The sequence below is a fragment of the Dermacentor andersoni genome, chromosome 10 (genome assembly GCF_023375885.2).
Source record: "Dermacentor andersoni chromosome 10, qqDerAnde1_hic_scaffold, whole genome shotgun sequence".
Lineage (NCBI taxonomy): Eukaryota > Metazoa > Arthropoda > Arachnida > Ixodida > Ixodidae > Dermacentor > Dermacentor andersoni.
The window spans coordinates 120,312,692-120,384,780 of NC_092823.1; the positions used below are offsets into that span (position 1 = coordinate 120,312,692).

At 44.7% G+C, this 72,089-nt stretch overlaps 2 protein-coding genes across 2 annotated transcripts in view; both read right to left on the minus strand.

The window, feature by feature from the left end:
• Positions 1 to 22,258: 22,258 nt before the first annotated feature.
• LOC126543662 (lysosomal acid lipase/cholesteryl ester hydrolase-like) lies at positions 22,259 to 42,744 on the minus strand. The gene is made up of 7 exons (XM_055078140.1): positions 42,641 to 42,744; positions 38,691 to 38,841; positions 37,238 to 37,330; positions 28,424 to 28,576; positions 27,237 to 27,308; positions 25,770 to 25,838; positions 22,259 to 22,597 (listed from the first exon to the last, which is right to left on the minus strand). Exons 1-7 carry the CDS (start codon positions 42,742 to 42,744, stop codon positions 22,259 to 22,261), a joined length of 981 nt encoding a protein of 326 aa, XP_054934115.1.
• A 22,761-nt stretch (positions 42,745 to 65,505) lies between these two features.
• Positions 65,506 to 72,089, minus strand: part of LOC126543663 (gastric triacylglycerol lipase-like) — a 21,350-nt gene continuing 14,766 nt past the window's right edge. The window contains exons 6-8 of the mRNA XM_055061122.1: positions 69,840 to 69,911; positions 67,759 to 67,827; positions 65,506 to 65,907 (exon numbers count right to left, since the gene is read on the minus strand). Coding sequence (XP_054917097.1) covers positions 65,653 to 65,907; positions 67,759 to 67,827; positions 69,840 to 69,911 — 396 coding nt within the window. The 3' untranslated portion in view covers positions 65,506 to 65,652. The remainder of the gene's footprint in view (positions 65,908 to 67,758; positions 67,828 to 69,839; positions 69,912 to 72,089) is intronic.

The window sequence follows — 72,089 nt, forward strand, 5'->3', positions numbered from 1 at the left end:
TAATTTTTGCCCCAAAATTGAAAAAACAGTAAACCTATAGCCCATGAAAATATAATTTTTCCGACAAGAAATAAAGTGTCTCGTGGGCGCTGGTTCTCCGCTTATATCAGTCCCAGTGGATGCGCAGACGCCGTTTAAAGCGATAAATAAACGATTAGGCAAGGAATAATTTTTGCCCCAAAATTGAAAAAACAGTAAGCCTATTATAGCCCATGAAAATATAATTTTTCCGACAAGAAATAAAGTGTCTCGTGGGCGCTGGTTCTCCGCCTATATCAGTCCCAGTGGATGCGCAGACGCCGTTTAAAGCGATAAATAAACGATTAGGCAAGGAATAATTTTTGGCCCAAAATTGAAAAAACAGTAAGCCTATAGCCCATGAAAATATAATTTTTCCGACAAGAAATAAAGTGTCTCGTGGGCGCTGGTTCTCCGCTTATATCAGTCCCAGTGGATGCGCAGACGCCGTTTAAAGCGATAAATAAACGATTAGGCAAGGAATAATTTTTGGCCCAAAATTGAAAAAACAGTAAGCCTATATAGCCCATGAAAATATAATTTTTCCGACAAGAAATAAAGTGTCTCGTGGGCGCTGGTTCTCCGCTTATATCAGTCCCAGTGGATGCGCAGACGCCGTTTAAAGCGATAAATAAATGATTAGGCAAGGAATAATTTTTGGCCCAAAATTGAAAAAACAGTAAGCCTAAGCCCATGAAAATATAATTTTTCCGACAAGAAATAAAGTGTCTCGTGGGCGCTGGTTCTCCGCTTATATCAGTCCCAGTGGATGCGCAGACGCCGTTTAAAGCGATAAATAAACGATTAGGCAAGGAATAATTTTTGCCCCAAAATTGAAAAAACAGTAAACCTATAGCCCATGAAAATATAATTTTTCCGACAAGAAATAAAGTGTCTCGTGGGCGCTGGTTCTCCGCTTATATCAGTCCCAGTGGATGCGCAGACGCCGTTTAAAGCGATAAATAAACGATTAGGCAAGGAATAATTTTTGGCCCAAAATTGAAAAAACAGTAAGCCGCCCATGAAAATGTAATTTTTCCGACAAAAAATAAAGTGCCTCGAGGGCGCTGGTTCTCCGCCTATATCAGTCCCAGTGGATGCGCAGACGCCGTTTAAAGCGATAAATAAACGATTAGGCAAGGAATAATTTTTGCCCCAAAATTGAAAAAACAGTAAACCTATAGCCCATGAAAATATAATTTTTCCGACAAGAAATAAAGTGTCTCGTGGGCGCTGGTTCTCCGCTTATATCAGTCCCAGTGGATGCGCAGACGCCGTTTAAAGCGATAAATAAATGATTAGGCAAGGAATAATTTTTGGCCCAAAATTGAAAAAACAGTAAGCCTAAGCCCATGAAAATATAATTTTTCCGACAAGAAATAAAGTGTCTCGTGGGCGCTGGTTCTCCGCTTATATCAGTCCCAGTGGATGCGCAGACGCCGTTTAAAGCGATAAATAAACGATTAGGCAAGGAATAATTTTTGCCCCAAAATTGAAAAAACAGTAAACCTATAGCCCATGAAAATATAATTTTTCCGACAAGAAATAAAGTGTCTCGTGGGCGCTGGTTCTCCGCTTATATCAGTCCCAGTGGATGCGCAGACGCCGTTTAAAGCGATAAATAAACGATTAGGCAAGGAATAATTTTTGGCCCAAAATTGAAAAAACAGTAAGCCGCCCATGAAAATGTAATTTTTCCGACAAAAAATAAAGTGCCTCGAGGGCGCTGGTTCTCCGCTTATATCAGTCCCAGTGGATGCGCAGACGCCGTTTAAAGCGATAAATAAACGATTAGGCAAGGAATAATTTTTGCCCCAAAATTGAAAAAACAGTAAACCTATAGCCCATGAAAATATAATTTTTCCGACAAGAAATAAAGTGTCTCGTGGGCGCTGGTTCTCCGCTTATATCAGTCCCAGTGGATGCGCAGACGCCGTTTAAAGCGATAAATAAACGATTAGGCAAGGAATAATTTTTGCCCCAAAATTGAAAAAACAGTAAACCTATAGCCCATGAAAATATAATTTTTCCGACAAGAAATAAAGTGTCTCGTGGGCGCTGGTTCTCCGCTTATATCAGTCCCAGTGGATGCGCAGACGCCGTTTAAAGCGATAAATAAACGATTAGGCAAGGAATAATTTTTGGCCCAAAATTGAAAAAACAGTAAGCCGCCCATGAAAATGTAATTTTTCCGACAAAAAATAAAGTGCCTCGAGGGCGCTGGTTCTCCGCCTATATCAGTCCCAGTGGATGCGCAGACGCCGTTTAAAGCGATAAATAAACGATTAGGCAAGGAATAATTTTTGGCCCAAAATTGAAAAAACAGTAAGCCTATAGCCCATGAAAATATCATTTTTCCGACAAAAAATAAAGTGCATCGAGGGCGCTGGTTCTCCGCCTATATCAGTCCCAGTGGATGCGCAGACGCCGTTTAAAGCGATAAATAAACGATTAGGCAAGGAATAATTTTTGGCCCAAAATTGAAAAAACAGTAAGCCTATAGCCCATGAAAATATCATTTTTCCGACAAAAAATAAAGTGCCTCGAGGGCGCTGGTTCTCCGCCTATATTAGTCCCAGTGGATGCGCAGACGCCGTTTAAAGCGATAAATAAACGATTAGGCAAGGAATAATTTTTGCCCCAAAATTGAAAAAACAGTAAGCCTATAGCCCATGAAAATATCATTTTTCCGACAAAAAATAAAGTGCCTCGAGGGCGCTGGTTCTCCGCCTATATCAGTCCCAGTGGATGCGCAGACGCCGTTTAAAGCGATAAATAAACGATTAGGCAAGGAATAATTTTTGGCCCAAAATTGAAAAAACAGTAAGCCTATAGCCCATGAAAATATCATTTTTCCGAGAAAAAATAAAGTGCCTCGAGGGCGCTGGTTCTCCGCTTATATCAGTCCCAGTGGATGCGCAGACGCCGTTTAAAGCGATAAATAAACGATTAGGCAAGGAATAATTTTTGCCCCAAAATTGAAAAAACAGTAAACCTATAGCCCATGAAAATATAATTTTTCCGACAAGAAATAAAGTGTCTCGTGGGCGCTGGTTCTCCGCTTAGATCAGTCCCAGTGGATGCGCAGACGCCGTTTAAAGCGATAAATAAACGATTAGGCAAGGAATAATTTTTGCCCCAAAATTGAAAAAACAGTAAACCTATAGCCCATGAAAATATAATTTTTCCGACAAGAAATAAAGTGTCTCGTGGGCGCTGGTTCTCCGCTTAGATCAGTCCCAGTGGATGCGCAGACGCCGTTTAAAGCGATAAATAAACGATTAGGCAAGGAATAATTTTTGCCCCAAAATTGAAAAAACAGTAAACCTATAGCCCATGAAAATATAATTTTTCCGACAAGAAATAAAGTGTCTCGTGGGCGCTGGTTCTCCGCTTATATCAGTCCCAGTGGATGCGCAGACGCCGTTTAAAGCGATAAATAAACGATTAGGCAAGGAATAATTTTTGCCCCAAAATTGAAAAAACAGTAAACCTATAGCCCATGAAAATATAATTTTTCCGACAAGAAATAAAGTGTCTCGTGGGCGCTGGTTCTCCGCTTAGATCAGTCCCAGTGGATGCGCAGACGCCGTTTAAAGCGATAAATAAACGATTAGGCAAGGAATAATTTTTGCCCCAAAATTGAAAAAACAGTAAACCTATAGCACATGAAAATATAATTTTTCCGACAAGAAATAAAGTGTCTCGTGGGCGCTGCTTCTCCGCTTAGATCAGTCCCAGTGGATGCGCAGACGCCGTTTAAAGCGATAAATAAACGATTAGGCAAGGAATAATTTTTGCCCCAAAATTGAAAAAACAGTAAACCTATAGCCCATGAAAATATAATTTTTCCGACAAGAAATAAAGTGTCTCGTGGGCGCTGGTTCTCCGCTTATATCAGTCCCAGTGGATGCGCAGACGCCGTTTAAAGCGATAAATAAACGATTAGGCAAGGAATAATTTTTGCCCCAAAATTGAAAAAACAGTAAACCTATAGCCCATGAAAATATAATTTTTCCGACAAGAAATAAAGTGTCTCGTGGGCGCTGGTTCTCCGCTTAGATCAGTCCCAGTGGATGCGCAGACGCCGTTTAAAGCGATAAATAAACGATTAGGCAAGGAATAATTTTTGCCCCAAAATTGAAAAAACAGTAAACCTATAGCCCATGAAAATATAATTTTTCCGACAAGAAATAAAGTGTCTCGTGGGCGCTGGTTCTCCGCTTAGATCAGTCCCAGTGGATGCGCAGACGCCGTTTAAAGCGATAAATAAACGATTAGGCAAGGAATAATTTTTGCCCCAAAATTGAAAAAACAGTAAACCTATAGCCCATGAAAATATAATTTTTCCGACAAGAAATAAAGTGTCTCGTGGGCGCTGGTTCTCCCCTTAGATCAGTCCCAGTGGATGCGCAGACGCCGTTTAAAGCGATAAATAAACGATTAGGCAAGGAATAATTTTTGCCCCAAAATTGAAAAAACAGTAAACCTATAGCACATGAAAATATAATTTTTCCGACAAGAAATAAAGTGTCTCGTGGGCGCTGCTTCTCCGCTTAGATCAGTCCCAGTGGATGCGCAGACGCCGTTTAAAGCGATAAATAAACGATTAGGCAAGGAATAATTTTTGCCCCAAAATTGAAAAAACAGTAAACCTATAGCCCATGAAAATATAATTTTTCCGACAAGAAATAAAGTGTCTCGTGGGCGCTGGTTCTCCGCTTAGATCAGTCCCAGTGGATGCGCAGACGCCGTTTAAAGCGATAAATAAACGATTAGGCAAGGAATAATTTTTGCCCCAAAATTGAAAAAACAGTAAACCTATAGCCCATGAAAATATAATTTTTCCGACAAGAAATAAAGTGTCTCGTGGGCGCTGGTTCTCCGCTTAGATCAGTCCCAGTGGATGCGCAGACGCCGTTTAAAGCGATAAATAAACGATTAGGCAAGGAATAATTTTTGCCCCAAAATTGAAAAAACAGTAAACCTATAGCCCATGAAAATATAATTTTTCCGACAAGAAATAAAGTGTCTCGTGGGCGCTGGTTCTCCGCTTAGATCAGTCCCAGTGGATGCGCAGACGCCGTTTAAAGCTATAAATAAACGATTAGGCAAGGAATAATTTTTGCCCCAAAATTGAAAAAACAGTAAACCTATAGCCCATGAAAATATAATTTTTCCGACAAGAAATAAAGTGTCTCGTGGGCGCTGGTTCTCCGCTTAGATCAGTCCCAGTGGATGCGCAGACGCCGTTTAAAGCGATAAATAAACGATTAGGCAAGGAATAATTTTTGCCCCAAAATTGAAAAAACAGTAAACCTATAGCCCATGAAAATATAATTTTTCCGACAAGAAATAAAGTGTCTCGTGGGCGCTGCTTCTCCGCTTAGATCAGTCCCAGTGGATGCGCAGACGCCGTTTAAAGCGATAAATAAACGATTAGGCAAGGAATAATTTTTGCCCCAAAATTGAAAAAACAGTAAACCTATAGCCCATGAAAATATAATTTTTCCGACAAGAAATAAAGTGTCTCGTGGGCGCTGGTTCTCCGCTTAGATCAGTCCCAGTGGATGCGCAGACGCCGTTTAAAGCGATAAATAAACGATTAGGCAAGGAATAATTTTTGCCCCAAAATTGAAAAAACAGTAAACCTATAGCCCATGAAAATATAATTTTTCCGACAAGAAATAAAGTGTCTCGTGGGCGCTGGTTCTCCGCTTAGATCAGTCCCAGTGGATGCGCAGACGCCGTTTAAAGCTATAAATAAACGATTAGGCAAGGAATAATTTTTGCCCCAAAATTGAAAAAACAGTAAACCTATAGCCCATGAAAATATAATTTTTCCGACAAGAAATAAAGTGTCTCGTGGGCGCTGGTTCTCCGCTTAGATCAGTCCCAGTGGATGCGCAGACGCCGTTTAAAGCGATAAATAAACGATTAGGCAAGGAATAATTTTTGCCCCAAAATTGAAAAAACAGTAAACCTATAGCCCATGAAAATATAATTTTTCCGACAAGAAATAAAGTGTCTCGTGGGCGCTGCTTCTCCGCTTAGATCAGTCCCAGTGGATGCGCAGACGCCGTTTAAAGCGATAAATAAACGATTAGGCAAGGAATAATTTTTGCCCCAAAATTGAAAAAACAGTAAACCTATAGCCCATGAAAATATAATTTTTCCGACAAGAAATAAAGTGTCTCGTGGGCGCTGATTCTCCGCTTAGATCAGTCCCAGTGGATGCGCAGACGCCGTTTAAAGCGATAAATAAACGATTAGGCAAGGAATAATTTTTGGCCCAAAATTGAAAAAACAGTAAGCCTATGGCCCATGAAAATGTAATTTTTCCGACAAAAAATAAAGTGCCTCGAGGGCGCTGGTTCTCCGCCTATATTAGTCCCAGTGGATGCGCAGACGCCGTTTAAAGCGATAAATAAACGATTAGGCAAGGAATAATTTTTGCCCCAAAATTGAAAAAACAGTAAGCCTATAATAAAACAACAACAACTACATAAAGATAACAATGCAGGTCAACGAGCCTCCATCTCTGACACATGTACTTGTGCAAGGACGTCTCTCTGTAAGCTGCGTCTTTAGCGATGACCACGCAGACGCCTGCCGATTGTGTTTGCCTCTCCCGGAGACGCGCAGTACAGCAGGGTGTACACGCGTGAACGGGGCCGCGCTGCAGCACTAATTTGCCGTCGCTCCCGTGCCGAAGAAGACAACAACAGGTCGTCTGTTCTACCGCATGGACGGCCGCCTGAGTATAGGTAGGCAATCGGGGGGGCCGCATCCGATGCTGAGACGGCCATGGCAGGGCACCCCGCAGTAGAAACAACCCGAGTAGAAAGACAACGCCGCCCCACGGACGGTGAAGGAAGTACATATAGGAGCGGCGAGACGGAACGCGAGCCGAAGACGCAATCGGCAGGCGGGCAGGCAAACGCATCGGGCCCATTCGCCGTGCGCCCCCCTGATGTGTGACAACGATGGACAGGACTTCGAAAGACACGGTATAGCCCATGAAAATATAATTTTTCCGACAAGAAATAAAGTGTCTCGTGGGCGCTGGTTCTCCGCCTATATCAGTCCCTGTGGATGCGCAGACGCCGTTTAAAGCGATAAATAAACGATTAGGCAAGGAATAATTTTTGGCCCAAAATTGAAAAAACAGTAAGCCTATAGCCCATGAAGATATCATTTTTCCGACAAGAAATAAAGTGCCTCGAGGGCGCTGGTTCTCCGCCTATATTAGTCCCAGTGGATGCGCAGACGCCGTTTAAAGCGATAAATAAACGATTAGGCAAGGAATAATTTTTGCCCCAAAATTGAAAAAACAGTAAGCCTATAGCCCATGAAAATATAATTTTTCCGACAAGAAATAAAGTGTCTCGTGGGCGCTGGTTCTCCGCCTGTATCAGTCCCAGTGGATGCGCAGACGCCGTTTAAAGCGATAAATAAACGATTAGGCAAGGAATAATTTTTGCCCCAAAATTGAAAAAACAGTAAACCTATAGCCCATGAAAATATAATTTTTCCGACAAGAAATAAAGTGTCTCGTGGGCGCTGGTTCTCCGCTTAGATCAGTCCCAGTGGATGCGCAGACGCCGTTTAAAGCTATAAATAAACGATTAGGCAAGGAATAATTTTTGCCCCAAAATTGAAAAAACAGTAAACCTATAGCCCATGAAAATATAATTTTTCCGACAAGAAATAAAGTGTCTCGTGGGCGCTGGTTCTCCGCTTAGATCAGTCCCAGTGGATGCGCAGACGCCGTTTAAAGCGATAAATAAACGATTAGACAAGGAATAATTTTTGCCCCAAAATTGAAAAAACAGTAAACCTATAGCCCATGAAAATATAATTTTTCCGACAAGAAATAAAGTGTCTCGTGGGCGCTGCTTCTCCGCTTAGATCAGTCCCAGTGGATGCGCAGACGCCGTTTAAAGCGATAAATAAACGATTAGGCAAGGAATAATTTTTGCCCCAAAATTGAAAAAACAGTAAACCTATAGCCCATGAAAATATAATTTTTCCGACAAGAAATAAAGTGTCTCGTGGGCGCTGGTTCTCCGCTTAGATCAGTCCCAGTGGATGCGCAGACGCCGTTTAAAGCGATAAATAAACGATTAGGCAAGGAATAATTTTTGCCCCAAAATTGAAAAAACAGTAAACCTATAGCCCATGAAAATATAATTTTTCCGACAAGAAATAAAGTGTCTCGTGGGCGCTGGTTCTCCGCTTAGATCAGTCCCAGTGGATGCGCAGACGCCGTTTAAAGCGATAAATAAACGATTAGGCAAGGAATAATTTTTGCCCCAAAATTGAAAAAACAGTAAACCTATAGCCCATGAAAATATAATTTTTCCGACAAGAAATAAAGTGTCTCGTGGGCGCTGCTTCTCCGCTTAGATCAGTCCCAGTGGATGCGCAGACGCCGTTTAAAGCGATAAATAAACGATTAGGCAAGGAATAATTTTTGCCCCAAAATTGAAAAAACAGTAAACCTATAGCCCATGAAAATATAATTTTTCCGACAAGAAATAAAGTGTCTCGTGGGCGCTGGTTCTCCGCTTAGATCAGTCCCAGTGGATGCGCAGACGCCGTTTAAAGCGATAAATAAACGATTAGGCAAGGAATAATTTTTGGCCCAAAATTGAAAAAACAGTAAGCCTATGGCCCATGAAAATGTAATTTTTCCGACAAAAAATAAAGTGCCTCGAGGGCGCTGGTTCTCCGCCTATATTAGTCCCAGTGGATGCGCAGACGCCGTTTAAAGCGATAAATAAACGATTAGGCAAGGAATAATTTTTGCCCCAAAATTGAAAAAACAGTAAGCCTATAATAAAACAACAACAACTACATAAAGATAACAATGCAGGTCAACGAGCCTCCATCTCTGACACATGTACTTGTGCAAGGACGTCTCTCTGTAAGCTGCGTCTTTCGCGATGACCACGCAGACGCCTGCCGATTGTGTTTGCCTCTCCCGGAGACGCGCAGTACAGCAGGGTGTACACGCGTGAACGGGGCCGCGCTGCAGCACTAATTTGCCGTCGCTCCCGTGCCGAAGAAGACAACAACAGGTCGTCTGTTCTACCGCATGGACGGCCGCCTGAGTATAGGTAGGCAATCGGGGGGGCCGCATCCGATGCTGAGACGGCCATGGCAGGGCACCCCGCAGTAGAAACAACCCGAGTAGAAAGACAACGCCGCCCCACGGACGGTGAAGGAAGTACATATAGGAGCGGCGAGACGGAACGCGAGCCGAAGACGCAATCGGCAGGCGGGCAGGCAAACGCATCGGGCCCATTCGCCGTGCGCCCCCCTGATGTGTGACAACGATGGACAGGACTTCGAAAGACACGGTATAGCCCATGAAAATATAATTTTTCCGACAAGAAATAAAGTGTCTCGTGGGCGCTGGTTCTCCGCCTGTATCAGTCCCAGTGGATGCGCAGACGCCGTTTAAAGCGATAAATAAACGATTAGGCAAGGAATAATTTTTGGCCCAAAATTGAAAAAACAGTAAGCCTATAGCCCATGAAGATATCATTTTTCCGACAAAAAATAAAGTGCCTCGAGGGCGCTGGTTCTCCGCCTATATTAGTCCCAGTGGATGCGCAGACGCCGTTTAAAGCGATAAATAAACGATTAGGCAAGGAATAATTTTTGGCCCAAAATTGAAAAAACAGTAAGCCTATAGCCCATGAAGATATCATTTTTCCGACAAAAAATAAAGTGCCTCGAGGGCGCTGGTTCTCCGCCTATATTAGTCCCAGTGGATGCGCAGACGCCGTTTAAAGCGATAAATAAACGATTAGGCAAGGAATAATTTTTGCCCCAAAATTGAAAAAACAGTAAGCCTATAGCCCATGAAGATATCATTTTTCCGACAAGAAATAAAGTGCCTCGAGGGCGCTGGTTCTCCGCCTATATTAGTCCCAGTGGATGCGCAGACGCCGTTTAAAGCGATAAATAAACGATTAGGCAAGGAATAATTTTTGGCCCAAAATTGAAAAAACAGTAAGCCTATAGCCCATGAAGATATCATTTTTCCGACAAAAAATAAAGTGCCTCGAGGGCGCTGGTTCTCCGCCTATATCAGTCCCAGTGGATGCGCAGACGCCGTTTAAAGCGATAAATAAACGATTAGGCAAGGAATAATTTTTGCCCCAAAATTGAAAAAACAGTAAGCCTATAGCCCATGAAAATATAATTTTTCCGACAAGAAATAAAGTGTCTCGTGGGCGCTGGTTCTCCGCCTATATCAGTCCCAGTGGATGCGCAGACGCCGTTTAAAGCGATAAATAAACGATTAGGCAAGGAATAATTTTTCGCCCAAAATTGAAAAAACAGTAAGCCTATGGCCCATGAAAATGTAATTTTTCCGACAAAAAATAAAGTGCCTCGAGGGCGCTGGTTCTCCGCCTATATCAGTCCCAGTGGATGCGCAGACGCCGTTTAAAGCGATAAATAAACGATTAGGCAAGGAATAATTTTTGCCCCAAAATTGAAAAAACAGTAAGCCTATAGCCCATGAAAATATAATTTTTCCGACAAGAAATAAAGTGTCTCGTGGGCGCTGGTTCTCCGCCTATATCAGTCCCAGTGGATGCGCAGACGCCGTTTAAAGCGATAAATAAACGATTAGGCAAGGAATAATTTTTGCCCCAAAATTGAAAAAACAGTAAACCTATAGCCCATGAAAATATAATTTTTCCGACAAGAAATAAAGTGTCTCGTGGGCGCTGGTTCTCCGCTTAGATCAGTCCCAGTGGATGCGCAGACGCCGTTTAAAGCGATAAATAAACGATTAGGCAAGGAATAATTTTTGCCCCAAAATTGAAAAAACAGTAAACCTATAGCACATGAAAATATAATTTTTCCGACAAGAAATAAAGTGTCTCGTGGGCGCTGCTTCTCCGCTTAGATCAGTCCCAGTGGATGCGCAGACGCCGTTTAAAGCGATAAATAAACGATTAGGCAAGGAATAATTTTTGCCCCAAAATTGAAAAAACAGTAAACCTATAGCCCATGAAAATATAATTTTTCCGACAAGAAATAAAGTGTCTCGTGGGCGCTGGTTCTCCGCTTATATCAGTCCCAGTGGATGCGCAGACGCCGTTTAAAGCGATAAATAAACGATTAGGCAAGGAATAATTTTTGCCCCAAAATTGAAAAAACAGTAAACCTATAGCCCATGAAAATATAATTTTTCCGACAAGAAATAAAGTGTCTCGTGGGCGCTGGTTCTCCGCTTAGATCAGTCCCAGTGGATGCGCAGACGCCGTTTAAAGCGATAAATAAACGATTAGGCAAGGAATAATTTTTGCCCCAAAATTGAAAAAACAGTAAACCTATAGCCCATGAAAATATAATTTTTCCGACAAGAAATAAAGTGTCTCGTGGGCGCTGGTTCTCCGCTTAGATCAGTCCCAGTGGATGCGCAGACGCCGTTTAAAGCGATAAATAAACGATTAGGCAAGGAATAATTTTTGCCCCAAAATTGAAAAAACAGTAAACCTATAGCCCATGAAAATATAATTTTTCCGACAAGAAATAAAGTGTCTCGTGGGCGCTGGTTCTCCCCTTAGATCAGTCCCAGTGGATGCGCAGACGCCGTTTAAAGCGATAAATAAACGATTAGGCAAGGAATAATTTTTGCCCCAAAATTGAAAAAACAGTAAACCTATAGCACATGAAAATATAATTTTTCCGACAAGAAATAAAGTGTCTCGTGGGCGCTGCTTCTCCGCTTAGATCAGTCCCAGTGGATGCGCAGACGCCGTTTAAAGCGATAAATAAACGATTAGGCAAGGAATAATTTTTGCCCCAAAATTGAAAAAACAGTAAACCTATAGCCCATGAAAATATAATTTTTCCGACAAGAAATAAAGTGTCTCGTGGGCGCTGGTTCTCCGCTTAGATCAGTCCCAGTGGATGCGCAGACGCCGTTTAAAGCGATAAATAAACGATTAGGCAAGGAATAATTTTTGCCCCAAAATTGAAAAAACAGTAAACCTATAGCCCATGAAAATATAATTTTTCCGACAAGAAATAAAGTGTCTCGTGGGCGCTGGTTCTCCGCTTAGATCAGTCCCAGTGGATGCGCAGACGCCGTTTAAAGCGATAAATAAACGATTAGGCAAGGAATAATTTTTGCCCCAAAATTGAAAAAACAGTAAACCTATAGCCCATGAAAATATAATTTTTCCGACAAGAAATAAAGTGTCTCGTGGGCGCTGGTTCTCCGCTTAGATCAGTCCCAGTGGATGCGCAGACGCCGTTTAAAGCTATAAATAAACGATTAGGCAAGGAATAATTTTTGCCCCAAAATTGAAAAAACAGTAAACCTATAGCCCATGAAAATATAATTTTTCCGACAAGAAATAAAGTGTCTCGTGGGCGCTGGTTCTCCGCTTAGATCAGTCCCAGTGGATGCGCAGACGCCGTTTAAAGCGATAAATAAACGATTAGGCAAGGAATAATTTTTGCCCCAAAATTGAAAAAACAGTAAACCTATAGCCCATGAAAATATAATTTTTCCGACAAGAAATAAAGTGTCTCGTGGGCGCTGCTTCTCCGCTTAGATCAGTCCCAGTGGATGCGCAGACGCCGTTTAAAGCGATAAATAAACGATTAGGCAAGGAATAATTTTTGCCCCAAAATTGAAAAAACAGTAAACCTATAGCCCATGAAAATATAATTTTTCCGACAAGAAATAAAGTGTCTCCTGGGCGCTGGTTCTCCGCTTAGATCAGTCCCAGTGGATGCGCAGACGCCGTTTAAAGCGATAAATAAACGATTAGGCAAGGAATAATTTTTGCCCCAAAATTGAAAAAACAGTAAACCTATAGCCCATGAAAATATAATTTTTCCGACAAGAAATAAAGTGTCTCGTGGGCGCTGGTTCTCCGCTTAGATCAGTCCCAGTGGATGCGCAGACGCCGTTTAAAGCGATAAATAAACGATTAGGCAAGGAATAATTTTTGCCCCAAAATTGAAAAAACAGTAAACCTATAGCCCATGAAAATATAATTTTTCCGACAAGAAATAAAGTGTCTCGTGGGCGCTGATTCTCCGCTTAGATCAGTCCCAGTGGATGCGCAGACGCCGTTTAAAGCGATAAATAAACGATTAGGCAAGGAATAATTTTTGGCCCAAAATTGAAAAAACAGTAAGCCTATGGCCCATGAAAATGTAATTTTTCCGACAAAAAATAAAGTGCCTCGAGGGCGCTGGTTCTCCGCCTATATTAGTCCCAGTGGATGCGCAGACGCCGTTTAAAGCGATAAATAAACGATTAGGCAAGGAATAATTTTTGCCCCAAAATTGAAAAAACAGTAAGCCTATAATAAAACAACAACAACTACATAAAGATAACAATGCAGGTCAACGAGCCTCCATCTCTGACACATGTACTTGTGCAAGGACGTCTCTCTGTAAGCTGCGTCTTTAGCGATGACCACGCAGACGCCTGCCGATTGTGTTTGCCTCTCCCGGAGACGCGCAGTACAGCAGGGTGTACACGCGTGAACGGGGCCGCGCTGCAGCACTAATTTGCCGTCGCTCCCGTGCCGAAGAAGACAACAACAGGTCGTCTGTTCTACCGCATGGACGGCCGCCTGAGTATAGGTAGGCAATCGGGGGGGCCGCATCCGATGCTGAGACGGCCATGGCAGGGCACCCCGCAGTAGAAACAACCCGAGTAGAAAGACAACGCCGCCCCACGGACGGTGAAGGAAGTACATATAGGAGCGGCGAGACGGAACGCGAGCCGAAGACGCAATCGGCAGGCGGGCAGGCAAACGCATCGGGCCCATTCGCCGTGCGCCCCCCTGATGTGTGACAACGATGGACAGGACTTCGAAAGACACGGTATAGCCCATGAAAATATAATTTTTCCGACAAGAAATAAAGTGTCTCGTGGGCGCTGGTTCTCCGCCTATATCAGTCCCTGTGGATGCGCAGACGCCGTTTAAAGCGATAAATAAACGATTAGGCAAGGAATAATTTTTGGCCCAAAATTGAAAAAACAGTAAGCCTATAGCCCATGAAGATATCATTTTTCCGACAAGAAATAAAGTGCCTCGAGGGCGCTGGTTCTCCGCCTATATTAGTCCCAGTGGATGCGCAGACGCCGTTTAAAGCGATAAATAAACGATTAGGCAAGGAATAATTTTTGCCCCAAAATTGAAAAAACAGTAAGCCTATAGCCCATGAAAATATAATTTTTCCGACAAGAAATAAAGTGTCTCGTGGGCGCTGGTTCTCCGCCTGTATCAGTCCCAGTGGATGCGCAGACGCCGTTTAAAGCGATAAATAAACGATTAGGCAAGGAATAATTTTTGCCCCAAAATTGAAAAAACAGTAAACCTATAGCCCATGAAAATATAATTTTTCCGACAAGAAATAAAGTGTCTCGTGGGCGCTGGTTCTCCGCTTAGATCAGTCCCAGTGGATGCGCAGACGCCGTTTAAAGCTATAAATAAACGATTAGGCAAGGAATAATTTTTGCCCCAAAATTGAAAAAACAGTAAACCTATAGCCCATGAAAATATAATTTTTCCGACAAGAAATAAAGTGTCTCGTGGGCGCTGGTTCTCCGCTTAGATCAGTCCCAGTGGATGCGCAGACGCCGTTTAAAGCGATAAATAAACGATTAGGCAAGGAATAATTTTTGCCCCAAAATTGAAAAAACAGTAAACCTATAGCCCATGAAAATATAATTTTTCCGACAAGAAATAAAGTGTCTCGTGGGCGCTGCTTCTCCGCTTAGATCAGTCCCAGTGGATGCGCAGACGCCGTTTAAAGCGATAAATAAACGATTAGGCAAGGAATAATTTTTGCCCCAAAATTGAAAAAACAGTAAACCTATAGCCCATGAAAATATAATTTTTCCGACAAGAAATAAAGTGTCTCGTGGGCGCTGGTTCTCCGCTTAGATCAGTCCCAGTGGATGCGCAGACGCCGTTTAAAGCGATAAATAAACGATTAGGCAAGGAATAATTTTTGCCCCAAAATTGAAAAAACAGTAAACCTATAGCCCATGAAAATATAATTTTTCCGACAAGAAATAAAGTGTCTCGTGGGCGCTGGTTCTCCGCTTAGATCAGTCCCAGTGGATGCGCAGACGCCGTTTAAAGCGATAAATAAACGATTAGGCAAGGAATAATTTTTGCCCCAAAATTGAAAAAACAGTAAACCTATAGCCCATGAAAATATAATTTTTCCGACAAGAAATAAAGTGTCTCGTGGGCGCTGCTTCTCCGCTTAGATCAGTCCCAGTGGATGCGCAGACGCCGTTTAAAGCGATAAATAAACGATTAGGCAAGGAATAATTTTTGCCCCAAAATTGAAAAAACAGTAAACCTATAGCCCATGAAAATATAATTTTTCCGACAAGAAATAAAGTGTCTCGTGGGCGCTGGTTCTCCGCTTAGATCAGTCCCAGTGGATGCGCAGACGCCGTTTAAAGCGATAAATAAACGATTAGGCAAGGAATAATTTTTGGCCCAAAATTGAAAAAACAGTAAGCCTATGGCCCATGAAAATGTAATTTTTCCGACAAAAAATAAAGTGCCTCGAGGGCGCTGGTTCTCCGCCTATATTAGTCCCAGTGGATGCGCAGACGCCGTTTAAAGCGATACATAAACGATTAGGCAAGGAATAATTTTTGCCCCAAAATTGAAAAAACAGTAAGCCTATAATAAAACAACAACAACTACATAAAGATAACAATGCAGGTCAACGAGCCTCCATCTCTGACACATGTACTTGTGCAAGGACGTCTCTCTGTAAGCTGCGTCTTTCGCGATGACCACGCAGACGCCTGCCGATTGTGTTTGCCTCTCCCGGAGACGCGCAGTACAGCAGGGTGTACACGCGTGAACGGGGCCGCGCTGCAGCACTAATTTGCCGTCGCTCCCGTGCCGAAGAAGACAACAACAGGTCGTCTGTTCTACCGCATGGACGGCCGCCTGAGTATAGGTAGGCAATCGGGGGGGCCGCATCCGATGCTGAGACGGCCATGGCAGGGCACCCCGCAGTAGAAACAACCCGAGTAGAAAGACAACGCCGCCCCACGGACGGTGAAGGAAGTACATATAGGAGCGGCGAGACGGAACGCGAGCCGAAGACGCAATCGGCAGGCGGGCAGGCAAACGCATCGGGCCCATTCGCCGTGCGCCCCCCTGATGTGTGACAACGATGGACAGGACTTCGAAAGACACGGTATAGCCCATGAAAATATAATTTTTCCGACAAGAAATAAAGTGTCTCGTGGGCGCTGGTTCTCCGCCTATATCAGTCCCTGTGGATGCGCAGACGCCGTTTAAAGCGATAAATAAACGATTAGGCAAGGAATAATTTTTGGCCCAAAATTGAAAAAACAGTAAGCCTATAGCCCATGAAGATATCATTTTTCCGACAAGAAATAAAGTGCCTCGAGGGCGCTGGTTCTCCGCCTATATTAGTCCCAGTGGATGCGCAGACGCCGTTTAAAGCGATAAATAAACGATTAGGCAAGGAATAATTTTTGCCCCAAAATTGAAAAAACAGTAAGCCTATAGCCCATGAAAATATAATTTTTCCGACAAGAAATAAAGTGTCTCGTGGGCGCTGGTTCTCCGCCTGTATCAGTCCCAGTGGATGCGCAGACGCCGTTTAAAGCGATAAATAAACGATTAGGCAAGGAATAATTTTTGGCCCAAAATTGAAAAAACAGTAAGCCTATATAGCCCATGAAGATATCATTTTTCCGACAAAAAATAAAGTGCCTCGAGGGCGCTGGTTCTCCGCCTATATTAGTCCCAGTGGATGCGCAGACGCCGTTTAAAGCGATAAATAAACGATTAGGCAAGGAATAATTTTTGGCCCAAAATTGAAAAAACAGTAAGCCTATAGCCCATGAAGATATCATTTTTCCGACAAAAAATAAAGTGCCTCGAGGGCGCTGGTTCTCCGCCTATATTAGTCCCAGTGGATGCGCAGACGCCGTTTAAAGCGATAAATAAACGATTAGGCAAGGAATAATTTTTGCCCCAAAATTGAAAAAACAGTAAGCCTATAGCCCATGAAGATATCATTTTTCCGACAAGAAATAAAGTGCCTCGAGGGCGCTGGTTCTCCGCCTATATTAGTCCCAGTGGATGCGCAGACGCCGTTTAAAGCGATAAATAAACGATTAGGCAAGGAATAATTTTTGGCCCAAAATTGAAAAAACAGTAAGCCTATAGCCCATGAAGATATCATTTTTCCGACAAAAAATAAAGTGCCTCGAGGGCGCTGGTTCTCCGCCTATATCAGTCCCAGTGGATGCGCAGACGCCGTTTAAAGCGATAAATAAACGATTAGGCAAGGAATAATTTTTGCCCCAAAATTGAAAAAACAGTAAGCCTATAGCCCATGAAAATATAATTTTTCCGACAAGAAATAAAGTGTCTCGTGGGCGCTGGTTCTCCGCCTATATCAGTCCCAGTGGATGCGCAGACGCCGTTTAAAGCGATAAATAAACGATTAGGCAAGGAATAATTTTTCGCCCAAAATTGAAAAAACAGTAAGCCTATGGCCCATGAAAATGTAATTTTTCCGACAAAAAATAAAGTGCCTCGAGGGCGCTGGTTCTCCGCCTATATCAGTCCCAGTGGATGCGCAGACGCCGTTTAAAGCGATAAATAAACGATTAGGCAAGGAATAATTTTTGCCCCAAAATTGAAAAAACAGTAAGCCTATAGCCCATGAAAATATAATTTTTCCGACAAGAAATAAAGTGTCTCGTGGGCGCTGGTTCTCCGCCTATATCAGTCCCAGTGGATGCGCAGACGCCGTTTAAAGCGATAAATAAACGATTAGGCAAGGAATAATTTTTGGCCCAAAATTGAAAAAACAGTAAGCCTATAGCCCATGAAGATATCATTTTTCCGACAAAAAATAAAGTGCCTCGAGGGCGCTGGTTCTCCGCCTATATCAGTCCCAGTGGATGCGCAGACGCCGTTTAAAGCGATAAATAAACGATTAGGCAAGGAATAATTTTTGGCCCAAAATTGAAAAAACAGTAAGCCTATAGCCCATGAAGATATCATTTTTCCGACAAAAAATAAAGTGCCTCGAGGGCGCTGGTTCTCCGCCTATATCTGTCCCAGTGGATGCGCAGACGCCGTTTAAAGCGATAAATAAACGATTAGGCAAGGAATAATTTTTGGCCCAAAATTGAAAAAACAGTGAGCCTATACCCATGAAAATATCATTTTTCCGACAAAAAATAAAGTGCCTCGAGGGCGCTGGTTCTCCGCCTGTATCAGTCCCAGTGGATGCGCAGACGCCGTTTAAAGCGATAAATAAACGATTAGGCAAGGAATAATTTTTGCCCCAAAATTGAAAAAACAGTAAGCCTATAGCCCATGAAAATATAATTTTTCCGACAAGAAATAAAGTGTCTCGTGGGCGCTGGTTCTCCGCCTATATCAGTCCCAGTGGATGCGCAGACGCCGTTTAAAGCGATAAATAAACGATTAGGCAAGGAATAATTTTTCGCCCAAAATTGAAAAAACAGTAAGCCTATAGCCCATGAAGATATCATTTTTCCGACAAAAAATAAAGTGCCTCGAGGGCGCTGGTTCTCCGCCTATATCAGTCCCAGTGGATGCGCAGACGCCGTTTAAAGCGATAAATAAACGATTAGGCAAGGAATAATTTTTGGCCCAAAATTGAAAAAACAGTGAGCCTATACCCATGAAAATATCATTTTTCCGACAAAAAATAAAGTGCCTCGAGGGCGCTGGTTCTCCGCCTGTATCAGTCCCAGTGGATGCGCAGACGCCGTTTAAAGCGATAAATAAACGATTAGGCAAGGAATAATTTTTGCCCCAAAATTGAAAAAACAGTAAGCCTATAGCCCATGAAAATATAATTTTTCCGACAAAAAATAAAGTGCCTCGAGGGCGCTGGTTCTCCGTCTATATCAGTCCCAGTGGATGCGCAGACGCCGTTTAAAGCGATAAATAAACGATTAGGCAAGGAATAACTTTTGCCCCAAAATTGAAAAAACAGTAAGCCTATAGCCCAGGAAAATGTAATTTTTCCGACAAAAAATAAAGTGCCTCGAGGGCGCTGGTTCTCCGCCTATATCAGTCCCAGTGGATGCGCAGACGCCGTTTAAAGCGATAAATAAACGATTAGGCAAGGAATAACTTCTGCCCCAAAATTGAAAAAACAGTAAGCCTATAGCCCAGGAAAATGTAATTTTTCCGACAAAAAATAAAGTGCCTCGAGGGCGCTGGTTCTCCGCCTATATCAGTCCCAGTGGATGCGCAGACGCCGTTTAAAGCGATAAATAAACGATTAGGCAAGGAATAACTTTTGCCCCAAAATTGAAAAAACAGTAAGCCTCTATAGAGGGTGAAACCAAACGAGCACGCCGAGACGAGCATCCAGACAAGCATCCAGACGAGCACGCCCTATAGGGCGTGCTCGTCTAGCATGGCATTGTCCTATCACAGCCTAAATCATATATTTTTCGAATGATAATTTTGCAAACGTAAATGTAAATGTAAATGTCAGTATTACGAGGCCCGCGACCTACCTATTTTATATGCCTTCCGTCAAACAACAGCTGTTGCAGTCTACGGCACGGTCTCGTAACTCAGCTGCAAGATGTCTAGGCAAGTGGGAAAACTAGGTTGAAAGCAGCTCAAAACCAAAGCAATGTGTTACGAATCATATGCAAAATGGAGTGTTCATTAAGCCGTAGCGTAATCAAATGTAAATTTTGCATTTCGCTCAAGACGACTTACTTGGGCCGACATAACTGAAGCTATTGTTGACGAGAAAATCTCAAAAAGTTTGAAGCCAAGCGGCTGCTGTAGTGCAGTAGTTGTGCCGCGCTTTATTATGTTTCCTGATAGAGAAATACCCTTTCTACTATCCTAATACAAAGACACTTTCCGGTATTTTTCGACGTGAAAATGTAATTCCCAAGTAACGCCAGTGTACCATGGTTTGGGTGCACGTTAAAGGACCCCAGGTGATCAAAGGTGATCTATATTGTTCCATAAATTCGCTGACGTTTATGTCGTGTATAGTTGTACAATTTTAGCATACCATTAGAATCTTAAATGCTTACTTGTACTTAGCTGTTGCTGTACATTGTACTATACACTTGAAGAATCGCATGGCCATGGACATTGCTACCATCAATTTTCACAGTAACCAATGCTCCTGTAACGCGCATAATTCTGCATATGTGTGGGACCAGCTGTCAAACCTGTCGCTCGTGGGGGCTGAGACCTTTGTCAGGCTTTATGCCTTTAGTCTCAGTCTACCCTCATTTGAATGAAGGAGAAATAAAATTCAATTCAATTAAATTCAAAGGTAATCCGGAGTCCCCCAAAGCGGGTGCCTCATAATTATATGGTGGTTTTCGCACGTAAAACCCCAGAATTATTCTTATTCTAATTATCACTGTGTCTATAAAAATGTATTATTTCTGTATTAGGCTCATGTTCAGAAAATGTAAACACAGCCGCACGTGGGACCCCACGTAACATATGCAGGAAAAAGACGACAAAACTTTCTGGAAGACATTGCCTGTGATATATATATATATATATATATATATATATATATATATATATATATATATTATACATGCTTTTAAGGACCGAAGGCACTACAGGAAGGAGCGGTAACGAAGCGAAGTAATATGCAGACAAATATATAAACAGAAAAAAATGTTAAGCGATTGATTGGTAGACGTCTATTCTGAATAAAGATGCGTGTGCGATGTGAATGATGGAAGCCGGAAGGTGGTTCCAGTCGACAATAGTTCGGGTACATGAAAATGAATCATATTGTACTTGTTCGTTCGGCGGGATGGGACGGCAACTTTATGTCTGTGGTCAGATCGAGATGAAACGCAGAAACGCTGGGTGATAAGTCAATTCTTGATCTCGTCGTTAGAGTGATAAACCTTGTGGAATAGGCCAAAGGCGAGCACATTTGTGGTGCAATGAAGATCTACCATATTCAGGGTTTTTTCATGCATGTTACACTGGAATGGCGGGAATGGCTAGATAGAACAATATATATATATATATATATATATATATAGAGAGAGAGAGAGAGGGAGAGCGAGAGCGAGAGAGAGAGAATAAAAATAGTTTAAGTTGCAGGAGTAGCCCGTATAACCTTATAATCATGACTGTGATAATGAAACGCTTTTATGGCGTATAGGCCGATAACTTTATAAGTTGCTTCAGCACGTATCCTTCCTTGTACACGATGAGCAAAACGAGAACAAGCCGAAGTCATCGTCTTGAATTTCCATCTCCTGCCGTCCCCATGTTTTTCCTGGACTTCCTTGTAGACGTCACTTTACAACTTCGCTTACTCACTTGGTCAAGTGCCCTAAACAGCTCAAATTGTTATGTTGTTTTAGTTTCAAAATGAATGAGACTCACCACAAAGATATATGCACGAACTATCAGGCGGAAGTTGTCGTTTCATTTATTTTCACAAAAGCACTCATTCACATAGTTTGTGGTCAAACTGACATCGTGTTTGAACAAATATCACTCATGAGCTCTGTAGTGCCCAAAGCAAGGGTGAAGAAAGAATTATCTCTTCTTTAAGAATCAGTTTACTGGCTTGCGTTTCTTGTTTGGAACACCGAGTGTACTGACATGCAGCGGGCTCAGCTGAGTCTTTTGTGACTTGTTTTCATAGCTGAGGGCGTAGTGCATGTGATCAAGTTTCATTTTCCTGTGCAATTCAGAACGGCGGCAGATGACTACGTAATTTTCTCTGCTAGCCCACTATTTTTGTGCGCGCGAGCGTGCAGTTTCAGATATTTCAAAACTGCAAAAACGACTATAAAAGTGCGTGGAAGTACGTAGTAAAACATGGACGGTAGTGCTTCGCTGTGAGTTTGGTCAATCTACTGGTATTTAAATTATATGACTGCAGTTATTCCGCAATAGAACAGCGTCTAAAGTCATTATTTATAGCAAAAGCCGAGAACCTTGCTATTGTAAGTAAAGGAAGCATGGAACGGTAGGAAAATATGGGACCTAAAATCTAAAAGAGTGACACACTTGGGTAAGAGATATTCGACATCGATCGAATGTCGCGGTCTCCTCATTGCGCAGATTCTTGCAAGGTTGTTCTACAATTACTTTAGTTGTTTCGTGGGGGAAAGAGCGTACACGTTTGTACATTTGTTCCACTTTTTTTAGCATTGCAACTATGAGGACTCCACGGCATTCTTCTTTTCCTTCATCCTCAGTGAACAAGGGGAGAGCACGTGAACACGTTTGTCACACTCAAACGACAGTTGGACAGTTGTGTACTGCGAGATCAAATACATCATGTGGCTGTGGAGAATAGCTGTGGCGTTAAAGCCCATGAGGAAGTCCAAATGGCCAAAATCTGGGTCCGGGACCATATACTTCAGCACCAGCACGTGCTTGAGCCGCTCGCTCAGGTCATCCATGTCCTGGGGAACGGCGAAGTTGTCACCCTGTCCCTGGTAGATTGCCACAGGGACTCGGATTTGTTCCAGGGGATAAGCTGGCGGCTTCACCTGAAACAGGCGCCGAATTTTCAAGTCTTCGTTTTCACATTTTATCAAGAGCAGCTTTCTTCTGCTCTATGGAAAGGAAAGATGATGTAATAACGTGAGTTTGAATTGAAGCGAGAAGAAATACTGTAGAAGCAACGTAGCATGATATGCTGGGGTATGATTCATTTAATAGCGGGATGAAGTCGATGACAGTAGAGAAGGCGTTCACTTCTCGGGGCGTTTTCGCCTTTATTGCGCCTGCAAGGCACTCATGCATTCGTACAAGCTCGCCCAACAATCAGTTCTTCTAGACAACGGTAGCAGTAGTAGTACTAGCAGCAGCAGTAGTAGTAGTACTAGTAGTAGTAGTATAACCCACCGCGGTGGCTTTGTGGCTATGGTGTTGCGCTGCTAAGCACGAGATCTTGGCATCGAATCCTGGCCGCGGAGGACGCGTTCCGACGAGAGGAAAATGCGAGAACGCCGGTGTCCCATGCATTGAGGGCATGTTGAAGGTATCCAATTTCCGGAGTCTTCTTTAACGGCGTGCCTTATAATCATATCGAGATCGTGGCACGTAAAACCCCAGAATTTAATTTTGAGTAGTAGTAGTAGTGCTAGTTGATGGTAGCAGTAGTAGCAATATCAGCCGTAATTGCAGCAGCGGTTGCAGTGGTAGTAAGAGGAAAAGGAGAAGGATGTTCATTTTAGCGTATGCTGTTGGCGGCTATATATATAGCCGCCAAATCCATGTTTATTTGTACTTCATAACAGAAGGCCGGCTGTCAGGGTTAGAATGTGAAAGTCTCAGATTCAGTTAACTATAGTGGCTACTGGGTAGTGTCTTGTCAATATAATGCACAACCAAGTAAGCTGCGCTGGCTGAAACTGTATATGGCGTCAGTAGAGAGCACTGAGGAATCTTCTAGTTTACGTTATAGCCGGTAGGGAGTAAACTGAATAGAGCACAGGGGTATACTGCATACTATCATTGAGCATACTGTCATTAACTTTAGGTACGTATGGGCTGGTGTTCAGCCAGTCCTATTTCTCTGTAGTGCAGTGCAGAATTTTGCAACAACAAAGCCCCTGCTTTTAGACAGCCTTTTCGCTCCTTAAACTTACGCTTACACTTCAAAAGTCTTAATCGCGTGAAGTATGTTGTACACCGCAATAAAGCTTAGAATAATTTTTTTTTTCCGTTGACAAACTATTCGGGCTAATGCACACAGAAAAATGGTGCCAAAATTATCATATAGTTAGACACTTGAATATAGTAAGTAACAATTATTGCTTTAACGTACATGTAATATCGCAGGAAAATAGGGGTTGCCTAAGCCGTGTTCATTTAGCACAGTTTCATCATCGTTGCACGCCGTCTTCATTGTAATTGTTATCATCGTTATTATCGTCACCGCCACCACTGTCGTCATCATCATCATCTCCATCAAAATATTTATCATCATTAGCAGTAGCAAACGCAGGCTGTTTATATCGGTTGTAGGGTGAATTTATTCACCCAGCAATTTACATCTACTCTTACCTCTATTTTGAGTCAGCTGGCTCCATTCTACTCTTGCTAATTTCAACCTCACCCCTTCAGATAACGCGCTAGCCTGAACTGCCGTGCTCCTACCCTTGGAAACCAACTTATTGCTCTAACAGACGGTTATCTACTCTGCCCACTACAACACCTGGGGCCCTATAACGTAAAACTCTTCCAATATGCTTATATTCCAATCTCCTGACGTCAAATTGCGTAACCGCCGACGCAAGCATCGGGCGGTCACCCGCAGGGTTGTCGCAACACACCAATCAAACGCTCCCCTCGTTCATAGGTCACTTTTGTTTGCTTGAAAAACGAATAACATTGCCTACACTGAGCGGCATGTCTTATCTAATTGGCTCACATGAGGCGAGGAGCACGCTCAAGTGGAGAGGGATTCGATGGGGCAGAGCCACTGCACTGAAAATCGATAACCGGATGGAGAGGGCGGTGCCGGAGTCTGCGATTGGTCCACTTTCCCTTACATAGCTTGCAGTGGCTCGTCGACAATCGCGGCGGCATGCAACGGAAGCTCAAGAATGACGCTAAAACGGATCCTCAGCAAAGAACAGTTGGCAGAACGAGGTCGTAAACGTACCGAAAGTGCTCGAAAACGTTACACGGCCACTTAATAAGCTTTATTACAAGAAAATAAACCCATGCTCTCCGGCAGGTCCGAGTAGCCAGTGCCTGAGCGATCGGCGGCAGCCATCTTTTTATTCCTTTCAGAACGGGCCAACCCGCGGCGATTCAGAAGAAAATTCAGTTTTGTTCGGCAAATTAATGCATCTTTAACGCGTACACGTCACTTTGACGCTTCACTTTTTGCGGTTTTGTGACGTCGCGTGACAGACAGGTGAAGGGAGGGGGTGGTCCAAAAATGTTTTTGACCAATCGCGGAGGGCTGATTGCAGAATTGGAATAGAAAAGTTTGGAATAGTTTTACGTTATAGCGCCCCCGTTCAACTACCCTTCTTCCATATAGTCTGACCTATAGTCCATTTACCAGCTGCCTACATATGCTACGTCACTTCATACAGCCGTTTTCGTGTCCGGGTACCATGCGCGCATCATTTGGGTCTTCCGTGCAACTCGTTTAGCATTCCTTATCTTCCCCCGGGTTTCTTTGTTACCCTGGTAATGTCGGTATTTTAGTGTAGCGGAGGTAGAACGCCATAACTGCATATCTGTTATTTTTTCTTCTTTTCAGGACTGTCAGTAAGCTGGCGGCCATGATTTCATACAGACTAACGTGTGCGATCCATAGCCAGTACTTGACGGTTCACAATTCCTGCTCATGATGGTGGACGCGTGTGATGAGCTGGCCGAGGCAAGCAGCCTCCTACCCTGCTTCCAGCCACTGACTACCAATCACAACTCTAGTTTTCTCGCCAGGCCAGTGAACGTTAGTTTTCTGCGTGTTCAGCTCCAAGTGTGTACCCCGATACTCTGTTTCGCGTTCTCGTCATTCTTTGGTACTTGCATGCTCTCCGGCGCGGTATACTACTTCGCATACTCGAGGCTAATAATTCGGCACGATGATACTTTTTCTCGGGAGCGACGTAAACTCCCGATAAAACGGTACTGAGAATGAAAAGCAGCGGTAAAAGGTACGCTGAAACGACATCGTGTATAACGAGCACGTACCTGTCCATACTTGACCAAGTTCTTTAAGATTCCGTAGTCAAACCTAACAAAGTTCCTTGCCCTGTAGACCTAAAAGTATGAAAGAAAGCGTTAGAAAATGAGGAGGCTCGTTGATTGTAAGAGAATAAGATAGCAAAGCAGTCCGCGCAAATATTTCTGCATGACAATTTAAAGCGCAATGGCAACATAAATGCTTAAACAACGCCTTGGGAAGACCATTTTTTTCGTGCACAGCGAAGATGCTTAGCGGAAGCGGACATATGAATACCGTCAGACGCATATGCAAGCGGTTTAGCGAGCCTTCCTACGCACGTCTACGCCATTTCAGCTTTTGTACGAAGGCTTAATTTACGAGCCACATAGGGAATAAAGCACGGGGTAACGTCAAGCGTTACAATTAAAGTCAGAAAAAGTCGACCTAACACGAAACCATGTCGCGGCAAGTTTAAGCTACCTCCGGCTTGTCATTATTGACCACACTAGAACCCTTTGACGCGCAACTCCGTGTTCTGCTGGTTCAAACGGAGCACTCGAAACGTGCTCGGCTCGTTCTATCCGTGTAATCGAATCCGATCGAGGCCATTCGGTGCCAGTCCGGTTCTCTCGTCGGCGAAGCTACGAGACCTCACCGAGCTCCATTCACGTTACGCCCTCTACTTTTGCTTGCAGAGCGGCGAAAGCGGATGTCGCCATTTTTTTGGCGTCTGTGCCGTGGAGGGGGAAGACCTTCTTTTTTGTACTTGTCCGAGTGTTGTGCGCATGCGTGAGTTGCAAGAGAGACATCCGAGAACTTTGGCATCTCAGGTTACGCCTTCCTCGAGGTACACAGTACCACTGAGGAAGACACAATATGTCCTGTTTGCCTACAGTGATAAAATATGCCTAAATGTACACTTTTCTTTGTCTTTTCTTCGTAGCCACAAATAGGCGTGAGCTCAAAGAGCCTTCGCATAGCGGCTTTCTGTTTGATGTCGCCACGGGGTGCCGCTCCCAAGTTTGTCTATTCGAGGATACCTGTAAACGGACCATACATGGACAAGCTAACGTGTCCCCTCTCTGGCCAAGCATTGAAATATCATGTTTACTGGTATCTAAGCCAGCCTAAAATCTAAGCTGATAGCCCGTAAACGGATGGCCTGAAGAGGACGAGAAGCCAGGAGATGTCAGCGATTTCTCCTGCTTCGAAGTTTCCATTGCGACAAGTTTGAACATGTTCCAACAAAGAGGACATGGGCCCTCTTTGACTGCATTAGGTAGCATTATTACACCCTGAATATCGCTCTAAATGGGGGGGGGGGTATATTTTGGCGGGAAGTGATGACTGTATTATGGACGCTCATCACATAACAGCATATATAATGAATAAATAGATATATATGGACCGCCAGGGTCCGTTAATGCTCCCTGATGCAGTCAAAGAGGACAAATTTTCGAAACACCGGCGCACAGCTTCGCAGTTCACTGTACCTGTGTATAGTGCAAAACGGTTTTGGTCGAAGTGCCCGCAGGGAAGCTTGCGATGTAGACAGGTACCCTAGTCTTCGTAGATGAAAAAAAAAATTGTATTTCATGAGACGTTAAATATACAAGTTTTTTTCATTCTATCTTGAACTTTCTACAGTTGTAAAGAATGTCGTACTACGAAATCAATAGAGCAGAAGAGAGTAGCGAGAACATAGGTAAACCATGCGGGAAATGCTCAGAAATAAAATGAATTAGCAGATGAAAATCGACAAAATTCTTAATTGCACAAAAACAGGATGGCAGTAAACGACATTCAAAAATTAAAAACTCGCAAAGCTACAAAGTGTTTCCCACAACCTATATTTGCGGGAAACAATAAATCTCGAAGGACCTTCGTTTTTGTGCTTTCATCAATTCTACAGACAAACCTGTATGTTACAAGCCACCGAGAGCAAAAAAAAAAAAAAAAAATTTCTTCCAAGCCTGATATGTGATAGCATTACAAACGGAACTCATTGTCGTTTGTTCAAGATTTCGACAGATTTTGACAGTGGGCCGATTGCGAAGGCAGCGTAATCAAAGCCGCGGATAGGTTGATGCTGATTCATATTTAAAACAGCGCCAAAAAACAAGGACAAGGGAGGGCACAGGACGAGCGCGTCCTGTGTCCTCCCTTGTCTTTGCTTTTTGGCGCTGTTTGAAATATGAATGATCCGTACCAACTAGCTCGCACCCAAACGCTTTTGATGCTGATACTAGTGCGACTCATATCTGCTCGCTAGGGTAGAAACCAGACAGACAAATGAATAATTACAAATGTTGTGTTTGATCCTGCACTTTGCGAGTCAAACTGTAGGATCGCTGTGTTGCTGTGCTACATGGTGGACTACCAACCGTGGTGCGCACTAAGAATAGCACTGCGGTAAGCACATGCATACGTGATGTTTCGTAAGCACATATACTGAGTCATTTGATGCTGCCGTGAGGTGTATAAGTTGGCGGCATCACTAGGTGAAAAGGTGGTATTCTTCATAGATGAAAACGGGAGAGGGTGAAATTTCACACGCACATAGATAAAGTTGCAATTTTCTTTGTCTCCACTGTCAGAAGCCTAATATATTCCCGCAAGAAAATGCGCAGCTAGCTGCTCAAGCAAGTGATCAAGCAAAGTATTCGAAGGGATTACTCACACTGTTGTGTTGTTTGGCATTTTTTCCAAAAATGATGGCATAAGGTAGGTAGCAGACTTCACGCAGTGGACTGTTGCATGCTGTCGCAATCATCATCTGCTTTAGCGGATTTGAGACGAGGAGTCCGCCGTGGGTGAAGATGTCGTTTATCATCTGTAATTGCCGACAGCGAAGATGTAATAAAGGGCTTAATCAGAGCGACGCTAAAAAAACGCAATAAATTAGTTAAGACAGATTGCGAAGTATTTCCCATACTTTACTCGTATTGCTCAAACAAGAAAATTTCGTGGTAAGGGAGGGTTGTCGGTTGTGTGTATATGTATATATATATATATATATATATATATATATATATATATATATATATATATATATATATATATATATATATATATTGCTCCACAGAATCTGAACTAATAGCGTAATTTAATTCAATTCCGGGGTTTTCCGTGGCAAGACCACGATTTCATTATGAGGCACGCAGTAGCTGGGCACTTCGGAATAATTTCGTCTGCCAGGGCATTTTTAATGTGCCCGCAATGCACTGGACCTCGGGTGTTTTTGCATTTCGCCCCCATCGAAATGCGGCCACCGCGGCCGGGATTTGATTCCGCCCCCTCGTGTTTGCTATAGTGCAACACCATGGACGTTAAGCCACCGTGGCTGGTAAAAAATAATGTAGGCTCACAGATATCTCAAAAGCACACCAGCCTGTTAGTGGAGCGGCGCATAAAATTGAACTGACGCTTTGATTTACGCGGTTCCTCCTTGACTTTGCACTTCGGCATGTGTCACTGGGAGGCAAGAAAAGAATCCTTAAATGCAGCTAGATGTGGGTCCTACCTTTTCTGTGCATTCACGCACCTATCCTTACCATTCTTCCCTCGGCAGGCATTATACATAGCCTCCGTGTTTGTGACATCACTGCATACACATCTCACACTATGCACTCTCCTAATTCGCTGTTTGCATTTCGGCATGGTTTGTGGGCGGTGCAGTGCATAAACGTAAAAATGACGTTGGAATAACGGTGTGGCCTTTATGGGGAATAAACATAAACATTGCGCAAGAGTTCAGGTTGCATAGAAAAAAAAAACTGTCGTACACATCGCCGTTAGTTTTGCAAGATTTCATTCACAGCTTGACTGGAGCTTCGCTTCACATAGATGCCAACATATATGTTGCAACTCTTTTTTATTGTTGTCCTGGAGAACACATGTTATTGCCAGCTTAGGGTTTAATTGCTGCACAGACTTAGCTGAGGCCAGAGGTTTGTTCCTTATGTCTAACACGGTTACACAAGAATGCGCTTAAAGAAAATTTTGTAAAGTCCAATTGCTTGACGTAACTATAGTGTTAAGAGCAAAATCATAATAATTAGCATACACCGTCAGAATCGTATAGCATACTTGCCAACGTATCAACTTTAAAATTCCTAAAACCGAAAAGGCGTGCTGATGAGGAGGGGTACGAGGAGGGGGGGGGGGCACGAGCACTTCATTTTTGTCGCCCTGAATGCACTCCTTTTCTGAGAAAGGTACGTAATTTACTAACAAAAATTTTCATTTAGACGCCATATAAATGCTTGGCCCAGCAAATACGCGCAAGCAAAACATTGCTGTTAACATTATGGAAACAATCATGTTCCCAATTTCGACCGCTTCGGGAACTTCGGCAACCGGTTAACGGAACTTCCTCCCCTACGGTATGTTTTCGTAAAAACTCGACGCAACATTCGTAAAATTCTAAATCAAACCCTAATTCACAGAGATTACGAAAAAATCGGGAGAGTTGGAAAGCATACACGTACAGGTGGGCGACTTTCTCATTACTAACTGCGACAAAGTGGGAAGTTTGACCTGCTGAGGAACTACTGCAGCAACTACAAAACTAGACAGCAATGGAGCAAACGCGATGGCTCCGCTTCCTTGGCGTTCTGCTTTTCGGCACGGCATCGTATATTCGACTCCCTGCTACAGCCCCTGCATGATTTAGCAGGGGCTTTGGATAAGGGTTTTTCTGTTGACTGTTTGTTTCTAGATTTCAAGAAGGCGTTCGATGTTGTCCCTCAATCTTTACTTACAGAAAAATTTGAAATGTATAATATAAACAGTACGGTTGTTCATTGGATAAAGGAATACCTCAATAAAAGAAAACAGGAAGTTGTGCTTAATGGCAAAACATCCCGTGAAGTTGATGTGCCCTCTGGCGTGCCCCGAGGATCAGCCATAGCACCGCTTTTGTTTCTTATCTATATAAGTGATATTTGCTCCGGTATTTCATCGCAAATCATGCTATTTGCCGAAGATTGTGTTTTGTACAGGACTATTCAACTACCCATGACTGCAATGTTTTACAAAATGACCTCTACAAGGCAAATGAGTGGTGCAAGTAGTGGCACATGCTCATTAAATTAAAAAAAAAACCTTCATATGCGTTATATGATCTTCAGGTGGGGAAGTGATTCCACAGTCCCTACACTTCCTAGCACTCGCCGGATTGGGACACACGTCGGATCTATATCCAACGAAGTGTAGGGGCTGTGTAATCACTTCCCCACCTGAAGATCATCAATGTGATCCCAAGTGCGCTATTTGCGGCGGCGCACACCCAACTGGGGACCGTAAATGCAGTCGAAGGTTCCAGATGCCTTATATTGTGAGACAAAGGTGTCGAAGGTGCCAACGACAGCAAGAGCGCTGTAAACAGGTGGCCGTCGATATTGACGACGGCGACGATTCCCAGCGCAAATGGATGATGCAAGAAAATGACGCCAACTTGCGCTCTCGCACGAGAGGACGCTCCAGCTCACGAGGGTGCTCCCGCTCCAGGGAGCGTTCTCGATCCAGAGGACAATCCAGCTCCGGAGAATCTTCTGGTGTCGACTCGCAACACCGAGGGCCTGGGGCAAGTTCGAGGTTCCGGTTACAGTCGACCCCAAGAGCGACCTTGGTCGACCGAGTCAAGAACGGAGGCCCTGGAAAATCAGGACAACCTACAAGGGCAAGGTCTAGGAGTACGAACAATAGGGCACAGCCGCGGAACGTGAGTCAAATCCCCGAATATTGGCATTAGAATCCGAAAATCGGAAATTGAGGCAAAAAATGTCTCAGCTGAGGGAGGCTTTCAAATCCTTTAAAGAAGGTTCCGAAACACCCCGTAATTAGATGGAGACAACGGCTCCAAAACCCTTAGCCGGCAAACCCAAACGTAAAGACCCCCATCCTGTTCCAATTAACGAAACGGAGGAGGAAGATTTAGAAACCACTGAGGCAGTAGAGATGGGATAGGGTGAGGCACCCCCGAAACCCAGGAAAGTCAGAATAGCTGCAAGGTTAGCAACAATAGACAGGACTCTGGCGAAAATCATGGAGCTCATCACTCATCTAGATGTTCGAGTAGGTCAACTAGAAAGGCCGGCAATCCACGGAGGCACAAACGGTAGCCCGAGCGCGGAAGCTAGGGGTTCGGGTAGTCAACCAATGGTACCATAATGGCTGCAAACGACAGCAATAACATTGAAATCTGGCAGTGGAATTGTGCGAGTTTCCGAAGGCACAAGGCTCCCGTGCAGCCGCTTATTAGATCGGCCAAAGTTAAGCCGCACGTTATTAACTTACAGGAAACACTAGCTAAGGAGCATATCTCTCTACCAGGTTGCAACTCCGAAACCTTGATCATTCCAGAGGTCCGGGAATAGCGACTTTGGTTCGAAAGGGTACTTCCTATGAAACTCACGAGCTTCCCAAGTACAAGGTTGGTCTTGCAGCACAAATGATCGAACTCATCCTGAAGAACGAAAAAGCAGCAAACGTGTTTATAGCCAACGTTTAAAGCTCTCCAGCAGACAGGAAAAGGGATTTTAGGACCCTCTTGAGCCGCATTTCCAATAAGGCAGATACAGCCCCACTCGTAGTGGCTGGGGACTTCAACGCTCCCAACAAAGAATGGGGCTGTGGTCATCAGAGCGTCAAGGGTACTGATTTAGCAACCACGGCCAGTGAGTTATTATTTGCTCTTATTACAGATGCTAATTTCCCCACGAGAACTGGTACCTCCACTACCAGACATACAACCCCGGATCTAACATTCCATCGGGGAATTGAAGGCTCGTGGGACAATCTGCAGGAGAGTTTAGGAAGTGATCATTACATAATTGAGGTCATCTTACAGATGCAACCACCATCTCCACAGCAAATATGAGTACGTGGACTGGGATCTCTTTCGTAAGTTGCGTAAGGAAACCAGCATAGATGGCGAATCTTATGAGGAGCTTTTAGATCAACTGAAGGCAACGGTTAAGAACGCTACTAAAGCAGTCTCAACAGAAATCGAAGTCCCAAAAATGGGCTCCAAGCTACCTCACATGGTGGAGGCGAAGAATTCTCTTCTAACCAGATGGAAGAGTCAAATACTTAATAGAAGACTTAGAGCCAGGATCGTCCAAGTTAATCGTGGTATCGAAACCTACGCGGCTCAACTCTCACGTCAACAAGGGGACGAAGCTTGCTCAGAAACAGACGGCAGATTACGCAGAGGAGGCAAATGGAATCTACTGAAGAGTCTCCTTAAGAACAAGCTCTCCAGAGGTACTACAAACCTCACCATAAACAGACTCGTGAATAAGCAAGTAACTATAGGGCGGACAGCAATAGAGGTCGCAAACGACCTCGCAAACATGTACCGGCCACTAAAAAATTAATATGAGAAGGAAGAAGAAATAAGCGAACGTTACTCCAGAATATCGCAACCGGACTTGGACAGTGACTTCACTGCAGCTGAAATAAGGCATGTACTTTATAATTCAAATGGCAGATCTGCCCCGGGTCCGGATGGCATCACAAATAAACTTTTGCGAAACCTGGACGATGATGCCATAGACATAATCACGGTCAAAATGAACACTCACTGGAGATCCGGCACCGTCCCACCAGAATGGAGGGAGGCAAAGGTGACGTCTACACCGAAACCCGGCAAACCACTAACAAAGGAGAACTTCAGGCCCATATTACTTACATCCTGTATTGGCTAGGTAGCCGAACATGCTATTCATAACAGGATAATAGAACACATGGAAAACCAGGAGCTTTTCAGGCACAATCTCATAGGTTTTCGGAAGGCATTATCCACACATGACGCCATGCTCATGATCAAACGTGCTATTACTGACGACCCTAGCAGGGACGTAAAGGGCATCCTAGGTCTGGATCTTATCAACGCATTTGATACGGTGGCACATAAACATATCCTATATGGAATCCTACCTACCTACCATATCCATCCTACCATATCCTACCTTGAATCTCGGAAGCAATTTTTACAATTATGTGAGGTCCTTTCTAGTTAATCGGACAGCTTGGGTCAAACTCGGGACATTCACAGGCGGTCCATACAATTTAGGAAGCAGCACACCACAAGGTTTGGTATTGTCCCCACTTCTTTTTAACATTGCCATGCACAGGCTCTCGGAGGAATTGTCCAAAATCCCGAGCTTGGGGCACGTCATATACGCTGACGATATCACAGTGTGGGTCCGCAGGGGTTCACTCGCAGCACTAGAGCAGACACTACGGGCAGCCGTAGACGCCACAGAATCCTTCCTTAAGGGCAACGGACTCAGGCTATTAGCTAGTTAATCTGAGCTGCTGCTCTTTAGACAGGGGAGACGTGGTGTTAGAAACCTTGTGCATTTAGAAACTCTGCCAATTAAAATCACAGACAACACAGGACGGGTCATACCCAGAGTAGACACAATTAAAATTCTGGGTCTTCTCATTGACGCAAGGAGCTGTAATGCTACGGCTCTAAACCGTCTCACAGGGCAGGCCAACAGTATTTTAAGGCTCCTGGGCAGGGTCTCAAATCGAAATGCAAGCCTCAAGGAGGACAATCTCATCAGAGCATATCAGGCACTCTTCATCAGTCATGTCATGTGCATTGCATCATACCTGAGCTGTGGGAAAGGAGAGAAGGCTAAGCTAAACACAAATATACGCTCCGGACTGAAAAGGGCTCTGGGACTCCCGCACGGAACGAGTACCGAACTCCTCAACAATTTAGGACTTCATAACACTAGAAATGAGCTCATTGAGGCGCATTCGATGTGACAAATTGCAAGACCCTCCAACGCTAAGCCAGGGTGCAAAATTCTAGATGAAGTCGGAATACTAACTCGAGGAGGAGACGTCTCTAAGTTCAATATACCCATGGAGGTGGAGGCGCAATTACTTGTGGACCCCATACCTAGAAATATTCATCCTGTCCACAACAAGGGCAGAAGGGACGCCAGGGCCAGATGCATTCTGGGTAAACTGCAAGAACAAAGCTCAGCTCTTTTTGTCGATGCAACTAGTTATGGATCGGGCAACCGCTACGCTGTTGCCGTGGTCGATGAGAACGCTAAATTACTAAACGCGGCGTCACTAAAAACGAGCTCAATTCATGCCGCCGGAGAAGCAAGCATAGCGCTTGCAATTACAATGAGGAGAAGCTCCACGATTTTCTCCGATTCCCCCGTACAGCTATTAGGAACTACTCAGCCAGCTTCGTCTGAACGGAAGCGCACAAATTACTTATACACAGTCTTAATACTCATAATTACGAGCAACTGGATAGCTCCCACCTAGTCTGGTTTCCGGCTCATCAGGGCCACTCGGTCAACCCCAACGGCTGCAATCCTAACGAGCAAGCTCACTGCTGTGCGAGCTCTCACATGCCGCGCATCAGATCAGGAACTGCTCCAGGATGACTGCGGCTCCTACAAAGACCCACTTACTACTTTTCACGAGATCACCTCACACTATAGGATGGCAGAAGATTTTTTCCTTCCCCTCATCAGAAGCTCAACCGAGCTCAGCCAGTCACATTAAGAATGATTCAAACTAAATCTTATCCCACACCTTTTGTGCGTAACAAAATTGACCAGGATTTTACGGCGGAATGTAAAAACTGTGCACACACTCCGTGTCTATTTGATTATATGTTCTGGGTGCGCCCCAACCAAAGGGCTTCGGACCTCAACAGTGAGGAGGACTGGAGTCGGCGCATATCCAGCGAAGTCCTCCAAGATCAACTCCTGGCCATCCGGAGAGCTCACGACATCGGGGAAGCCTTTGGCCTACCGGTGCCTACGTGGGCGGAGCCACCGACTTAGCCTGGGGGCTTTTGCCCTCGGGCCCTAGTTTCTCTGGACACCAAAATAAAGTTCTTGCCACGCCATGCCATATGCGTTTTTCGAGCAAAAGAACGACTCATGACTTCTTTTACTCTTTAGATTCAACCAAGATATTATCGGTCCAGGAGCACAAACATCTCGGCGTTTATTTCACGCCTGTTCTTTCTTGGAGCTGTCACATTGATCATATCACAACTAAAGCATGCCGCGTTCTAGGCTTTCTGCGCATAAATGCAAAAACGTTGCCACTGGAGACAAAGGTATCATTGTAGAAATCAAATTTCCTATCTGTTCTAGATTATGCTTGCGCTGTGTGGGATCCGTGGTCGGCACGTGACGTGAACAGTTTAGAAATAATACAAAGCATTGCCATTTGTTTTGTTTATGCAAATTACAACAACTCATGTTTCTTTTGTTTTTTGCGTTACTCGTGCACTGACCGCCTGACCGGCTCTTCTAATGCCACAAGAACATGCCGCCAACGATACCCCTGAATTCTTCCTAACCTCTCGCATCCCCAACACGCTCCCAGGCCCCTGTCTTTCTTAAAATTTTGTTTTTCTCCTTCTTGTTTCTTTCTCTCTCTCCCTTTTTTTCTGTCTTGGTGTCACCCTGGCTTCCCCCTTTTTTTTGTTCTTTTTTTCTCCTCCTTTCTTTTCTCCCCGCGCTCCCCCTCTTCCGCTCTTGTCCCCCCGTCGTGGGAACGAAGCTAACAGATGTCGGACGACAGCGCTCGTTTCCTTTGAAGTCTCTCTCTTTAAAACCAGCCGCCAGCGACAACACTCGCACGTGACGTCACTGCACTAACCCTTTAAGACTAACACCCCGAGGATGACGAGGCCGCCTTTGACGAACATAGGTCCTCCTATCGAAACGTTGGCCAGCCTTTCTCAGGCACCTTATCCCTGTTTACAAACTTTATACCAGCAATTTCAGTGTTTCAAAAGCAAAAGAAAGCTTAGGTTGGGAACCACTACAGCAATGCCGGAAATATCTCAGATTGAAACTCTTTCACGACATATTCCACTCTCGAACAGGTATAAATCGCGGGAAATATTTTTCCAAGCCTGATTACGTTTATCAAGGGCTGGACCATGAAAATAAGCCCAAAGGTATAACCTGCAAACCTGACGCATTTAAAATGTAATTCTTCCCCATAACCATAAGCCAAAGGAACAATCTACCATCGGATGTCGCAACGATTCTCTCAACGATGTATTTTCAAACTCTATACGTCCACTGAAGTAACATAGTGTTCTTGTGTGTATGTGCGAGTATGAAAGTGTTCCGGGTACATGTTTTGTTTTGCCTGCTTTATTTATTGGTTCTTTGTTTCCTTCTCTCCCCCCTCCCGCTGTAATGCCTACGGGCGCTGTGGGTATTGTGATAATTAAATAAATAAATAAATACAAAGAACAAAGCAAGATGGGTATCGTACTTTGGGTGCAATGTTATGAATCCTAAAGAGGGTCAAAAATTAACCAGCGCTATTCTGATACGGAGTCTTCCATTACAAGCGTTGTGTAGCTTAGGATCGTTGAACAGCAAATATTTTATGAATGGGCTATATACTCAAAACCTCAACTAGAATCAAAACACTAAACAAAAGAAAGAAAATACGTAGGAAAAAGTGGGATTACCGTCAACGGTTCTGTCAGTGGAAATAGTAGCCTCAGTGGAGTAGTGAAGTGCGTTATGTTTGCAACGGGAGCGTAAGCGACAAAGATGTTTACCTGAAAAGAGAATAAAAATGACTGTCCACTTAACCTGGCAGTCTAGGCTGGCGAACTAAATCAACAAGCGCTTCTGTGCAGATAGGCCTGCTAAACTGGGTGCATCAGGTACTTTTTGACGGCATGGAAGATAAGGTACACCGAAGTTCACTGTGTAAGCACATAGTCTGTGGCCTTGACAAAAAAGAAGCCTTTCTTATGCGAGAAGCTCCAGGACGTTAAAGGGGATAGGATTTGGCGACGAAATAGAAAGCGCGAGAATATTAATAAAGAAATCAGTTGACAGTACAGTTACCTCCACGCCTGTATCGTTCCTTTTTGCGTCCATGTTGTACAATTTCTGCTGTTACAATCCTTACAACGCTGCCGAAAAATTACATCACCATAGACGTAAAAAACACTTGGTTACTGCAACATTAACTGTGTTTGTATGGTTGTTCGAGCTCTGCGCCAGCAGGCAGCAGCACCGAGCAGAAATACATTCACTCAAAGTGGAGGGAAAGAACTAGTAAGCGTACAAGAAAGTATGCCACCCGCATAAGTAAACAAATTAACATGGCAACAAGGAACGTCAAATACGGTCAGAGAGGCTTAGACGATCTTATAGGTGGCGGCAATACAAAAGAAGCGTGCTATGTGTAATTACATAAGATGAAAAAGCAAAATCAGGAAAGACACAATTTAAGATAACTACAACGCAAGCTTCTTCCTTTGCGAAGCGAGATCAAGATGCCTTAGAACGCGTAGTTATAAAGCGAGGTACACCAAGGAAGAATAAGCATGTGCTAGCTGCGATGAAGCTAGAGAAACAATAAAGCATGTTCTATTAGAATGTGAAGATGTCTATCCAGCTGTCGCTTTAGGCTGCCCTGGACTCATTGAAGCCCTTGGCTTCTGGGATAGCAAGGGGAAAGTAAACATGTCCGCAATAGAAGGTTAGTAAGAGGCGATTCGAGGTTTGGTGGCAGGACAGCAGGGAGGCCACAAACAGCGGAGGCGTACAAAAACAATGTTCTCAATAGTGGTCCAGAAAGTTTGATGCTGGGAGTTTTTTTAGTGTTTGTCTTTTAGTTTAAATATAGGTAGGACATTAGGCAAGATAATAACAACTGTTTGGTGGCGCAACCCACCCCACCGTTTCAAAAGGGACGCTCATAGCATTCACTCATCCATCCAACATAGCAGCAGGCGAGGTGGACATCGAAGCACCGTATAGGCCGCTCTCGTATGCACCTCCGCTCACACAGTAAAACGCCCAGTCCGCTTGCGTTTAACCGAACTCCGGACACGCCAAAGCTCCCCAATTTCCGGGAACGCCGAAATGTAGCTTGCACTGCTCGTGACTTTCTTATCAACTTGCCTTCCTGTTATACTCAGGCAGCATTGAGAGGAACACCAGGACATCGGTAGCGCCCTGCGAAATCGCCAGCAGGCCCAGCTTAGAGAATCCCGTCAAGTCCAAGATGTAGTCGACTACAGCAGGAAGGTCGTACCTGCCAATCTCGTCGAAACTGCGTTAAGAGTAAAGCAATGAAGGGGGCTAGTTGGTGAACGTTCATGGTTATATTGCGCTCAGTTTTACAAACACGATATTAAGGAAGGACAGGACGTGGACGGATGTAGCGCAAACTACCAACTGTTTAATACTGGTAAAGAACGCGCTTATATACAAGGAGATATGGAGCGGGGGGGGGGGGGGAAGGGTTACATATAAGATATGACAAGGTGACGACGTGTGACCATAGTTCGGGTCAGGCATACATTGTTCACATGCACCCGTTCGCCCTGGCAAACTCGACCTCAGCTTTGATAAGCGCGATGGACGGAGTGCTTACGCACATCTCTTTTTCTTTAGCTATCGCAAGCGCCTCCCATATTTCTCGCTCCGTTTTTGTTTTTGATGTTCCAATGACTGTGGTGCTTTCTATTAGCGGGGAGCATTTGCATTGTTTGCAATGTGCGGCCAAGTTGCTAGGTGCTGTCAGAAGCTGACACGTGTATTTGTGCTCCCGTAACCTATCATTTAGACAACGTCCAGTTTGCCCAATGTATACTTTCCCGCAATCTAGTGGGATTTGGTAAACAACTGAAGTAGCGCATTCCACGTACTTTTTCGTGTGCTTAGTCTGACAGACCGTAGCACTAGGGTTGGCCTCTTTGGATCCTGCGTTCACCCTCTTGCACATGCCTTTTAGTTTTTGCGGGGCGGAGAACAGAACTTGAACATCATGGCGTTGGGCTGTCTTTCTTATCCGATGTGACAAGCCATGGATGTAAGGCAACACCACGCATTTTTTCAATTTTTGCTGTGTTTTCTGCCTTTTCCTGATGGCTCTGATTTCGGGCAACAAGTTTTCACAGATTTGCACCACCATGCTGTTCGGGTACCCACTGTTTCTTAAGCGGCTTACTTGCAAATCGATGCTCTCCCTCACAGCATGGTGGCATGATTTTTCAATTGCTTGACTGATGCAAGCCTTGGCGATGCCTCTTTTTATGATTTTAGAATGGCCAGAGTCATACCTCAGGATTTCTTTTTCTCCTCTAGTTTTGTAGCACCAGCAGATGTGGGAGCCTCTGATCCTAATGTTTATATCAAGGTACTGCAATCGGCCTTCGCTAGGAGTCTCGTACGTGAACTCTAAACCTTCATGCGCTTTTTTGAACATGCTGATGACGGTTTCTACGCTAAATGGATCGGTTTGGTTTTCTTTCATGCACACCAAATAATCGTCAACATATCTGAAACAGGTAGTTATGTTCGTTTCTCCAAACAAGGCGGCAAGTTTCCTGTCTCCCACACTCAAAAATAAGTCGGAAAGCACGGGGGCTATACAAGAACCAATAGCGATGCCACCCTTCTGCTCATACACACTGTCACCATATTCGATAAACGCACCATGTAGATACAGTTTTAACAAGTTCACAAAACTAGAAATACTGCACTTGCACACGTCCTGAAATTTGGTGTAGCCCAACGTGTCGATGGCTTCTTCTACTGCTTGTACCACCGCTTGCCTCGGGACACTGTAGAACAGGTCCTTCACGTCGATTGAAAAACAAGTCGCGGACTACCTTCAGGCCTGCTTGAACTCTTTACCCTTCGACGACCCGTTCTTGATCCGCAACTCTGACGAAGTTATTGCAACACTAAAGAGTAGCCCGCCGACGTCTTGTTTTTCAATCGACGTGAAGGACCTGTTCTACAGTATCCCGAGGCAAGCGGTGGTACAAGCAGTAGAAGAAGCCATCGACACGTTGGGCTACACCAAATTTCAGGACGTGTGCAAGTGCAGTATTTCTAGTTTTGTGAACTTGTTAAAACTGTATCTACATGGTGCGTTTATCGAATATGGTGACAGTGTGTATGAGCAGAAGGATGGCATCGCTATTGGTTCTTGTATAGCCCCCGTGCTTTCCGACTTATTTTTGAGTGTGGGAGACAGGAAACTTGCCGCCTTGTTTGGAGAAACGAACATAACTACCTGTTTCAGATATGTTGACGATTATTTGGTGTGCATGAAAGAAAACCAAACCGATCCATTTAGCGTAGAAACCGTCATCAGCATGTTCAAAAAAGCGCATGAAGGTTTAGAGTTCACGTACGAGACTCCTAGCGAAGGCCGATTGCAGTACCTTGATATAAACATTAGGATCAGAGGCTCCCACATCTGCTGGTGCTACAAAACTAGAGGAGAAAAAGAAATCCTGAGGTATGACTCTGGCCATTCTAAAATCATAAAAAGAGGCATCGCCAAGGCTTGCATCAGTCAAGCAATTGAAAAATCATGCCACCATGCTGTGAGGGAGAGCATCGATTTGCAAGTAAGCCGCTTAAGAAACAGTGGGTACCCGAACAGCATGGTGGTGCAAATCTGTGAAAACTTGTTGCCCGAAATCAGAGCCAGCAGGAAAAGGCAGAAAACACAGCAAAAATTGAAAAAACGCGTGGTGTTGCCTTACATCCATGGCTTGTCACATCGGATAAGAAAGACAGCCCAACGCCATGATGTTCAAGTTCTGTTCTCCGCCCCGCAAAAACTAAAAGGCATGTGCAAGAGGGTGAACGCAGGATCCAAAGAGGCCAACCCTAGTGCTACGGTCTGTCAGACTAAGCACACGAAAAAGTACGTGGAATGCGCTACTTCAGTTGTTTACCAAATCCCACTAGATTGCGGGAAAGTATACATTGGGCAAACTGGACGTTGTCTAAATGATAGGTTACGGGAGCACAAATACACGTGTCAGCTTCTGACAGCACCTAGCAACTTGGCCGCACATTGCAAACAATGCAAATGCTCCCCGCTAATAGAAAGCACCACAGTCATTGGAACATCAAAAACAAAAACGGAGCGAGAAATATGGGAGGCGCTTGCGATAGCTAAAGAAAAAGAGATGTGCGTAAGCACTCCGTCCATCGCGCTTATCAAAGCTGAGGTCGAGTTTGCCAGGGCGAACGGGTGCATGTGAACAATGTATGCCTGACCCGAACTATGATCACACGTCGTCACCTTGTCATATCTTATATGTAACCCTTCCCCCCCCCCCCGCTCCATATCTCCTTGTATATAAGCGCGTTCTTTACCAGTATTAAACAGTTGGTAGTTTGCGCTACATCCGTCCACGTCCTGTCCTTCCTTAATATCGTGTTTGTAAAACTGAGCGCAATATAACCATGAATGTGCGTTAAGAGTGCGTCGCGCGATGTTCTTCAGAATCTCCCGTAAATATGCGCGACAGGTGTAAGTTGTCCTTAGCATTAAATTGCTGGAGCGTGAAAAACGTTTCATAGATGCCGCAATAAGTGACGTATTTTGTTAAATGAAGTCAAAATCAGAGTAGCTTTTCTAACTTAAATTCTCGGTACTACTAAAACCTTATGTAGCATAACAGGACACAGACAAGACTTCTGTATTTGATGAATATACCGGAACCTTTCATTACCTAACGATAACAAAAAAAATTAGGAAAGCCTAGATAAAACGCAGTCAGCAGCTCTAGAGAATATGTCGATGTGCATGTCGAACAGAAATCTAGTCGATGTTCACCACGCAACGAAAATATGTAAAAAAAAAGGAAGTACGCTGAAAAGAACTAAGCAACACATAACATATACTATATTGTCACGTTCGTGCAGTGACAGTGAAGAAACACACAGTGCCAAAAAAGGACACGAACTTGAATTTGTATTGGTTTGAACTTGTGTTCCCCTCGCGCCAGCATCATGATTGACGTTCGCGCAGGAGTAGCCGAAGACAGGGAAACCATCGTAGAGAACGACCGTGAAATTGGCGACGCAATTGAGGGTACTCTTTCAGTTTCACGGATTCCAAGCGCAGGTAATAGTGGCGAACTTCGCCCGGGGGCTCAATCAGGACACGCGTAGCGACTGCACAGCCGCCATTACGCACCATTTCGGCTCGCTGACTGCAACTTGCTTTGTAATTGAAATTGAAGCCAAGAAACGGAAGCATTCCAAAAAAGCATCCTTGCGTTTACATGAAGATGGAACTCTAGGTAAAGCTATGCACTTAAATGAAGAACACTCTTCCTTGGTCTATGTAAGTATGTTGCGATGTTAGCACTTTAAAAAAAATTAATGGTAGCGAGCACAAATCTGCGCAATGCATCAGCAATTTTACGCAGGAAATATTTGGCGAAGTAGAGTTGCTAAAAAGCTGTAAAATGAGGATATATATACTTAGTCTAGGCATTCGAAAGAAAGCATTCTTGTGAAGCAACCGAAACCATTTTTGAAAGACGAAATAGAAACACACTCGCCTCCAATTCCAGAATGCAGCGTCATTCGTGGTCAAGTTCACGTGATAGTTCGACTGTGGCACGCCCCTAGTGTTTACTAACCAGACGTCGTAGCCAGAGTCTGCAAGAAGGAAACCTGAAAGGAGGACAAATCAGCTGTGCGAAGAACAACTTATATACGGCGACGATCCAGTAACATTACTATGAATAACGGCCGTAAAACTTAGATACGGGGGTCTGATGAGTACGCAAGCTGATGTCCGTGCTACCACACTGGACGCAAACATCCTTCATTATTGGCCTCTCTCGGAAAATATTTTCTAGGCGGAAGCACCGCGAGCAGGGACAGTGGGTTCTGTGGGAGAAGCTTATATTGAAATCGTAAGTCGCAATTAAGTGCAGTTTATGTAGATATCCCCGGCGAGGTTGAGATTCAGTTCGTTGAGCAGTAAAGAAATGTAGGCGCCAGAAGTTTTTAAAATATCGCCTTTTGTTACCCAGTGTTAGCACAAATACGTTCCTGATGTGTCGTGAAAAAGATTTCAGGTAATGACTGCGTCTAACATCGCCACCTAGTTTCTGTTATACAATTTGTTGAAGAAGCGCGAAAAGATACACCGACCAAGATTACTTAAAATTTAATCACCTTCCGGCTTCTCACAAGTAAACGTTTATATAAATAATGCGAGTAAACGTTTATAATTTAGATAAACCATTTAGCAAGCTACCCCTAAACTCTCCACCATCTTCGATCAGTTCTGTTACGCCAAATCTTACGCAGTTACTTGGCAGCCACGTGTCCAAATACGTGCACGCTGGTCAGTGCTTCAATGATAGTGCACAGAAACACTAACTCGCCGCAGCACTGGTGCAATCCGACAAAGGAACGGCTAGATAGATGACAACACTTAAAGGCCCTCCCCACTGTTTGTCACCTCACGAAGCTCTAAAGACACTGCTGCGTATTGCGCCATCGTTTGGATTATGTGAACATGCGAGGTGCACGGTGTTTGTTCCTTATGTGCCCAAATGTCTGCCGGAATGCGGCGTCAGATATCTGGGCTTCTATTTTTCGAGATATTCCCACGAGCCTTCCCTGTATTTATTTTTGCATGTTCTCCGTGGTCCTTACGTTCGTTTCGTGGGCGTTATGTCATGTTATTAAACAGTACATTTCCATTTGAATACACTTTCTAACGTATCTCTATTTATTTCTTGTGAGGATGTTGGTATACCCGACCCTTATGGTGGACGAAATTTATTCATAGCTAATACTTACACAGAAGAAGAAGAAATATGAGAGGGGTAGGCGGCGCGCCGCCAAACTTTGGGATCACTCCCCTGCCCGAAGTGCTGCCACGTTGCACTTGCATAAAACCCTAGTCCAACTTACCGGAAGCATACAAAATGTTCTTCGGTGGGTTTAAAGGAAAACGGAAATACTTCGCATGTTTCAACTCACTCCAACTTTTCTTTCTCTGGAAGATAGATGAGTTTTAACAGAAGAAATCTGAACCAACGATTCCTTTTTTTTTTCGTGCTCAAACTACTGCCTTCATGACGTGAGGTTGTCGTAAAGGTTGTGATTGTATTTCTATGTGCCTATATCGCCCCGGGTGCGGAACAGGTCGCATGGCGCTTATGCTACGACATGCCACGAAATTGGGGCGAAAATTTCAAGGTGACCCATTATCTTTTTACATGGTTTCTGGTATTGCTCTCATCCACAGCCGACGGTGGTCCGGAGAGCGGTGCTGTGATGGCATCGGCTAAAGAACTCACCTTTGCCATCGGCTATGTATGCTCCGGCTAGAATGGCTGAATTTTAATTCCTTTCCTTTCCCCATCCAGGGCATGCTCGTCTAGCATGGCGCAGTCCTATTACAGCCTAAATCCTGTCTTTTTCTAATGCTAATTTTGTAAATGTAGATGTCAGTATGACGAGGCCCGCGACCTACCTATTTTATATGCCTTCCGTCAAACAACAGCTGTTGCAGTCTACGGCATGGTCTCATAACTCGGCTGCAAAACGTCTAGGCAAGTGGGAAAACTAGGTTGAAAGCAGCTCAAAACCAAAGCAATGTGTTACGAATCATATGCAAAATGGAGTGTTCACTAAGCCGTATAGGGTAACCAAATGTAAATTTTGCATTTCGCTCAAAACTACTTACGTGGTCCGACATAACTAAAGCTATTGTTGACCACAAAATCTCAAAAAGTTCGCAGTCAACCGGCTGCTGCCGTACAGTAGTTGTGCCACGCTTTATTATGTTTTCTAATAGGGAAATACCCCTGCTACTATCCTAAACCTCACAGTTCTTTTCCAATGTGATAACGTAATTCCCTAGAAACGCCCGTTTGCCGTGCTTCGGGTGCATCTTAAAGGACCTCAGGTGATCAGAGGTGATCTATATTGTTCCATAAATGCGCTGACGTTTATTTCGTGTATAATTGTAAAATTTTAGCCTACCACTAGAATCTGAAATGCTTACTTGTACTTAGCCGTCGCTGCACATTGTGCTATACATTTGAAGAATCGAATGACCGTGGACATTGCTACCATGAATTTTCACAGCAGCCAACGCTGTTGTAACGCGCATAAATGTGCATATGTGTGTGATCTGCTGTCAAACCTGTCGTTCCTGCGGGCTGAGGCCTTTGTCAGGCTTTATGCCTTTATCTCAGTCTACCCTCGTTTGAATGAACGAGAAATAAAATTCAATTCAATTCCATTCCATTCAAAGGTAATCCGCAGTCCACCAAATCGGGTGCCTCATAATTATATGGTGGCTTTCGCACGTAAAACCCCAGAATTATTCTTATTCTATTCATTCCTCTATTTAGTAAAATGTAGTATTTCTGTTTTGGGCTCATGTTCACAAAATATAAACACAGCCACATGTAGGGCCCCACGTAACATATGCAGGAAAAAGACAAAAAAACCTTTTTGGAAGACGTATCTAACGTATCTACTTAACGTTCTCGGCTGGTGGACCAGCCTTAACGTTAAGTAAGTACATCTTCCAAAAGGAAAAGGTTCGTCGTCTGCTTCGTGCATATATATATATATATATATATATATATATATATATATATATATATTGTTATGGGTTAAAACAGTCAGACGTGTATTTACAGAATATTTACAATAATCATATCAGCTGACAAGATGGTAGCCAGCGCGCGAAGCCCAGAACATCGTCTGCTTCCGACGATGATTAAAACATCTTCGTCAGCGCGTCACATGACCCCCGGCGGCTGAAGCACCGGCTCGGTGCTGGTTAGGAGGCGGGCGAGGGATACAACTTAAGACGCGTGACGTGGACCAGGTCGGAGCGATGCGGAGCCACGGTTGGCTCAAGAGGGGCGATTTCGTACGTGACGTCAATTACTTGACGCAAGACACGGTAAGGGCCGGAGTAGCGTGAAAGTAACTTCTCTGATTGGCCAACGCGTCGCGACGGCGACCAAAGGAGAACCAGGGCGCCCGGTGTGTAATGGACGTCACGATGACGGGCGTCATATAAGCGCAGCTGATTGTCCTGCGACTCCACAAGTCGACGTCGAGCAATATGGCGGCTGCTTGTGCTTTGAGCATGGCTTCACGGGCGTACTGAGATGTGGAATTCAGACTAGCGGGCAGAACGGTGTCGAAAGGTAACGTAGGGTCACGGCCAAACAAGAGGAAGAATGGAGAGAAGCCTGTGGTATTACGGCGAGACGAATTATAGGCGAAAGTAACGAACGGCAGCGCAACGTCCCAATCGCGATGGTCATCGGAGACATACATGGACAGCATGTCAGTAAGGGTGCGATTAAGGTGCTCGGTTAGACCGTTTGTGGATGGTAAGCAGTAGCAAGTTTGTGTTTAGTCGCGCACGAGTGTAGAAAGTCATTTACAACTTTAGAAAGAAAGTAGCGGCCTCGGTCGGTGAGGAGCTATCGAGGGGCGCCGTGATGAAGGATGACGTTTTCTAGGAGGAAGTTGGTGATATCGGTTGCACAGCATGTCGGAAGAGCCCGTGTGATTGCATATCGGGTGGCGTAGTCTGTTGGTACAGTAATCAATTTGTTTCCCGAAGCAGACGTAGGGAAAGGGCCTAAAACTTCAACACCTACACGGAAGAATGGTTCTGATGGTACGTCAAGTGGTTGAAGGCGACCAGCAGGGAGTGTGGTCGGCTTTTTGCGTCGTTGACAGAGATCAGACGCAGTGACATAACGGCAGACGTCACGGTATAGACCAGGCCAAAAGAAGCGGCGACGTACGCGGTCATAAGTTCGTGACACGCCAAGGTGACCTGCAGTCGGTACATCATGAAGCTGGGCGAGAACAGCCTGACGCAGATGCTCAGGCACAACGAAAAGTCAGGCAGGGCCGTCCGGGCGCATGTTAGAACGGTACAATATACCATCTTGAAGTCCAACATTCGAAGGGAAGGGTCGGGCGTTGTTGACGTGAGCCGTTGAATAAGGTGTTCCAAGGAGGGGTCCCGATGTTGTTCGGCGCCAATGTCGCGAAAGGCAGCCAGAGAGAGAACGGTGACAGGTATGCCGGCCGCAGAAACGTCAGGAGGGTCGTCAGGATGGCGCCACAAGCAGTCCGCATCTTGATGTAACCGGCCGGTCTTGTATACAACGGAATAGCTGTATTCTTGGAGGCGCAGAGCCCAGCGGCCAAGGCGCCCTGAAGGATCTTTGAGGGACGAAAGCCAACACAGAGCGTGGTGATCAGTGATGACTGAATTGTCGGCCGTACAAATAGGGGCGGAATTTACCCACTGCCCAAACGAGAGCCAGACACTCGCGTTCAGTGATAGAATAATTGTTCTCCGCAGAGGAAAGAAGGCGGCTGGCGTAGGCAATAACACGTTCTCGCCCTTGCTGTTTCTGTGCCAAGACAGCTCCCATACCGTAGCCACTGGCATCGGTACGGACTTCTGTTGGAGCTGACGGTCAAAGTGAGCGAGAATGGGCAGGGACGTAAGCAGCCCCATCAGCTTGGTGAAAGCACCAGCTTGCTCAGGGCCCCAAATGAACGCAGCATCTTTCTTGAGGAGCTGATTGAGAGGGCGCGCAACGTTCGCAAAATTTCGGGCAAACCGACGGAAGTAGGAGCAAAGGCCCAAGAAGCTGCGAACATCCTTGGCACACGTTGGCACAGGAAAGTCGTTGACTGCCCGTATATTATCGTGATCAGGGCGTACACCAGAAGAATCAACGAGATGCCCAAGCACAGAAATTTCACGACGACCGTAGTGGCACTTGGACGAATTTAGTAGTAGCCCCACCTGACGGAAATCAGATAGGATCGCCGACAGGCGCACGAGGTGTGTCGCAAAAGTCAGAGAAAAAACGATGACGTCGTCCAGGAAACAGAGGCAGATGGACCACTTGAAACCGTGTAGGAGGGCGTCCATCATTCGTTCAAATGTGGCCGGGGCATTACATAAACCGAAAGGCATCACTTTGAACTGATACAGGCCATCGGGAGTAATAAAAGCTCGCGGTCCATGTCATCGACGGCAATTTGCCAGTAACCGGAGCGAAGGTCGATGGACGAAAAATATTGTGCTCCATGCAGGCAATCCAGGGCATCGTCAATGCGTGGTAGCAGATAGACGTTTTTCTTTGTTACCTTGTTGAGGTGTCGATAATCGACGCAAAATCGCCAACTGTTGTCCTTCTTTTTAACTAGTACAGCAGGGGATGCCCATGGGCTGCAAGAAGGTTCGATGATGTCTCGTGAAAGCATCTTGTCAACTTCGTGTTGGATTATATGTCGCTCAGTAGTCGAGACGCGGCAGGGTCGCCGATGGATCGGGCTCGCATCACCGGTGTTTATTCGATGTTTTACGACAGATGTTTGTCCTAGAGGGCGTTCTCCAAGGTCGAATATGTTCCAGTATGAGGCGAGGAGGCAACGTAGTTCTTGAGCACGCTGGGAAGGAAGGTCGGGAGCAATCATTTTTGTTAGGGCATTCAAATCTCAAGGGACAGAGGGCGAAGCAAGCGTTGAACACGAGGAGCTGTCACAAGTTAAAGCCGAAATGTGGTAGCCTCTGGATGGCGTGATTTGCGCCAGGGATATTCCACGCGGGAGTACTTGTGCACAGAGTCCAAAGTTCACAAGCGGAAGGCAGGATGTGTTGTCCGAAATGGTAACGACGGTGTGAGGGAAAGCGACGTTATGCGAGAGCAGGACAACCGGATTAGGAGATACGATGTAGTCACCGTCTGGGACAGGTGGAACGGGGGAGACACCTATGTAGGTAACGGCACGATGAGGGAGGCGAATATGCTCTGTGGAACATAGCCTTATCGGAGCACTATCGGGCGGGTCAATGGCAGCAGGTAGAGCGAGTTGCACAACACCAGCAGAACAGTCTATCAAAGCGGAATGTGTAGACAGAAAGTCAAGGCCCAGGATGAGGTCGTGATGGCAGGGCTCTAGTACATAAAATAAAACAGAAGTATGAAGTACCGTGTTGGAGAAGTATGGGAGAGGCCTTTGCCCTGCAGTGGGCGTAACCAGGCTGCTGCTGCTGATGATGACGATGATGCCCGGCGACACTCACGCGAGCCGGACACATGCCAATAACGGCTGGTGTTCCACCGTCGGCGACTTGGACCACAGGCGAAGGGGCAAGAGTGAGGACTTTCTTGAGACGATTCCGAAGCTGAGCATTAATCACAGATACGTGCGTGCCAATGTCAGTCAGAGCCGTAACAGGTACACCATCCACGTTCACGTTAATGAGGTTCCGATGTGTCGGCAAGGTAAAAAGAGGATTTTTGCGTCGGGTCGGTTTGGCAGCATCACCTCCAGGTGCTGCGCCCGTTAGTTTTCCAGAAGGGTGCGCCGGAAGGAACTATGGGACGGTGATCGGCGAACGGGAGAAGCGGCAACGTGGCGAAGGAGAGCGGCTAGAGTGGGTAGGACGAGAAGTGTTGCCAGAATTTGCTGGCTGCGTTTGCGGGGCGAACCAAGGAGAAACATGACGGCCGTGGGATGGGTGGTAGGACCAGGGGGATGAATTCCACGAAGACCGGCAGTGACGTGAAATATGGCGGATACGGCCACAAGTGAAGCATATAGGCCTGTCGTCTGGAGTACGCCATTCGGCCGGGTTGCGATACCGCGTTGAGGCATTCAGCAGGCTGCGGGTGCGTATGACAGTGCTGGACGGAGTGTAGCCAAGTCAAGTCAAGTCAAGGGAAGTTTATTTCCAACACGGAGTCGGAGGTTCTTGGGCGAAAAGATGTGGCAGACATCTTGAGAGGGCCCAAGGACCCATTAAATAGCAGCAGGCAAATTACAAAAATAATCATCTGAAACGCTGTACAAAAATGTATGCGTGAAATATAATTCACGCAACGCAACACTTTTAGTGCACAAAATAATTGCATATAATACAGATGTCACAAAATCTTTGTAAACACTTGTGCAAAGGCAACAAAAATAATTTTATACATCAAATGAAATATATATCAAAATAGCAAAAGAAAGATGTTGTTCGAGTGGTTCTTACATGTTTAAAAGCATATTTCGCACATGTTTCTTGAATTTACATTCTGGTAGTTCGAATTTGGCACTAGTTAAGAATTTGTTCAGTATTGCTGGTATCTGGTATTGAAGAAGACATTCTCCGTAGCTTGTACGGGAAAAAGGAACTGGTATGGATTGATTTCGGAGAGAGTATCGGGGGGAGCTATCAAATGAATGCTCATAAAGCTTGTTTTCTTTGTATAAAGTAGTAGTTTATATGTATAAAATTCGCTTTCTCAAGTAATGTCGTGCTTTATGAACAGCTGATGAGTACGTAGTTCGCGAGGGTGCCCATAAAAATTTTCAAATATTCTGAGAACCCTTTTCTGCAACACCTCGAGTCTGTTTAGGTTCTGAACAGACGTTTTTGCCCATACTAGCGCGCAGTAAGACAAGCGGGAGTAGAAGTGGCCGTAAATATATACCTTTCTTTAGCCATAATAGAACTAGGTTTGATAACCTGTTCACACAGCCTACAGTTTTGCCCAATTCAGAAGCAAGCCTTGACACATGGGTATTCCGCGACATGTTTTCCTCGAACCAAACACATAGAAATTTTTTCGTGCGAACGCTCTCTAACGTTGTGCCTTGAAAGGAGAATTGCAGATTAATACATGGTTTGTTCGTAGGACTAAAGATAACGTATTTTGTTTTATGGGCGTTTAATGCAAGTTTGTTTTCATTTAGCCACACTTCCAAATGCCTTAAATAATTCCTTACAGTAACTTGTAGAGTTTTCATTGAATCAGCACTAAAAAAGACATTCGTATCATCGGCATACATAACTAGTTTTTCTGTGTAAGGGATATTACTTATATCATTATTATAAACTATGAATAATAAGGGTCCTAAGATCGAACCTTGTGGAACGCCTTGTTTAAGTTCAATTTCTTCTGACGTTAAGCTTCCGACTTTAACATATTGTTTTCCGGCAAATAAGTAGTTTTAATAAGTTGAAGAGCAACACCGCGTATTTCGCAGTCGAATAATTTTTGTTCTAGGACATCATGTTCTATGCTAATAAAAGCCTTTTTCAGATCAAGAAACAATCCAACTGTATACAGTCTTTTTAGAAATTGTTTAGTATCTCTTCTTTTACGTTTAACAGGGCTAATTCAGTGGACTTGCCTTTCTGGAATATGTACTGAGCATTGCTTATTATGTTATACTTACTGAGAAAGTTCCTTAGTTTGCGATTTATGGCAGACTCAAACACCTTCGATAGAACCGGCAAAACAGAGATTGGCCTGTAATTCGAAATGTCACTTAGAGCACCGCCTTTATGCACAGGGCATACACGCGCAAGTTTCAGATTGGAAGGGAAAAGTCTAGAAACGAACTTATAATTAATGATATGAGCCAGGGGCTCTGAGATGAGATCCGCAACTTACTTCATAGGCGCCGCACTTAATTCATTAGAACCTGTTGCGACATTGTTACGTAGTATACTTATTGAGCTTAATACCTCAAACGGTGTCACTGGGGCTAAACTAATTGTGTTAGGCTGTCTTACTCTACGGCAGATTCTTTCCCGCGTACTCTGTTCTGAAGGCGTCAAATAGTCGGCGGAGTGGGCAAAATGTTCATTCAAAGCCATAATAGCTGCATCATCGCTCATGTCTTGGGAGAGGGCTTTGACGTTGAAGCGCGTTTTGTTTTCCACAAATTGTCCCAGATTATTAACTGCATTCCATAGTTTGCGAGGATCATTATAAATCTTGGCGAATAGGCATTCATAGTATATCTTCTTAGCTTCTCGCATGTCGGCATTTATTTTATTGCGATACGTTTTGAATTCTTTTACAGCGGCTAGGTCACGTGTTTGAACAAACTTATGGTACATTTTGTTTTTTATTTTGATTCTTTTGTGAAGGCCCGTGCTGATGCGTGGCTTTCGAATTTTCTTTTTGTTGAATGTGTGCGATACGATGGGAAAATTGCTGCTGTAACATGTTTTGAGATAGCGAAAGAAAACGCTATATGCGCGATCAGAATCCTGTTCTGCGTATACGAAAGACCAGTTCGTAAGCGCTAGTTCCGAGCGAAATTTCTCAAGTGTGAGCTGCTTTATGACTCGATACGTTGTTTTGTCGGTGTAGTTAGGTTTGTTAGGTGTAGTAGAGAAAAGAGTGAAGACTGGTAAGTGGTCACTGAGGTCGAGTGAAAATAGGCTTGAAGCAATCTTATTTGTAGGCGCGTTTGTGATGCAAACGTCCAGCAGTGTGGCGCTATGATCAGTGATTCGGCTGGGCAGCCTAATGGTGTTCGAACAATGATATGTGGACAGAATAGTTTCAAACTGCACGGTGGCTGCGTCATCGCTTATCATGTTGACATTTATGTCACTCATCAGAAAAAAAGGCACGTGCAATAAGTTTAACTTACATATAAGGCTTTCAAAGGTATCAAGAAATTCAGACTTTCTGCTCGCGGTTGGCCAATACACTGCAGTAACTGCATTATTTGGTTATCGTATTGTAATACATTCGAGGCTAGTGGTCACGAACGTTAGCTCATCGATGACATCATGCGTAAGACAATCTTTCACATACAAGGCTAATCCTCCCCCACGATTGGCAGTCCTGGTAACACCATTGTATGTGTAATAGTCTAATTGTGAAGGAGTGTCATTCGGAGTGAGCCATGTTTCGGAAAGGAGTATAACATCAAATTTTATAGTTAAGGAATCAAGGAACGTGCTGAGATCAGAAATGTTCTTAATACTGCGCACATTCAGATGAAAAGCACGGCAATGCTTTCCAGTATGTTCGGTCGCTTTGTTAAATTGTCCGCATCATAGTAATGACAACTGTCAAATAGAGCCATTTCGTAGCAGATTGAGCCATTTAAAAGTGTCATTTAGATATTTAGTGACACATTTGGTCCAAATCATTGCGTTAAGCTATTCGCAGCACCTCCGATGATTCTGTTTTCCTGGCAAGAACTTTGCCATTATTTGTCCACACGTACTTCCATCCAACATCACGCTTCTTAGCTATAGCAGCACCCAGAAGTTGTTTCCCAAGCTGAGTTAGGTTTTTATTAACAAATATAGGATCGGTAGACTGGAAGCCAATTTGGTTAGCAGAAAGACGTGCTCTCTTCGCTTTAGTGAAAATAGCATTTCGCTTTTCTCGGCGAACAAAGCGTACAATGATATTCTTCACCTCGGGGTGCTTAGTTCCTATTCTGTGACAAATATCAATATCTGTGGAAGTGATGGGTTCCCCAACTGCTGCGCAAATTTTCTGAACTACTTCAGAAGGATCACCTTGATTAGGCACACCCTTGATTTCAAGGTTGTTTGCTCTGGTATACGCCTCCTAGTCTTCAACTTTCACGCGCAATTTCTTTGTTTCCATCGCGAGAATATCGTTAGCTTTCCGTGCTTCTGCGAATTCATTTCGCAACGACTTTATCTCTTCCGTGAGCGGCTTAATGTCATCACCGACTGAACTGCAATAGTCCACACTTTTCTTAAAGTCGCGAAGTTCCTTCCGTATTTCTCGCTGAAAGACTTCTAGCTCCTTAGTCATCTTTCAACAAAACAGCAATAACGAGATACAAAAGGGGCCACTGGTGTTTGGCAGCAGTGCTAGCAACGATATAATTAAGATGAAGGAATGAATCCTCACCTGCGTACAGAGAATGCTTGTTATTGACGTGAATCCTGCGAGCACTGCTGCCAAACTGTGGTCAGAGCGGAATGATCCCGGCTTATATATTGTCCGTGGCCTAGAATGCCGTCCTCTGCGCAGGCGCTCCCGTTCCGCAGCACCAAGCCACTTGTCCATTGGGTAGGACTGCGCCGCGTGTCGACACGTATCGCTTAGGCTGTCCGTTCAGTGCTCCAGTCGGTGGTACCCTTTGCAGCGCGCGGCCATAAAGATCCCAGCAATGTGATGAGCTGCGTAAAGAGAATGCTTGTTATTGACGTGAATCCTGCGAGCACTGCTGCCAAACCAGGCCGATTAACTGAGCAGACGTTGGTCAAGCCAACGTTGACCAATTCTTCGCGCACGACGGACTGTATCAATGAGACGGTCGCCTGGCAATTGTCGGGGCCATGGGTTGGGGTCGTGACAGGAGATGCGGCTTCTATTTCACGTCGGATGACATGGAGGATGACATCAGAGCGATTGGGTGTGGGCGGACTGCGGAGGTCTTCGCAGGTGGACGTAGCAGCCGTGTTGGGAAGGCGGTGAAATGACTGGGCAATGCGGCGACTCTCGGCTTCTTCAAACCACCGGCATTCGGTTATGACGGCTTGCACAGTGGAAGAATTCTTGAAGACAAGGAAATGAAAGGCATCATCTGCTATGCCCTTAATGACATGTGCAACCTTATCTGGTTCGGACATCTTCGGATCCACTTTGCGGCACAGAGCGAGCACGTCCTGGCTTGCCAAACAAGTCTTTGAGTTCTCTGGTTTACAAATGTCCCAGCTGGTAAGTTCTTCCTCGTGGGTCTGAAACCAGGCGCGTGCCATGCCCATGAGGTAAAATATCAGATTCGCGAGCATAATGGTCATATAGTTGAAGCCAATCTTCAACATCAGTGTCGTCGCTGCCAGAAAAGGTTCCTGGGTCACGGGGTTGTGCTAGAATGACGGTGGCCGTGGGTGCCGACGGGCCCGAAGCATCATCGCCTTGAGCTGGCATTGTAGATGCAGCCAAGGAGCGCCCGCTGCGTAAATGTGTCTTGATAATGATCCCGCTATCTCCACCAAAAATGTTACGGGGTTAAAAACAGTTAGACGTGTACTTACAGAATATTTACAATAGTTATATCACCTGACAAGATGGTAGCCAGCGCGCGAAGCCCAGAACATCGTCTTCTTCCGACGATGATTAAAACATATTCTTCGTCAGCGTGTCACAATATATATATATATATATATATATATATATATATATATATATATATATATATATATATATATATATATATATATATAATAAAGAAATTTTCAAGCTGCGGGGGTAGCCCGAGTAACTTTATAATCATACACTTTTATGGCGTATAGGCCACGAACTTTATAAATTACTTCTGCACGTATCCTTCCTTGCATACGATGAGCAAAATGAGAACAAGGTGAAAGCAGGAGCCAACGTTGTAGACTTCTGAAAAAGACTAGTCCACTTGTCGAAACGTTAGCTCCTGCTTACCCCTTGTTCTCGTTTTGCTCATCGTCTTGAAATTCCATCTCCCGCTTTCCCCGTGTTTTTGCTGGACTTCCTTGTACACGTCTCTTTAAAACTTCCCTTACTCATTTGGTCAAGTGCCCTAAACAGCTCAAATTATTATTTTGTTTTAGTTACAAAATGAATAAGATGCGCCATAAAGATATATGCACGAACTATCAGACCGACGTTGTCGTTTCTTTTATTTTCACAAACGCACTCATTCGCACAGTTCATGGTCAAACTGACATCGTGTTTGAACAAATATCACTCGTGAGCTCTGTAGTGCCCAAAGCAGGGGTGAAGAAAGAATTATATCTTTTTTAAGAGTTAGTTTACTGGCTTGCGTTTCTTGTTTGGAACGCTGATTGTACTGACATGCAGCGGGCTGAGCTGAGTCTTTTGTGACTTGTTTTCATAGCTGAGGGCGTAGTGCATGTGATCAAGTTTCATTTTCCTGTGCAATTCAGAACGGCAGCAGATGACTACGTAACTTTCTTTGCTAGCCCACTATTCTTGTACGCGCGAGCGTGCGGTTTCAGATATTTCAAAACTGCAAAAACGACTATAAAAGCACTTGGAAGTACGTACTAAAACATGGACGGCGGTGCTTCGCTGTGAGTTTGGTTAATCTAATGGTATTTCAATAATATGATAGCAGTTATTCCACAATAGACCAGCGTCTAACGTCATTATTTATAGTGAAAGCCAGGAACCTTGCTATTGTAAGTAAAGGAAGCATGGAACGATAGGAAATCTTCGGACCTGGAACTCAGCCAGATAATCGACCCAACTGTGTTTTCACATTTTCTTCGTGCTTGCTGAGCAAGCAGGGCTTGCATCATGCTCAACCATTTTACCCCGCTGAATGCCACATTATGCCACTAATGGAACAGTGTGCTGCCGCTAAGGTACTGCATTAAAACACGGCACGCACACCGTTGAACTTTTTCAGTGTTTGCAGAATATTTCAGCGTGAATTCAAAGCCTCAAGCAAGCTCTGCAATGTGCTTAAAGTACAGGACGACCACAAAATTTAAATCTCTATTGTAAACGTAGCGTGCGACATGATCATGCTGCGCACACGGAACAAAGGGAAACACTGATTTACTGCTGCGCAGAGATGACAGCGCCATACGTAGTGTTCTAGCTAATCTTCATAAAAAGGACAAACAACTGATTGTGAGCGCACACCATCAAGAGGCAACTTTTTCAAAAAATATTCACCCGCTCACGCACAGGGCGCAATGGTGGCTAATGGATGACCTGATGAGAAATACACAATAAAAATGGCTCCGGCCGCCCGCCAGACTGCTACTGTGGTTCACCTCGCGGTGAAGAGTGCAATAGAATGTCCCGTAAACTGTAGTGAACTTTGCAGACTCAGAAAGATTTGGAAACTGCACCGGTGGAAGTCCACATACTCCTACGAGCAGCATTCACGTGATGACTACGCGCATAGAAGCGGGGCCCCCAGGTGACGTCACATGGTAGAAGTGGGCGCCGCTGAAATTTCTTGCAGCGAATACGAAACCGCAGATCGCGACAGAAAAGTCCCCTGCTGTGAATCCCTAATGTGTAATCTATCACTCTGAATGTATAAAAGTACTGCTTGGTTGCTCTTGATGTGCATGTGAGTTCCACTATTTTGCATAGGATGTAGCGTACTGGAAAAAAAAAAATACGAAAATGCACCTGCGCTTTGCGAAGGCAAGTTTTTCACCCAGGAGCCAGCGTCTGCGAGCAGTCCATGCACAAGTAGCATCGGCGTCCGCATTATCGTGGCGCCACCTGTTGACCTTGGAAGAATCCTGTCCACTTCCAGAATGTAGCCGTCTTCGGTGGTGACCTTGTGCACTTCGACGTCGTTGCCAAAGTATCTCATCACTCCAGCCTGTTTGAAGCGACAAATTATTTTAATTGGCCTCATTCTACGCGTTCATCATTTATTTTTTTAATGAACTCCCATTTGGAGGAGTTGGTGTAGCTTTTAAGCAGCACAACGCAGAAGGGGCACAAATGAGCACGAAGCAAGCAATGGGAACGATGTTGGGCTCTCAACTCGAATCGTGGTTTACTGACTGCAAAACAATCCATGCGCACAACCAAGTCACGTGAATTCTTGAGAGTGCCGTGTGCAGTGGCACTTTATCGCATCACCCCTGCTTGAGGGCAGCGAGCGTCGGACTTCTCATTCCCACCCCGTTCCTAACGTGACCAAGCAGGCGCTAGCAGGTGGAACAGGAGTTGGGGGAGGGGTTAACATGGTCTACGAAAAGGCTAGAGGCGGTAACGTGGTTGATGAAAGAGGCTAGATTGTAAAAGCCGGCATACCTGATTCGCAACTGGCAGCGACTTGCCAAGGAAGAAAATAGAGAGTGTTAACGTGGCCGGTATTCGAGTAAACGTAAGTAGCCCTGGCGTTTTAGCGCATGAGCGGTGGCGCAAACGTACACGGCCTGCACGGTGCAGCCATCTGGTGGTGCAGAAGTCAACCAGACATGCACATAGCTAATATTGCAGTAACCAAGTGCATCTATTTTACTTCGCTGCGTGTGTAAATTTCCGGCAGTGGCGTAATGGTGGTGTTGCCGAAAATTTACATCATAAGCAAAGTAATACAAAGTTCATATATAATCCAGACCACATGACTTGCAGTTTGTATTCAGCACACTCAAAGTTTCTAAAAAGAAATATCGTGCTTCCTTTCTTGCTGGGCGCTCCTTGCAAGTCATGCCATCACTCCATGGAAGAAAGCCCTCAAACGCAAGTGGCGCGCTTGGAGGTGGTCGGTTATCCGAGGCATATGATAGGCTATGTTGCCGAAGTTCTGTATCGCAGAAGGAAGGCTGAATAACGCATGAGCGATGAACAGAGAGCGGAAGACAAGAGAAAGAAAAAGAAACCAGGAGTTAGCAGTGATTTCCTATCTACATAAAATATCTCACAATCTCAGGGAATCATTCTTAGGTAGGGCAACGTTCCGGCATTATAGAGTTCTTCGCGGCGCCAAACAACTTTGTGAGTTTGTGTAAGTTAAGTTGCCTCACAAGTAAGCGGAATCCAGACTGCACTATCAAGCTCCGGGTTACCTAGGTCCCCTGCGAAAGGGGCGTTGTCTCCAAAATTCCACCACCACGTGGAAGACACTACATAGGGCAGACGCCCAGCTGCTTGAACATGCGTCTGCAAGATCACAACAATAAAATCTGCAACATTGCTTCAGACGGCCAACTGGCTGCCGATTGTAAAAAAAAAATTGACTCGCCATCCCGGCCCTACGAAACCGGATGTCCAGCGAAGCTGTTAAAAACCACCACTACAACTGCTGAGGGTGGTATGCAATGCTTTATAGTAATTATAGTAATGGTTTTTGGGCCAATGGTAGTAATGGTAGTAATATTAATTTCGGCAGCACGCCACCTCTGGTTGTAGTACCGCATCTTCTTCCCTTTACCACTCCTCGTATTCCCGCAGCTCTTCTGGAGTCCTAACTGTGCGTTGCCTACCCACAGCTGTGCTGCAATAACAATGAAATCAGTTCCTAAACAGATTCTTTTATTACGAAAGGATAGTGACGTCACTCCCCGCGTCGCCAGCTGCCGTCGCCGTGGCAGTTCGCGTAACAGTAATCTTTACCGGGAAATGTACGCGGGAAGCGCTACGTGCTTCACATTGTTAGCATCTATATATACTGTGGCATCGTCGGCAACAACCTAGCGGACAAGGCTGCCCGGTCTGCCCACGAAGATACCCAGACGCGTTCAATAGCTTTGGCGAGGTCGGATGCTGCCAGGGAACTTCGCCTACATGCACGCAAAAAGTCGCAAGATCTCTGGAGTTCAGGTGCCTTCAACTGCGGATTATATAAACTAGACCCCACGCTAAGGCTACAACTGCCATCTAGCCTTTCCCTCGGCGAACCAACCTTGCTGCACCGCTTGCGGCTGGGAGTAGAGTTCACAAACTCATACTCCTATCGTTTGAGAATGGCCGAGAGCCCGATGTGCGATTCCTGTGGGTGCGAGGAGACCATCGAGCACCTATTGTGTACCTGCCCCCGCTACGATGTACAACGCCTCTCTCTGCGGGAAACTTTGCACCGACTGGACTTAAGACCGTTCACCGAGTCAAAGATACTCGGACCGTGGCCACACCCGTCACTGGCACGAAAAGCGAATCGTGCATTAGTGCAATACTTGAGGTGCACCGGTTTAAGAGACCGTTTATAGTGTACCGGTGCATAGTGTCCCACCCACACGCACTCAGTGCTCACTGTCTCCCTTTTTCCTCTTTCTATTCCCCTTTCCCCCACCCCCAGTGTAGGGTAGCAAACCGGATGCTCTTCTGGTTGACCTCCCTGCCCTTCCTGTCCTTGCTTTCTCTCCATATATATATATTGTGTACCTGCCCTCGATACGATGTCCAACGCCTCTCCCTGCGGGCAACATTACACCGATTGGACTCGAGACCGAGTCAGAAATACTCGGACCGTGGCCACATCCGTCACTGGCTCGAACAGCGATTCGTGCACTAGTGCAATACTTGAAGTGCACCGGCTTAAAAGACCGTTTATAATGTCCTTGTATATAGTGCCCCTCCCATACGCACTCATTTCGTACTCTCTCCCTTTTTCCTCTTTCTATTCCCATTTCCCCTACCCCCAGTGTAGGGTAGCAAACCAGATGCTCTTCTGGTTGACCTCCCTGCCTCTCCTATCCTTGTTTTCTTTTTCTCCCTCTTTCTCTTATCATCAATTATTCGATTCAGATTCTTTTTCTGTGCCTGTTCCTTCTTGAAACGAATGCTATTATGAAGCCATCGTGTTTGCTTAGTGCCTTTGGTGTTGCGCTGTTAAGCGCGAAATCGCGGCATCTAATCCCAGCCATGGCGGTCGCATTTCGATGGGGGCGAAATGCAAAGACACCCGTGTACCTATATTTAGGTGCACGTTAAAGAAACACAGGTGGTAAAAATTAATTGCCGATTCCCTCACTACAGCGTGCCTCATAATAAGATCGCGGTTTTGGCACGTGAAAACCGTATACTATTTAATTTTAATGCTGTTCTGTATGTTGTATGCGTGATTCCTAAGAATGTATGCACTTTTCGCTTCACTTTGCTGAGTGCTTGAAGCCTGCTTCACCTCCGCCACGGGTCGTCCCAGTGTTGCACTACCTCAGGGATTGTCCCACATTTTTTCCCACGGACATGGGCACGAAAAATGCCTACCAAAGGGAGGCAAGCGGCTTTGGTCTAAAATGTAACGCGAAGCCGTCTTGCCATCCTCTTTTTGATCAGACCGTTTTTGTGTATCGCCATGGCAACAGTCTGACTCAGGAAATCGTAAGAGCTACCGAGATAGCACGGGCAGGAGGTAAATGCGTCAGTGTGCCTTCTGTGGCGTTATCAAAGAAAGAGCTTCACTTCTTGGCAATACGTGGCAGTTTACCTTCTACCCGATGGTTTATATGAACTCAATGTGATGCCATTCGGGCTCTGCGACCCGCCTGCCATTTTTGAACATATGGTCGACAACATCCTCCGCGGCCTCAAGTCCCAGACGTGCCTCTGCTACTTGGACGATATCGTGATCTTTTCACACTACTTTGTGACGCATAAAACGCCTCGAGACCGACCTTATTTTCCTCAGCTCCATTGGCCTACAGTTAAATTTAAAGAAGTGTTACTTCAGCGCTCGAAAGCTGCTTTACAGCAGTGCAAGCCTAGCGCTGATTCCTCCATTGCCGGTTAACTTGCTGCGTTTTAACTAGTAGTAAAGAAAAGTACTGATACCAAACGTCCCATTGTAACTGAAATAGTGATAGGAAGTTTCAAGCCCCTGGAAGTGGATCCATAATGGCGGGGGGAGGAGCAATAAAGGAAGTGAGATCAGATAAAGCGAGCTCGGACTTCCAATATAGGACAACTTCCCAAGCAGTTCATTGTGCGGCACAACGTGCAACGCCTGTCTGAAACCCAGGAAAACTGCATCGCTATGCACACGTTGTTTGATACCCATTGTAATATCATGACTTAAACAGGCAAATTATGTCGTACAGGATAGGCGATTACCATGACACGCTCGACGAAACTGCTGAACAGAGCGTACTTAGAATTAAATGGTTTATACGCTCCACTCTCCTTCCCAACTCGCCAAGGACGACGTTGTCTTTCATCAGCTTCAACTGCTTTACTGCACTCGAGCTTAGTGACGCTACATCTGATCTACATCGCTACGCCGACTCTACCAAAGCTAGGGTGCGAGGGCATGTTCCAATGGCCGACTCCTACAGCCACTTCGGAGCCCCGACTCAGACTGCGTTGGTGGCTTTCTCAGTGACAATGCATAATCGATCCTGGGGCGGATGCGTTCGATGTTATACGACACGTACTTTTGTGTTCTCACCAATGCCTTGGTAATAGAGCCACTGCAAGGCTAAGAAGCACTCTGCACTGCTAGCTGTTCTCTCGCTGACATTTGATGCCGACGACGCTGCCACACGAAAACCATTCAGAAACTTTCCCCTTAGCAGCTTCGGCATAAAACGCCTACCCGAACTTGTCATATTAAGACATGTCATACTTGAATTCTTACTAAAGGATAAGAAAACACAAGCGTCGTCATACCGGGTCCAGAATGGCCTCTTCGGCAACATCGCTGCCCGCCGACCTCGATATCGTCAGCGGGGCAAGCAGCAAGAACATCCTTACCCAATGCGGTGCGGGCGCCAGCACAGCCATCCCCACGGGTGTAAAACAAAAATTCCCTTCTTTCGTCGAAGGTTTGCTTCTAAACTGGTGGACTGGGAACAGGGAATTGTGGCTGTACTCGCAAGTTTTTGCAGCTGCACGGCAGCAAGCTCCTCCCTTGTTTAATTACACTCAAGAATGAAAGCAGCTGCAATTGAACAATGTTACCCCTCACATAGCAGCATACGGACAGCAGAAGACAGCTCTCCAATAAACGCTCGCTGTAAAACGGGTCTCCGCAATGCGGGCACAATTCTCGCCGGTCAGTACTGCAGTAATGTGGCTAACAATAGTTTATGTAGTAATGTCTGGCGGTGGATCTGCAGTTGCGTGCTTCAGGCGGGAATGCGGCACTGACCTATGAGCTCTGAGCCGCGTGACGGAGAATTCAAATCTGCGATATATCACACTCGAGAATGCCTATATAGGCAAGAAATAATTTCGTACTTGCCTTTTATGGCGAAGCATTATCGGGAGTGATCCCCAAGTCACGTACATTGAACCAGGTTGGACCGTTTAATTAAGACCAAGTAATTACGGCCAGCGAGTAAAATGACCTTTTATTTAATTACACAATACGGCAGGACGGAAAACCAGTACATACAGGGTGATCTTCTTTAATATACAGATTTTTTTCATAAAAAAGCATATGAGTGTAGCGAACGAGGCAGTTTGGCAGAGGCGTTTCTAGGAGAGGTGTACATACTTTTTTCGAGAGTATCGAAAGTTCGGAAAGACCCATTGCAAAAACTTGTTAAATAAGTGTTTTTATTCTAACCTTGGACGCAATATCTATATGGAAAATTTGGAGGCAGTCACGTTTCAATACACTCGTATTACTTTCTTTTTCTTTTTTTTAATTTTGAAAGGTGCACCAAATTCAATATATTCGTAATTGAATTTCGACGCTCGAACCAGGCAATATCAAAACCAGTCACACTGGGAGGCTCGAAGCGCAAGAAGGACAGCGCTTGAATTACATCAGATGCAAATGCTCGGTGATGTGGCACTGAATTTAGCTCATTAAATCACATGCTCTGGCAGTGCCCTGTGTTACAGGATTTTAATACAGAAGAAGACTAGACGAAGGCCATCACAGACCCGAGGCAGGACGTCCAGCTCCTGGCTGTCCAGAGGTCCCGTGAACGAGCGGAGAGGCATGGCATCTCTGTTCCGACATGGGGCTAGCCAACGGCTAGGTAGGGACCTGCAGGCCCCCGCTTAGCTCCTCAGGACCCCAATAAAGTCGTTTGCTGCTGCTGCTGCTGCTCGGTGATGAAGTGCGCGATGATAGTTGAATTATGGCACGCAGCGGCAAATAGTGATACGGCTCAGTCGTGGCAGATACCCGCCAGGCAAAACGTGCCGTGTGAGTACATCTGCCATGTCTGACGGAGGCGTTGCGTTTCAAATTCCGTTCGTCTTTTTGTCACGGGTTGTTTCCATATAATCTGGTAGCGAGGCTGCCTCTACTGTGCTGCCGACATGCTCGCTTTCGATATTGCCACGTCGTAGTGACTGCGAATAATGAGGCGGCAAATCTGGGATTGACGAAACTAACTGGGCCACTGGGCCACGCCGTATACCACTCAGTCGTGGCCCAGTGGTAGAAGTGCCCGCCTCAACTGCGGGAGGTCGCGGGATCGAATCTCGCGGCCGCCGTTCACCCAAAAAGATAAACAAGTACGCGTGTGAATACTGCCTGGATTGAGGGTTGAGATTCCGTTACGAATGTCTCAAATAAGGTGCGATTTTTCAAGATTCAAAAACATATGGGTGAAGAAAATGTGACTGCCTCCAAATTTGTCATATAAACAACTGCCCCTAAGGTTATAATTCTAAATTATGAAATTTTTTCAAATTAGTCTTCTCAAACTTGAGTTCTTTACGCCGAAGAATGTCCGCCTCGCCGAGGAACTCGCCCCAAGATCTCGACGTTCCCTATGCTCAGCCTTTTTATAAGAACTCTGAATATTCTTTAAAAAATAACTGTATAATGCCTGCTCGTACGTATTTCTCAATTATATCAATTTGCTAATGCAATATCCTTGAAATTTAACTCCGTTGATTTGTTATATTTGGCCTACCCCATTCTTGGGCAATAACAGGAACACTCCGGCTTATGTAGCACGGAATTTGACCTACTATACAGTGTCAGCGCATGCCTGTTCACCGTATTCATACAATAGGCCACACTAAGTGGTGTCTAAATCGATGCCTCACTGGTAGCGCCCTCTGAATGAATAAAAAAATGCAGATCTTAAAGGGGCTCTGCAACGCCGTTTTCTGGTCACCATATTTATTCTAGACCTTCTCTTAGTGTGTTAGAGAACGCAGAGCAAAAGTATTATAAAAAAAATTTAACCACACGAACGCAAGGTATCGGTCGGTGAAAATTCAAAATACAGACCGAACCCAGGACTCGAATTTTCAAGGTGCACTTTTGGCGTTTCATGGCGCTCTAAGAAATGTCATGGAGCGCTCCGATGAAACGTTCTACGGAACGCCATGGAACGTTCTAAGGCAGTCCAATGGCCCATGTAGGTGCTAGAGACCACCTCTGCGATTGTGCGGCATGTGATCTAACCTCAGAGGCCAAGGCTTCACGTTTGTGGGTACAACAGCCCCCGTGAGGAGGCCGTTGGGGCGCCAAAGTTCTCGGCATTAGAGTTACTGTGACGAAAAAATCTTAGCTTTTGCCACATATAAACAAAGCAACGTTCATAAAGGAGCTGTAGGTAAGCTAAATTGTTTACCTGTAATAATGGCATTTTAACCTACATAATGCCAATATGAGATTCAAAATTATGTTACCTCTATTACCTCTATCGGAGTAACATTTACAGCAGCCAGTAATATGTAACTGCGGCAGTATCAGGCTTAAGGCGCTTGAAAAGATGGGGAAGAAAAGAGAGGAAACAGCACGCGTGCACACTTTAAACAAAATGTTTACTTGAAACCAGTCGATCGAGGCGGAGATACACACAAACGGACTACGCACACATATATGCCACAAGAGATTCCATACGCAGATATAAGCGCACCTTTAAAGAACGGTACCAGGTCTAGAAGCACAGTCAAGCGCTCGTGGATGTGTAGTTTGAGACGAGGTTTATCATGTGGCGGTGGAGAATGTCAGTGGCATTGTAGCCGAAGATGAAGTCGAGGTGGCCGAATTCCGGATCCGGCACCACCTGCTTCAGCACGAGGACGTCTTGTAGCCGCTCCGCTAGGTCGTCCACGTCTTCAGGATCGGCGAAAATGTCACCCAGGCCCTGATAGATTGCGAAAGGCACTCGAATCTTCTCCAAAGGATATGGTGGTGGGTCGGCCTACGAGAAGTAAGTTTAGGCATTTTGTCATTAGCGTTCTGATCTGAAAGGCGCTTAGACGCAAACCATAAATCGATCCCAAATGAGTTTTTCGCAGCGTCTGTCTGCAATTTCGGAGGTCCTGCTCAGTGCATAACCTCCAAGCAAGCTGTCCAACCTCGGAAGCTTCACTATTAAAAAAAGATGGTCATATTCACTAACTAAATACTAACAAGTTACCACTACCTTTTTAGTAAGTGCAAGTATTAAAATATTGGTTAGTACGTTTATAACCTGCTGAAGCTAGCAAAAAGCACTAACCTAGTACTAGGCAAATACGACATCGGTAGTGCAGTTACTAACTCAATAGAAATATAATTACAAATAATACAGTGGATCCTATTCGATATGCGTACGAAATCAGTGATATTGTAAAAGCGTAAGGAACTATAGTAATGAATATATATAATAATTATTAAAAGGAATCGGTTCTTTTCGTTGTATATATTGCGGCATCAATTTAGGGTATATATACGTAATGTTCACCAGGGACCTTATAAGGCGCACTGACTCCGTGTAAGAATGTGCTGCGTATCTCCAACAAGCGACAATAGGCAAGAACACACACACAGAACGACGAAGGTGCTACGCGGCACTTACTGATAAAGTAATTTCAAGAGTAATTATATCCCTAGTTTGAGGGATCACATGTCGCTCAGATGAGCACCTATGTATTTGCTTAAATAATCAAACCTTTGCGCAAGAATTTCTAAAGCACACTGTCTGAATATATCTGTGCCACGACGTCGCACGTAACTGCTAGTCCAACATGATGAACAACGCCACGGTTTATGCAAAAATTTTGCACGAGATTGTCGCAATCACAGCCTAATACGTCATGGTCAGACGACATAGTAGTAGCGTCGCTTAATAGTTACTTATTAAAACCATTAAGAATCCTTGGCTAGTTGTATGCTGGTTTGTCCTCATTGTGATTTGAGTACAATAATATGTTTGTTACAATCCCATGTATGAAATGCTGTAATGTCACGTTTGCTTTGTACGCCTACCACTGCCTAATGCCGGGTACTTAGGCCAGCAGTATTCTTCTAAATAAATAAATAAATAACAATGGCGCTACACTCGTGCTAGAATGACTTTGCTGGCTTGTGCGACTGCCCCGCTTCAAACGGCATATTTATATCAAATATATTCGTACCATATTCTTACCGTGGGCCCCCACAGCCAGTCAGCCCAACGACCTCAGTTTAATCTCCAACCCGTCCAAGGTTTCTGATTTAAAGCACAGAATTGCATTTGTGAACGTTCACCCTGTCAACATTGCAGCTCAGTGCAGCGTAGGATATGTCGATGACGTGCTTCTCAGAGGCCACGCACAGGTCGAGAAACCCCAGTACAGCGCAGAGTTACAGCACAGGCTCCTATAGAGTAACTATAGTGCAGCAGTGCTGGTGGCGCCGTGATGCGACGCTGTCGTCAACTCAAGCACGCGGAACATGGCCTCTGAGATTGCGGAACGCATGCGTCAAAGTACAACTGCAACGAGCACGTTCTATTCATCTGCTTGCCCGAAGGCGTCGACAAGCAACAATGATTGCCTTTATAGGGAACTTATTTCTTCTCGGTTTTTGCCCCTGCGAAAACCAGCTTACTGCACACTCCGTTCAGAGACGATTGTGCCCCGCCGACACATTGTCATTAAAGTGGCTGCCGATCTCCCGCTTAGATAGTAGTAATAGTATTTATTAGCACTACTACTACAATTATTCAAGTACTATTCGCATAACCCGGCATGATACTGCAGTACTTGCGGAATAACTGCGCAGTATATTCGTGGACTTCAGCACGTACCTGTCCATACTTAACCATGTTCTCCTCCTTTCCGTAATCGAATCTAACAAGATTCTTGGCCCGGTAAACCTGAAACAAGCAAAAGAAACAAAATAAATAAATAAAGCTGCCAGTAAGGAAAGACCTGACATTCCAGCGAGCTGATTTCAAGGGATCAGACAGTTTTCTCACACTTCAGTGAGGCTGCTGGTTGGGTTGAAGTGCTCCATGTGTAACTCTCTCTGCAAATTTCGCCGCATTAGAAAAAAAAAGAGACTACAAAAATCGAAAACTTATCTCTACGTGCTAAGTTTAATTCTCTTGTTCGCTCGTTGAGAACCTTACATATAAAGCACCACTTGGTGAGAATTGTTTCATTATACCGTCAGCCGTGTTTCCCAGCCGATGTTACACAACCACAATGAAATGTCCGATATGGCAGAAATTATTTTACCCGAAGCCAGTTATACTACTTGCAATGCAGGAATGGAATGACCTCCCATCAAACATCCCTACCGGAGTAAAGGTAAGCGATGATACACACGCAACACCCGAGTTTTCTTTTAATACTGCTGCTGTAAACTAATTACCGCATCACGTGCAGTGTGGTAAAGTGATAGTTGTAGAAAGTTTTATAAATAGCGTGGCGGGGCATCTTTGCAAATCCAAAAAACATAATCTCGTTTTACCTTTATGAAACATCGTTCCAGCGCAAAAATAAACATGGACGAGTGGAGATGAACAACAAGAACGCCGGTTGTCCTTCTAGGTTTCTCATGTTGTCCTTCTCTGCTCGTCTGGGTTTGTTTGTGTGCAGGAACGATGTTTGGTAATGCTATTCATTTTACCCATTTTGCGTACATGTGTAAGCCGAGGAGATTGCGTTCCCTAACTTTGGGTCCACTATCTCTAAAACACGGCAATGTTTAATTTATTTTGCTTTTGTATTAGCGATTGGATTATATGTCAAAATTCAAATTAAATTCTGGGGTTCTTACGTGCCAAAATCACGATACGATTATGAGGCACGCCGTAATGGGGCAACTCCTGATTGATTTCGACCAGCTGGGTTTCTTTAATGTGCACCCGAAGCATGGCACACGGGCGTTTGTGCATTTCGCCCTCATCGAAATGCGGCCTACGGTGCCAGGATTCGATCCCGGGTCTTTGAGCTTAGCAGCACAATGACATAGCCAATAAACCACCACGGCGGGTAAAAATATTTGTTTTTTGCTGCACTTTTGCTATTGCGTTAAAATCCCACTTTTCTGTTAGGTTGTGTCTGCTTGGTTGTCCTGCGCTGATGCTTTACATGCAACTTTCTGGTGAATATAGAAGAAAGGCTCCTCTTATGTTCGCTCTCGCCCTGAAGGTCTTTACAGGTGCTCTGAATTTCACAATAATATTTGGTTTAGGGTTATATTGGGTAACTGAATAATTGATTGTATAACATTAATGTATATCACATGCAGTTTCTATCTTCGCACAACGTTCAAAGGCAGGAAACGGGGATCGAATCAACTGAGGTAAGAGTTCCATGGTTATTTTGTGCTTATTTCAGTGGAACTATTTCTTTTTTTTTATTTCGCTGTGCCTTTTGTGGACGGCGATAACACGAGAGGTCGGCGTCAAAGCGAACCGCGTTTCAGCACGGAACCCGAGACGTCAAAAACTTTATTGCAAATTGACAAGTGGCCCTAATTTTAGTTCAATAAAGGTGTAGCTAAGCTCACGTGATGACTCGAAGCGGTAGCTCAGACACTATGGCGTTGTGCTACTGAGCACGAGGTCTCGGGTTCGATCCCGAGCTGTGTGTGATGTCACGAGAGTACCGATCGCGTGGCAACGAAATGCACACACTATTTAAAGCATACAGTTATGAATAAGATTATAATAAGCGTTTAGCTGACACATATATGCGTTATTAGAGGTGAGCGATAGGCGGTATCCGAAGCACGGCGACCATGACGTGTTTCCGGCTCCGAAATCGCTTCCGGTGTATGCAACATGCGAAGGCATAGCGTCTGAGATCTGTTTCCGTAACATTGAAGACGCGGTGGCTCGGGGATGAATTTGGACACCGCCTGTAGCTGTTGACTTACCTGGGCGTAGTGAAGCACGTTTTGGCTGGAGGAGCCCACTGGTAAGTTTGCCACGTAGACAGGCACCCTCGTCTGCGTGGGTGAAAGTATACGACATCCATTCGCTAAAAGTATACACGTCTCAGAGAACGCTTCCTATATACGGTTTCAAGATGCCTCTACGGAAGTCTGTTGTGTCGTGTTATACCTGAGTTGCTGTGGAGAAATTGAGGTAAAAGTACATCGGCCACTCGGTATTTCTCATGTTATGCTGCAAGAAAACTGAACGAACACATGATAATGACACAATAATAAATGATATAAAGTTATACAGATAAAAAAGCGCCTAAGCCACGGAGATTTCACTGATATCCGTATAGTATAGTCGTCTGATTCGGCTAGCAAGTTGTCGCCCAGTAAAAATGTGAGTGCAATTGTGACGCTGCCGATACTGCCCTCTTGCCCTTTTCCTAATATTTTTCAACTCGACATTTCGAGATGTTCAGAGTTTTGTGCAAAAAGCACATGGGTTCACACCGAGGCCGGAAAAAAAATTTGACTCTACTTATATTCCGAGATATCAGAGGTCGAGTTAACGAAGATCTACTGTATACCCTTTGTAGTCGCTAAATGTTGGCGCAAGATTCCTTCACGCACTAAATGAACGGTATGTCTAAGCGCACGCCTCCGTACCAGTTCCGTCAACAGTAGAAAGCCCAAGCGCATCACTTCATATACATATGGACAGCGTTACTTTCATCATAAAGGTCCTTCTGTGTGCCTACTAAAAGGTATTTCAAATATATGTTTGCCTTTGACTATATAGATGACCTGGTGACCACGATCACAGCCACTTCTTGCATTGTAAAGGGGGCGCTTGTGGAAACCTCGTAGTTTTTTGCTAACATTCTTCGTTTCCGCAATGTATTTTGAACATTCAAGAAGAAGGTAGCAACTTTCTCAATTGCATGACCGAAGGAGCACTCAGGCACTTTATTTGGCAAGTTACTACTACAGACTGGCACTCGCTTTCAATATAGCGTATCAGCGTTGCGAGCAGCAGTACCGGTCTACAAACGATGATCACCATAAAATCCGCTTTCGACACAACCGTCACTGCTCGTTATTTGTGATACAGATGGCATGCACAAGGAAGCTGACATGGCGCACCTCTCGAGGCTGTACAACTGGTGTTTTGGCATTTGTTTACAAGACCAGGCGGAAGAGTACAGGTCTATACAGATGGACCTTTCGCTGACGAATATTCAGTTTTTAGCGTGTTTTCATCTCTGAACTTGGTGGGAAGCGATTGCGATCATTTTCACATCGATCGTCTACAACTGCGCCAAAGCTACTTGTTATTTTTGAACCAGTGAGGTTAGTCTGCGAGAGGGCAGAGGCAAGATATTGGGTCATTTGTACTGACCGAAAGTCGGCGCTTCAAATCATCGCGAACGCAGGAACAGCGTTCAAAAACGGTGAAACAGTTCACTGCATTGCTCAAAACACGGAAGAAGTATTAGTGCATGGGCTCTGCTAGCAGATAGCCGCGTCAACATTGGCCAGTGCCCCCAGGCAGTCACGATCAAGCTTTTGTAAACGTACTCTTCATCTCGCAGCTGTTTCACGATGGCCGAGAGATTGGCACTGCTGCTCAGGGAACTGCCACAAGGTAGAAAAAGGAAAGAACACCCGGCGCCCACAGCCACCTATCAAATTCTACAAATTTCCGGGTAAATTGTATGAAAGGAATGCAGGAAGGCATGCTTAACCGCCGTGCGCAGAATCCAGCAAGTCGGAATGTCAATTAAAGCTGGTCATTTTAACGCAATAGCGTTAAGCGCCACGTGTCTCAGAAAAATCAGTGTCGGCATCCCCGTGAGCGAAAATTTCCGAATATATTTATGTGTGCGTATATGCGATGCCTTTATATGGGACAGGCGCTATATGCAGGTTATATTGCCGCACAATTCTATCGCTTAAGTTGATCATACGTTGTCTTCCATTCTTGACATAGTTCCTTGGAATTTTCAGAATGACAGCCCACAAACAAATGTCATCAGAACAAAATACCGACAGCGCATGTTTCTTGTGTTAAATCTTCTCGGACTGAAATATTGAAATTGCGAGACAATAGAAGAACCCTGAAAAATTGGAGGACGCTTAAGCTTCGCCTTCGAGTGGAACGCGATAGCCTTATCGCACCCCGTTCGTCCCGCCTACTCAAACGCACTACGCCAGCCAAACGTCGCGATCGGCAGAGATAGCCGG

Bases quoted from the DNA above. Each gene is read 5' to 3' on its own strand.
- LOC126543662 (XM_055078140.1), bottom strand. From the start codon at position 42,744: ATGGTGCGTAATGGCGGCTGTGCAGTCGCTACGCGTGTCCTGATTGAG. The intron at 38,842-42,640 runs GTACCCTCAATT...CTCTTAACGCAG, and splicing joins GAATCCGTGAAACTGAAAGA to TTTCGACGAGATTGGCAGGT. The intron at 25,839-27,236 runs GTACAGTGAACT...TCATACTTTTAG, and splicing joins CCGTTTTGCACTATACACAG to GTCTACAGGGCAAGGAACTT.